The 70,474-nt window shown below is 41.7% G+C and overlaps 4 protein-coding genes and 1 long non-coding RNA gene across 7 annotated transcripts in view; all 5 read left to right on the top strand.

Moving 5' to 3' along the window:
• LOC139305840 (uncharacterized) overlaps window positions 1-6,529 on the top strand; it is an 8,671-nt gene extending 2,142 nt beyond the window's left edge. For 2 of the 3 annotated variants that reach the window (XM_070929794.1, XM_070929793.1), the window contains 17 exons: window positions 136-195; window positions 294-353; window positions 697-756; window positions 1,131-1,202; window positions 1,309-1,371; window positions 1,478-1,555; window positions 2,092-2,151; window positions 2,371-2,436; window positions 2,765-2,836; window positions 3,277-3,354; window positions 3,521-3,574; window positions 3,805-3,828; window positions 4,447-4,524; window positions 4,641-4,680; window positions 4,767-4,812; window positions 5,133-5,547; window positions 5,776-6,529. In XM_070929794.1, the coding sequence (XP_070785895.1) occupies window positions 136-195; window positions 294-353; window positions 697-756; window positions 1,131-1,202; window positions 1,309-1,371; window positions 1,478-1,555; window positions 2,092-2,151; window positions 2,371-2,436; window positions 2,765-2,836; window positions 3,277-3,354; window positions 3,521-3,574; window positions 3,805-3,828; window positions 4,447-4,524; window positions 4,641-4,680; window positions 4,767-4,812; window positions 5,133-5,547; window positions 5,776-6,252 (1,803 nt within the window). In that variant the 3' untranslated portion in view covers window positions 6,253-6,529. Of the gene's footprint in view, window positions 1-135; window positions 196-276; window positions 354-696; window positions 757-1,130; window positions 1,203-1,308; window positions 1,372-1,477; window positions 1,556-2,091; window positions 2,152-2,370; window positions 2,437-2,764; window positions 2,837-3,276; window positions 3,355-3,520; window positions 3,575-3,804; window positions 3,829-4,446; window positions 4,525-4,640; window positions 4,681-4,766; window positions 4,813-5,132; window positions 5,548-5,775 lie in introns of those variants that run through there. The other variant, XM_070929795.1, reaches the window with a different exon arrangement.
• An 8,422-nt stretch (window positions 6,530-14,951) lies between these two features.
• Window positions 14,952-21,259, top strand: LOC139305842 (autotransporter adhesin BpaC). The gene is made up of 11 exons (XM_070929796.1): window positions 14,952-15,086; window positions 16,381-17,063; window positions 17,203-17,391; window positions 17,518-17,613; window positions 17,815-17,947; window positions 18,607-18,779; window positions 18,919-19,107; window positions 19,234-19,329; window positions 19,531-19,663; window positions 19,846-20,016; window positions 20,120-21,259. Exons 2-11 carry the CDS (start codon window positions 16,383-16,385, stop codon window positions 20,161-20,163), a joined length of 1,905 nt encoding a protein of 634 aa, XP_070785897.1. The 5' UTR covers window positions 14,952-15,086; window positions 16,381-16,382; the 3' UTR covers window positions 20,164-21,259.
• A 1,268-nt stretch (window positions 21,260-22,527) lies between these two features.
• LOC139306241 (uncharacterized) lies at window positions 22,528-27,350 on the top strand. Its single transcript, XM_070930192.1, has 8 exons — window positions 22,528-22,561; window positions 23,435-23,699; window positions 23,773-23,930; window positions 24,726-25,020; window positions 25,663-25,814; window positions 25,910-26,195; window positions 26,319-26,464; window positions 27,049-27,350. Exons 1-8 carry the CDS (start codon window positions 22,528-22,530, stop codon window positions 27,348-27,350), a joined length of 1,638 nt encoding a protein of 545 aa, XP_070786293.1.
• A 1,338-nt stretch (window positions 27,351-28,688) lies between these two features.
• On the top strand, window positions 28,689-29,594 carry LOC139305854 (uncharacterized). The gene is made up of 2 exons (XR_011599351.1): window positions 28,689-28,758; window positions 28,842-29,594. It is a non-coding gene; the product is annotated as an uncharacterized lncRNA (long non-coding RNA).
• Window positions 29,595-39,303: 9,709 nt separating this feature from the next.
• On the top strand, window positions 39,304-66,729 carry arhgef40 (Rho guanine nucleotide exchange factor (GEF) 40). The gene is made up of 27 exons (XM_070930190.1): window positions 39,304-39,312; window positions 39,717-39,806; window positions 40,690-40,797; window positions 43,813-44,098; window positions 44,649-45,810; window positions 46,097-46,335; window positions 46,434-46,622; window positions 47,011-47,125; window positions 47,844-47,937; window positions 48,064-48,150; window positions 49,046-49,162; window positions 49,877-49,975; window positions 50,082-50,233; window positions 51,296-51,434; window positions 51,832-51,951; window positions 53,361-53,552; window positions 53,650-54,165; window positions 55,257-55,633; window positions 56,104-56,353; window positions 56,867-56,956; window positions 58,672-58,878; window positions 60,668-60,847; window positions 61,101-61,281; window positions 62,220-62,330; window positions 64,256-64,365; window positions 66,454-66,497; window positions 66,709-66,729. Exons 1-26 carry the CDS (start codon window positions 39,304-39,306, stop codon window positions 66,478-66,480), a joined length of 5,247 nt encoding a protein of 1,748 aa, XP_070786291.1. The 3' UTR covers window positions 66,481-66,497; window positions 66,709-66,729.
• Window positions 66,730-70,474: the final 3,745 nt, after the last annotated feature.

Genomic DNA, 70,474 nt, shown 5'->3' with positions numbered 1-70,474 from the left:
TCATTAGGAGTCAGTGTCCCTGCTGTAAATTCCTTTATTACAGCTACAAGGGAAACAAACAGGACCAGAGGACTTGAATTGGGAATTGTATGTCGAGTCCATCAATTTATGAAATATTTGAAACTTGTATTTCAGAACCCTGGTATGCTGAAAGGGGTCATGCAGAAGGTCAACCCGTTCAAGTCTACCTCCCAGGTATCCACTGCATTGTCTGCATGTTGTAATGGTAACAATGGTAATGGAGGATCTGTGTCAGACAATGCGGTGTCCACTCAGCTGGTTTTCTCACGCAGGTCTCTAAAGCTCCATCTTCAGAGTCACTGGAACAGGGAAGGGTTTCAGACTCCAATCAGGTGGGTGAAAGATGATGATGATGATGATGATGATGATGGTTTCTCTTATCCAGTCACCTTCATGTACTTTGGCCAATTAATCAGGCTTCTCCAGGTTATTAATCTCTTAATTTGAAACACAAACTTTGTTTTATATTTACATGCATGGACATTTCTGAAATGTACAACTGAAGATGATTCGTTAGTGCCAGGAAAAAAAGTCAGATTAACTCCTCTACGTACTATAAATGACATTAAAAGAGCCTCTTACTGGGGGGGTTGTTTTTACTTCTACATCATTCTGTATATGCCAGTGTGTTTTACTTGATGGAGCACAGGATGACCTAGTGTGGTTGTGTTTCAGAACCCTGGTATGTTGAAAGGTGTCATGCAGAAAGTCAACCCGTTCAAGACCTCCACACAGGTACCTTCTCTGTGCATTCAACATGAGCTGACCCGCAAATCATTTTACGGTTCAGGCAAAGTATCAGGAAAAGGAGTGTGTCAGTGAAGCTTAGTATTATGACTTGAGATGATGTCTAGATGACTTCGCTACACCTTTTTTTTATTATATATATATATATATATATATATAATATTGTGAAATTTACTTACATACAGTTCTGCCTGTTGTATTTTCTATTTGTCCCTTTTTTAATTCAAGGAAAAGACCAGTCTGGAAGGTAGCTTGATATTAAGGGATTAAAGTTCACACAGTAGTGCAAATTATTAAGTTGTTTTATTTTAAGCATCTTGTGGGGTGTTTTCCCCCCTCCAACTATCCTCTCTCGGCTGCAGGTGCCAAAGAGCGATCCTCAAAATGATTCTGCAGATCCACCAGAGACGGGAAAAGAACTTCAAGGCAAACAGGTAAACATGGTCTGCTCTACTGTGCTCACTGAAAGTCACACTGACTTGTGATGAGTTCAATTTGTTTTGCGTCTGTTTGACGTCTGTGAATGTGTTTATTGTTTAGAATCCAGGGATGATCGCAGGAATGATGCAGAAAGTCAACCCATTCAAATCCTCACAGCCAAAGGTACCAATACTGATGATGACGTTAAATGGATGTTTTGGAGAGAAAAGGTTTGACTTTCTTCACATCCCCAGTTTGTTTGTCTCTGCCTTTCATCTCGTCTCTCCAGGATACCCGACCTCTGCACAGTGACCTCTCCTCCAGCAGTGGAAGCTTAGCAGACAATAACAACTTGCCAGAGAAGCAGGTAGATCTGTGCAATTAATTAAACACATCAACTACCTAATGTGGACTACGGCAACCCTTAGCCTTCAGATTAGCTTCATGCAGTCATGTTTGGATCGGCTGAATTGGGAGTATTTACCAAATGAACCAGTCCGGATTCAGTTAGTGTGCATTATCATCTTGGATTGAGGGACGATCACGAGGCAGGAGTGTTTCCATGCATGTGTCTGGTTCTGTATATAATCAGAATAGTATGTATAGTACGTAAAACGTAAGCCATAATGGATAAAATGGTTGTTTTCTCAGTAATCCTCCACTACGTAGAAAGTAGCAGCGTGCATTGCAGTCTGCCTGTTATTCTCGCTACTACCAGCAGATGGCGTCAAAGAAAAGAATTAGTCTTTTAGTCACTGCCCCCGCCCCCACCCCCCCCCACCTGAGTATTGTCTGCGTAGATATAGTGAGATTGTTTTTCTACGGCTTCTGCTGCATCATAGATAACAGAATGTGATGAATATTTACTTCATTGTCTTTTTCCTAATCTTGTATTTGTTTTAGAGCCCTGGGACGTTCAGAGGGATGATGCAGAAAGTAAACCCCTTTAGGTCTTACACACAGGTGCTGTACAGAAGATCAACCTCTCAACCTTGTCAACTTCAGATTATGTAATTGCATGTAGAACAACCTGACTCTCTGACTTTGAGAGAGAGTTTTCTTTGGTTGCCTCTGTTTAGCTCTATGAAGCCATGATGGCTGACACAGTGTAGTGTATGTTGGACTTAGATTATTTTCTTAAAACAAACATTTTATCCACTGTTTTGTTTTGTTGTGGCACAGATACCAGACGAGGAATGCCAGACAGACTCTGCTGTTTCCATTACAGCTTCCTCGTTTAACACGCAGGTACAGGTTAAAGTTAGGATTTATGTGTTTATTTGTTTTTGGGAAGGAATGGAGGTGTTTGAGGTTGATGAAGACTTTATTTTTGATGTCTTACTTTTGACTGTCGCTAGTTTAACTCTTTATCTCGTGTTTATAACTGAAGTGCCCAGTTTATCAAAGCTATAAGATGCCAACAACGACACTTAGAACACGGTTCCCTCACTTGAACAGATGTTATCGCTGTAATTTGCTCTTTGGATGTCGATACTTAATTTGCTTTTTTTACATTTTGAGACCCAGCTGCTCTTAACTCTTGTTTTCCTCCCACCCGTTTCTTATTTCTTATCAGGAAAACAAAGCTATTCACAGTGAGCACTCCACCAGCTCTGAAAGCTTGGACGACAGCACCATAGAGAGACACGTAAGACATTAAGTACATCTCTGATAAATCAATTGTGATCTCTGGCACATACAAACGGCCGTTAACAGTGGCAGACTCTTCATTGTTTTCAATGAAAATATGCTGTCTAGCCAGAAAATTGCAAAGCATCTGTCAGGGGAGGAGCGAACTTACCACAAGAAAACAATGATTGTTCATTTTCCCTGAAGGTTGTTCAGTAGTGTCTGACAAACAGTAGTTGGTGAGAAAAAGACGAGCTAAAGTATTTAATCCCATCCCTCCAGGAAAACGTCACAACAGTGAATCAAACGTAATAATTCTTATACCCCAATAATCATGAAAATCTAAACCCAGCTACCTGTCGCTGTACAGTTTTCATAGTGTGCATCCTCATAAACACACGATTGAGATCTTTTTGGAAGCTGCCATGTTTTATAACTGATCCCTAAACCTCTCCACAGTCTATTTGGTATACTGATGCTGACCCCAGCTGTGAGGTGAAAAGCCAGCCAACACAGGCCCCGAAGAAAAGAACTATGGTATGTGAAACGGGTTTAGGTCATATTCAGCCCATTAAATATATGAAGTAAAACTACTACTAAAAGCTTTCTATTGTACTCTTTGACCACCAACACTTGTGTTAATGTACTGTGTGGGGGCTGTAGAGATGTGAGAGTAACATTTGTTTTTTTATTTCTTCATTAGACTTTCAGAATAAAGAGGATCCTGCCCGGTGCATTGTTTGGGTCGGGAACAAAGGTACCAGTAAACATGAAGGGCTCCACTCCAAAATGCCACTTTTTCCCCATTACTTATTGATATTGCTTTGTGTTTATTGAAAAACACAAATGACATTTTCTACATCAAAAATAAAATATTCCATTTTGCTTTGTTTCATTTTGTTCAAACAGTTGTGGGTTTGTTTGTTTGTTTTTTTGTGTTGCTAGTTTTTCTTATCATTTTATTGATTTTCCTTTTTTGTTCCACAGGACTCATCTGACGCGCTGCCCCAGGTAAGCAGGCAAAGCAGCTTCATGAGTAAAGCACCTTTCAAACATGCAATTTGGTGCTTCACATAAACTATTAAAGCAAATTTGAAATGACAAATTACAGATGATGCGTGTAAAGCACACAAATACTTGCATGCAAATCACTTTGCTATGACACTATGTAAATATAACCATACATGGCTCAGGGTGTGTGGATAGAGGATAGCCTTTATTTGTCCACGGAGTTTGTATTCAACAAAACACTCCCTTTGCTGTGATCCATTCTGTCCCGTCTTAACCTCGCCACAACAGAGCAGCCTGAGGTTTCTCCGTTCAATTCTATTGCGTGCGTTCCCAGGTTTCTTTTCATTTCCTGTTGGCAAGTGCATCCTTTAATCACATGGCAACTCTGAGCATAACTGACGGGGAAAGCTACAGCCCATTAGCTGTAGCTGTAGTCCTCGCTAACGTGTAACAGCAGAATAGCATTGTTGCTTTAAACTTCGATGGGTTTATTAGCATTCTTGAAATGGGAACAAATGATGCAGGAAGGTGTAAAGTGGCACCATTGTGTGTAATTAGTAGCATCCAACAGCTCTGCCCAAAGATTTGTGTACAGTGTGCTTTATTTCTCTCTCACAGGAAACAGTGGAGGTCCAGACGCTGGAGATGGCTGAGGTACCAGTGCCCAGTGAAGGAACAGTCCTGGACCCTCTAGACGTAAGCTTGTTTTTATTTCTTTTAATATTACATCACACAATGCTCGTTTTATGTGTCATTTAATTTCCTTGTACATACAGAATTATTCCAATGACTTTAAAATTGTTCTCTTCCAGGATGAGGAAGGCCTTTTAGCGTGGTGGAAAACAGTGGAGGGTATGCTTAAATATTGATGACGTTTTGCTGACTTATTGGTGATTCTTTATTGCAGTTGTAATCGTTTCTTTGTGTGTGTGTGTTAGGCTGGGATGAGTGGAATGAGGCAAACCAGAATGATGAAGCTGAAGAGTAAGTTGTGTATTTACTTAAGTTATCAACTTGCAATTTAATTTTTCTAGGGCTTCAGAGTAGCACTGGCCAATATTAAATGAAAGTTTTATGCTTAACATCCCCAACAATCTAAATTAACACAATATATTTACTATATTGATGTTTCTACCTTGACATGTTACCCATCAAACCTTTACCAAACATTGTGTCACATAATGCTGCCTCCTCACACAAGACATAGATGTTTCTTGGTTGAAATTCTTTTATTGGATCGTCATGCAACAAAAAGGAGCTACATGTTTCTCCCGTAACATACTTTCCTTGTTTCCTCGTCTCAGAGTGGTGGAACAAGCAGCTGACCGTGTCTTCATGGCGGCTCGTCTTTTCGTTCGCTTTTTCAACCAGCGTGGCGCCTCGCTCCAGCAGCGGATCCTGGAGCTGCTCGATTTGGCTGATTCAGCGGACATTTTCCATAAGAAAACGGTCACGGCCAGTGTGGGCGGTGGGGTGGCCAGTGTTGCAGGGTCTATCACTACTATCACCGGCCTCATCCTGGCACCCTTCACGGCGGGGACGTCGCTCATCGTCACGGCCGTAGGCATCGGTGTAGCTACGGCAGGTGGGGTGGCATCTGCTTCAGCCAACATCACGGACACAGTCCATTCGAAGACGGACCGCAAGAAGGTGGAGAAGATGATCCAAGACTACCAGGAGGAGATGAAGGACATCAAGGAGTGCCTGGAGTTTTTGCAGGTGAGGAGACAGAAGACAGGTTTTAAACTTTAACTTCAACTATCAACCTAAATCTAGAGCTGCGATTTGAAATCATCTGCAAACACTAAGGCTAAAGGATTGATAACCACAGAGCTAAATGTTTTCATTTCCAGTCTACCATTGACAGGTTTGGTTGGTTAACAAGTCCTTTGGGCCTATGGGGTTTAATCCTAATGTAAAATCTCCCATCCCTTATCCACCCGACAGGAAGGGATGGAGACGCTTGAGGAGTGGAACTTTGAGAAGTATGCTGAGAGCATCTCGAAGAAGCACCTCAACCAGAACGTCAAACATGTAATGAAGGAGGGCGGCCGAGCCGGCAAGGCTTTAATGATCAACACCGAGAGCCTGATTAGTACCGTTCAGGTCCTCAGTGTTGCAGGGGGAGCGGCTAAAGCCGCCCAGGTGATGAGCGTTACCACTGGAGTTATGTCCGGTCTCTTCCTGGCTCTCGATGTCTTTTTCCTGGCGAAGGATTCCATGGAGCTCAAAAAAGGCGCGAAGACAGAGTTTGCTGCTAAGATCCGAGACGTTTGTAAGGACCTGCAGGACGGGCTGCTGGAGCTGAACAGCGTCAAGGAGCAGCTGCAGAAAACCATGGATGGGATAGAGGTGGAGGTAGAAGAGGAGGACGAAGAGCTGCTAAAGTCGGATCTGAAGAAACTCATCGAGCTTGAAGAATGAAGATCAGTGGTTAGAAAGACGAGCCAAAACCTGTCTTTAACCTAACAACCCAAAGACTAGTTTGTGTCAATTAAAAAATGTAGTTACAGCTGAACGACACTGTAGTTTTCACTTTAATTGTTTCTTCCAATAGCTGTTTTGTAGTAATATATTTTAATTCATATTTATTATGTAGTCATTTTAATTATATGTATTAAACCAAAAGCTGCCGTATTGTCACGGTGCCATTTGTTGAATGAATGTCAGTGTCTTTGCAATAAAGGTGGTTTTCTGTTTATTTGTTTGTCCTTTTTGTATCACTATACTTGTGTCAGTTGTGAAAGGTAGGAACTCAACACCCTACAGACCAGTAGAGGAAGGGAAACATTTTTTCTTAAGCAGGGGATTCAGGGGTGGATGAGCCATGATCACCTTGTGCTCAGAGAGTGATGCACTGAGTGCATGAAAGACAGAAAAATGTTGAAAGACAAGTCTGCCTGTCTGGCTTCTCGTAAATTCCTCCCTGCTAATCGCGTTATCCATCATTTACGAAGGTTGTTATGGTGTTTATAACTTCTGTGAAGTTAATTTTACAGGCAGGTTTCCACAGAAAGCATCAGGTACTTTTTTGGAAAGGTAATGGGAAAAACAACCAAAACACTACTTTGAGTCAGACTGTCTGTATTTATGTTTCTTCTGAATGAGGAAGTATCTAAAAAGAGCACAATAAGATCATCATGAGCTGCAGGCTAACCCACGTAAAGCATGCGTGGGTTAGCCTGCAGCTCATGCCTCTCATATGGGTTGAGCAACACCAACCAAAGACGGAATTGCGTCTGATGTAAAGGGCTGTTGCTGGTTTCAGCACAGTTTCTGACTTTACATGAACCCAACACCCTCAACAAGAATAAATTAAGTGTGTGGGAGGAGTGAACCAGTGAACCCTTTAATGTACACATGTGTACGTAAGTGTTGTGTTAAGACAGACTTTGCTAACCTTTTAATTACGGTTAAAAAAAATACTGGCCGCTGTGTCATGTTTGAGGCCAGTTTTCTTCACTCTCACAATTTGCAAAGCTGCTAAGATACACATTAAGATACATAAAGCAATGTGAGGTTATGGCCATCACCCTTCTTGAATTTTGTTTGGCAACAGTACAGCTTGTGTAAGTGGCTGTATAATATGTACTGAGCGCTACAGGGATCCTATCAGAGAGCTGCTTTAAAGAGGCTGTTAATGTTACATTCTGTGCTCTACAGTAGGAATATGTACAAAGTAAGAGTAACTATATTGTTTCTAAAAAAGTGTGGGACTGTCACTTCTTTTGAATATTATTATATCATTAATAAGGGGTTACCTTCAATAGTTGGAGGATATAGTTTCCATATTACGTACACCTCCACATCCAGCAGAACCACAGCAACATCTGTACCCATTACAGTTGTATCTGGCCATCTAAAGAATGATGAGAGTGGTGAGACTTAGTCATACAGTCCATATGCAGGCTGGAAAAATGAAAAACACGAGTTGGAAACTATTCTCTCACATTACACAGACTCATTTGATTCAGCGTTAATATTTAAAATATAATAATGCACATGTAACATCACACAAATACAACAATTCTTCATTACAAAATGTAAACGCACAACCTTTAGTCTAAAACTTTCCAATCCACCCTAAAGCAGAATTTACAGTCTTTTATGTTTGACGATATAACAGTAGAAGTAATTTAAGACTCTTTTAAGATGTCCTTTGTCAAAGTAAAGACAAATTGACCTAAATTACGTCCATATATAAAATTCAAAAATAACTGCTTCAGCAGTCGCACCGAAGAAGGTTTTGCCAAAAGGTGTGTGGAAAACTCAAACAGATGGAGTAAGATTCTGTGGCCTTGTGAGACACAGCTTTTTTGGTCATCATATAGCAGTAAATATAATGTTTGGTGAACTGATAATCTCACAAGGAAGTGGTTCTGAACCATTTTGGCTTGTGGGCCCTTAAATGAAGCAATGTGACAAGAAAAAAAAAAGATTTAACAGAATCTGCATCAACCCATTGATGTTAAAGTAGTTCCATTACTTGACTTCTGCTTTTCAGCTTAATGAGAAACTTGTTCGAATTCACAACTCAGAAATGCACTAAATATAACATGAGGGTTTTACACCATGTACTTGTGCAGGCGTTCAGCCCATAACTGAACAATCTGCCCAATCTCTAAAATGTGTAGAATTCAAAATACCCCTACCAGTTGTCTAAGATGTTGATGCTAATCGTGCTTCTTTGGGTTCCACAACTCTGCACCACCAGTATTTATAGAGGTTTACTCTAACTTTAACGTTACGCAGCATATATGTTCCACTTTTACTGAAACCAAACCAGCTCTTCATGCTTGGACCTCTAAGGTTTCTGTTTCCCCCTCCCAGGGAGGAAGAACATGCATTACAGTAAAAGCAGCACTAGGAATGCAGCTATGAGGAAACTTTTGACACATCTTATCTATCTTAATCTTCAGCAGTGACAGACGGAAAGCTCCGATCTGACTGATTCAGTTACTTCGTGTGTGTCCATGAAGGAAAAAAAGAGAAGGAATCAATACTTTGAGCTTTATGGAAACTTAACTTTACGATCGTGGGCTACATCCGCTTTTTCCCATCCTAAAAGGATTCCATGATTCTTATTGTGTAAAACAGAATCGATCTGCTCCAGCGCTGCCAAAACAGTGCTTTCCCAAACACCTGATTTCCTCGACTTGAATAGCCTTTGTTCACCATGTAAACAAAGTGCGTCTTCTTAAAAACACACTAAAGAAAGCATATCTTGATTTGTCTTGTTTAACCTTTTATTGCAATGGATATAATTAGTTTTATTCTTTCCTTTATTCATTTTTACCCACTATTTACTTAACACAAAGAGAAACCCTGTTTTCTCACCTACGTACTGTATACTGATGTAAGAAATCTACAAAAAGATAACTGAAATCAATGTTTTCTTCATTTTAAAAAATGTCCTATTGACAGAATTGAAACCCCTTCGGTCTACCTATGAATGTACTTTTAGTAATAAGTAGTGTATTTTGTAGATTAAAATGTCATAAACAGAGTAAAGCATTGTGCATTAAGGTCAAAATCTTTTTCTTTTTACAAAACTTGACATACTGACATATGCTCAGTAAATGATTTTTTCTATTGACATCGTCCAACTTTGACGGTCACAGCTCCCAAAACCTTTCTTGAGCCGTGCTGTGCTTAAGTAAACACCCCTCTGGTCCTTGACAACACGGATGTGGTGAAACCATTTATTTACGCTTAGCAAAAAGTCAACAGCAGTGACTGACTTTAGAAGCAAGTTTTTTCAGTATGTATTATCTGTCTACAATGTCTGCATGCATATGCAGATTTATGGATGTGTGATTTTTGTCTGCATGGATGACGTTTAACACTATACTCTCAATAGAAACACTGACTTTTTTTTTTTTTTTTTAGGTTTCACATTTGTTTGCGTCAATGCATGAATTCCATTCAAACATGTCTTCCTGGTTTTGTGAACACCAGTTAGATTAGCCTGTCAGGATTAATAGATACTGACAGGTGGCCAAGATAGGTTCTTTATCAGAAGTGGGAGGGAGACTGACACACAGTGATGTGGCAGTGATGAAGAAGAACAAGTGGAGCCGGATTTTTGTGCTTTCATTACTCTTGAAACCAACCTTGAACAAACAAGACTGACCTCAGAACACTTCCTGACACTGCAGAAATGCTCTGTTACAGATCACAAATCTTTGGCTGAGCATTAACCCACTAGTACATAGCGGCTGGTGTAGCACAAATTTAACATAATTTCCTTATTACACTGACATTTTAATGGTTGCAGAACCTTCAACCAGTGGTTGGTTACGTGCAAGGCCGGCCAACAAGAAAAGCAGATTTAAATTTATACAGCTAAAATGATCAAATAAACAGATCATGAAAGCTTTCATTTACTAATCTTGGTACATGATTGATGTGTTTTATGTTTTGGGCAGCAGAAGAAATGATCTGAATGTTAGAGAACAATAAGGTGGCAGAGGGCAACTACAGAAATATTCAACAACAGAAGATCCAAAGAAAAAGATCTCATATTACCGACCAAACAAGACTGACTGATTGTAATCAGTCAGGACTCACTTAAAAAGTTAAACAAAATGTATATCTCTCGTGGACTTGCGCTTTAATATTGAATCAAATAATGCGACTTTTGCCTCCGAATCGTCAGAATATGAAGTCAGACATTTTTCAATAGATTAAAAGTAGGCTACCGCTTTTTAACTACAGCCAATTTTGATAATTATTTAGTTTCACTGATCTACACTTTATCACATATTTGCCTGGAAGTCTTGAAAAACAAAGACTTGATAAAAGTGAGATTTTTGCAGTGTGCATTTTTTTTCTTTCCAAACAATATTCCTGAGTGAACCAATGTGAACTTTTTTTTTTTTTAAACCATGTTTGACTTTAGTGCAAGAGATCAATGAAAAGCATCAGTCAAACCGGAAAGCATATTTACATGGCAACTTGGCAGCACACTCGCATCAGTTAAACATGTTACAGCACGTCACGCCCAACCCTCGAATGGTATGGATATGATTTGGATAATTACTCTTCTGGTCGGATGAACACATTTTGTGAATCTCACAACTGTAACTTTCACTGACCCTCAACCTAAAATGAACCCTAACACTAAATATGGATGGCCTACTTTTAACACTTTTACTGTGTTTTGGATCAACCAATCAGCTCGCTTGACGCACAGGTCAGCTCTATGTGTTGACATTTGGGAGGTGCCGCATGACCTGACGCATACCTTACCATGACCTTACCCATAACACCCTTCACTGTGTAGGTTTGCAAAGATGTTTCTGTGCATCTCTGCAGAAGCATTATTCCAGCTTCAGGCAGCAGGCCTGCACAGAGGAAGCCCTGAGCTGTGTGATGCTGCTTTACGTGGTCAACATCTGGTTTTATAGCCATTTAGTCCTGCGGCGGAGAAACCAAAGCAAAGTTAAAACGTAACAAGCATATACGTTTGTTTCTCTTTCTCCCTCGTCAGCATATAGACTACACGAAGGACCATGCCTAATTCAATGCTCACTACCATCAGTCACACACTGCAGCAGCACGTCTTGGATATTTACACAATGAAAAAGAAAAAGGAGTAGGTATATATTTGCATTTCATCTAACACAGTGTAAACAAACAGCTATCCATATGTCCGTTTGTCAACTCAGTGTCAGCAAAGTGCTTGAAGGTACGGATCTCCCCTCAGAGGTTTTAGAGGGAAACTAATAGAGTGCAATAAATACAAAATGGATATAAATGCAAAAATGTGGACGATGGACGCTTTTAATGAAAAAATGTAAAACACACACATACATACACACACTGCCTGGTTGAGGACAGTGAGTGTTATCATTATTTTTATTACTGATAATAATAATGGGGCAGTAGCGGGGGAATCCTAGGGAGAAAGAAGCAGAGTGCTTTATATGTGCATAGGAAGGGGTGGCTATAATTAAATCTGTTCCTACACCAGAGACACTTGTAGCAGGAAGCCCATACACTGTGCGACACAAGTGTCATTCCACCTTAAGGGTAGTGAAGTCAACATCTGATTCATCAAGGAAGATGGCTGTGGATTAGTGAACTGGAGACAAGTGGAGGTTGTTTCTCCTCCACGGCACCCTGTTGTTGTGAGCAGCACCTTTGGGAACAGATTCAACCCTGAGAGAAGCACGGATCACTGCAGATTAATTGACTCTGATAGTAACTGACTGACTCGTAGGACCTACTACAACCTCTACCGCCTCCGTATAATGGCTTTAACTTAAAATAGAAGTAAATAAAATCAGTTTAATCTGATCTGCTCCTCTTAAAAAAATCTGGGTATTTTGTGTTGAAAACTGGCAGAAACAAATAAATAAACAAATAAATGAGTCTGTGAGTGGGTGGCTGAGGGGCTACATGGGGGAAAAGACATTTGAAAAGACAACGATTAACATATATGAGTCGCAAAAACCTAAATTACCTGAAAAAGAAATCATAATGCATTTATGAACAGTTTATTTAGACTCATACATACCAATGACTTCACCTTGAAACACTTTATGACACACTGCTTGCCACAAGGTTGTAGTATTAATGATGCAACATGCTGGTTTAATGTTCTATTGTTCGTTAAATAAACGTTTTGTGAGTGCTAACGAACTTGTGTCTGATTCACCACATGAATGTGCACTGAAATAAATCACAAGACCAGATTCATATGACCTGAGATACTTCTCTACCTTGCCTACCAAACAGGTTTAACAGAGCGAGGCCATGACTGTGGATATGCCACAATATGACTCACAGTCCGTGGAACATTCTTCTGTTCAGTGAAACATTTAATATGTATTCATGACCATTAAGCCATGTAATTTGACCATAATCACTGTTTATGTTATGTGCCATCTTTTCCCAAAGAGAGGTTTTCTAAGAACAAGAGGATGGATGATTTCCTGAGGTACTAATTCATCACATGACATAACATTTGAGGTATTAGGTTACAATGATATGGCATGATGCTAAATTTGAAATGTATGCACTTGTAGGTAGCAGAATTATTATAAAATAAAATAATATTATTATTATGTCATTTGTCCTACTTCTCTATATCCTGTTGAATGATACTCTGGGCACTCCATGAAGGAGAAATATAAAGTTAAACTGATCTGTCGAAGTGAGATTTAGAAAATTGTGGATTTTCCGTTTCAAGAATGGGGCCCACAGAAAAGCCCTGTTCCAGAAACCAGTTGTAAAGATAGTCTGTGTGTTGGTATTTGGCCGGTTAACTTGAACATCACTCCAAAGTTCCACCTTGGCATTTTTTTCCATCTCATTAGACTATAGCCAAAGGATGTAATGTTTTCACAGTTTGCTCCAGTCTAACATTGCCAAGGCTAGGTCTGCCTACTTAAATAAAAAGCACAGCTTTGTATCAATATAGAGCTACTACTACCACTTTTACTACTGCTAGCACATGACGTAATTGGTTTTACTGCTCTAACAACATTGACAGAAGTTGCTGGCAGTGAGAGAAAATCTAAGTTGTTATCACTGGCAATGAAACTATTACTATTAATAAAGTGAATGATTTCGGAGAAAAGAAAATATCATTGAACTTTAGATTTGGACAGTTTAATTTGACTATCAAGAAGTTATCTCACCATAAAAAGTCAAATTTTAATTGCTATTAGTTAATTAGTTTGAGACACTAGAAGCTCTTTTTTTCCCCAACATTCCTGGATAGTATTGGATCTATACCTGAACATATTCATAATCTTTACACTACATATCCAACAGCTACAGCTGTAGAGCAGATCATTTCCTAATTTCCACACTTTTAGGGCATTTACAGTTATCCTTTCCTTCATTCCTATCATGTCCATTTGCAGGGAGAAATGGAAAAAAAAACAATAAAAAGGTAGAAATTAAATTATGTTTCTTCCATAGTTCTTTGATAAGATATCACATTTCAAAAGTCCTCACCTGTGGTCACACTTCTGTACAATGTGCAGATCTAACTGAATAATTACCACTGACGGTTATTATAGGTTGACAGTTCAGAGTTGCCTGAACTTGCCTGCTCGATAATTAGGGATTGTTTATGAGAAACAGCAGAACACAAAGGCGATATTAAAGCAAACAAAGGAGCTTTCACTGCCACTGACAAACCAGTTCTTGGCATTGTGTCACTGGTCTCATGACTGGTTTCATATACCAACTCGTGCCCCTTTACACATGCACACAATCTTATGTTGCCTGGTGTTTTGCGTGTTGTTGCCTCTTACGACAAAAACATTTTTTTAATGACATTTGCACAGGTGGAGAGCTCATTAAAATGCATTTAAATGGCAAGGCGAAGGCACAAATGCAGGTCAATTCTCCAAAGGTAGCTCTCTTTTAAAATGGGAGGGACCCACTTTTGATACTGCCAAGTGGAACATGTTAAAATTACTTCAGTAACTAGGAGGCTTATAATACTGAACAATTCTTTAACTTGCCGAGACACTCTGAGACTTAATTTCTATCACTTTGTATTTAAATGAAACTGGCCTAGAAAGAGGATTTGGACTTTTAATTGAAGTTACAAATCCCTGCATAATGACAAGATTCCCACATCTGGATTACCACGAAAATGTAATGAGTTAGTCACACTAGATTGGCCTCATCTGTCCACTCACATTTCTGGAGATTGATTAAGTCTGAAGCTTTAAACCCTAGGTATCATTTTTAGACTCGTAAAAACTAAGATGTTGTTTTACATGACACTACTGTGTGACTGCTCTATCAGATAAGAGAAATATCCAGGAAGACACTACACAGTAAAAACAGTTTGTTTCCTTGTCTTCATCATGTCAGTCAGGTAGGTTACGAGCACTATGTGCCCTCAAGGAAGTAATGCATTTAGAAACTAAACTCCAGCACAGACAAAGAGGGTTAAATGTGCAGTGACATGGCAAAATTCATGTGTGGTTTCCATCACACACACCCTAAAGCCCCTATTCCACACCCATCCTCTAGATACATCACTGATGATGTCAGAGAAGGGTATTTTTTTTGGCTCTGATGCCTTGACTCTTCCCAACCCCTTAGTTTAAATAGTGACACAGAGTGAACAGGTGTCACATCTTTAGCTGGGAGTGCCAGCAGTCCACCTGTGAGCTACACCTGAGAGTAAAACTACACCGGATCCTCATTTCCAGGATCTGCACATCTTTTTTGCTTCTTACCCCAATTTCACCCGTCACTTGAATAGAAGAGAAGAAGATCTACAGGTAGGCTAAAACAATACATATGCAAAATATCACGAATATCTATTCATAAATTATTTGGAAATTACCCGGAGGAATACCATTCAGTGTACAAGTTTCTCTTTGAATCCCAGGTTTATTACCACCGTTGTAAATATTTGTTCTTAAAGGTTTTCTTTTGCCAACAATTACATAAAATATGTTAATGACAATTTCAGTCATTTGAATTATCAAGAGCAATTCATTATAATAATCAATTGATAATTCTGATCATTTTAGTGATTTTAGTGAAGTAAAATAAATAAATATACTCTTACATTTATATTTTATATCCTAAATTTTAATTTCAATTTGAATTCACAAAAAACACAGTAAGCTAAATCACATAGACATTTGCTTTCCTGTGTTAATGGAAATATATTCATGTCTATTCAATATTGTTAAATTATGGGTTTGGTATGGTTCATCATTTTATAAAATTAGGTTTTGGGTGTGAAATGGTACATTATGTTACACCTCAAAGCAAACTTAATTAACAGGTGCTATCATTAAATATGGTTAAAGATATTCTACACAAGATGACGAATTATAAGCTTCGCCAAATGTTCGAAATGGTATAGACTTCCTGTCTCCTAAGCAACCATAATATTCTTAATGATATATTTTTTCCCCTTTAAAAACTAAACAGTTAAATATATGAATATATTAATAGATAGATAACATATATAAATATATATATAAAAAATATATCTGTGTTGCCAGATCTTGCGAGAGTGTGTTGCTGAGACGGGTCTCAAACAAAGTACAAGTACATTTTCTCCTGATTTGTCTGTCTGAAAAATTTAATTTTAGTGTCAGATTGTTCGGAAGATATGTGGCTTGTGAAAAAAATGGGTCCAGTATTTACTTCGCGTGACTGCGGTGAAAAAATCGGTCATAATCTGTGCTCACGTTCGTTTCTCCCATTGGAGTGAATAGACTCGGGACCCGCAGTGGCGAAACCCATGTGACACAGATGCAGGAAATGACTCGAAGTTGCGCCATTTCCTTTCTAAATATATATCTCTGATATGGTTCTTCTGAATAACATGTACTGTAGGTTCTCCTCCACAACCCTTAAAGAGAGTAGATTACCACTGGGTGTTTCTAAAAGTGCTGTGACAAACCTTCACTTACAGGTTATGTTCAGTGGGTATTATGATTAGTAAAATATTTCGCCTTTAAATATTTTCTCTGAGCTCACCTGATACAATCTCTGCTCCCATACAACTAACTGTAGATTAAGTGTCTCATTATAATCTTACTCTACCTACTCTAGGTATGGACAACAGACTCATCCTCACCGTCCTGTTTGTGACGCTGTCCTGGATATCTGTGGGCACCTACGCTCAAAACAACAGTACAATGGCAAATAACACGACGAGTACAGCAAACATGACGAGTACAGCAAACATGACGAGTACAGCAAACATGACAAGTACAGCAAACATGACGAGTACAGCAAACGTGACGAGTACAGCAAATGTGACGAGTACAGCAAACATGACAAGTACAGCAAATGTGACGAGTACAGCAAACATGACGAGTACAGCAAACATGACAGCAGGACCAGCAAACATGACGAGTACAGCAAACATGACAGCAGGACCAGCAAACATGACAGCAGGACCAGCAAACATGACAGCAGGACCAGCAAACATGACGAGTACAGCAAACATGACAGCAGGACCAGCAAACATGACAGCAGGACCAGCAAACATGACGAGTACAGCAAACATGACGAGTACAGCAAACATGACAGCAGGACCAGCAAACAACATGACAAGTGCGCCAAATGGGACGATGGAGACAAACATGACAGCAGCGGCGGGAAACAACGCGACAGGGGCACCAAATGCTACAATGGCACCACACATGACAACAGCAGCAGGAAACAACGCCACAGCAGTCGTAACAGCAGCTCCCCCACTGACCCCCAACATCACAGTGGAACCTCTTGTGGTGAGTGATGCCAAACAGAAAACAGCATAGTGGGATGCAGTAGAACAGATTAGGATCAAGTAAAGTTTCATCAATGGTGTTGAACTTCATCAAAGGGCACATTTCCCACCCGCTGAAACGTTTCTCGTCTCCCTTGCAGACAGCTATTTCTAGGACAGGATGTGGGACCGAACAGCTCTGTGCGGCTGAGCCCTCTGACTGCGACCCCTCCAGCGGATCATGTTTCTTTGTTGCCGCCAAGCGGCAGAGCGGTCAAAACTTTGAGTTTGGGCTCTCAGGAGAGTCAGAAGGCTACCTCGCTGCCACCCTGTCAAGTGACACCTCACTGGTATGTCACGTTATATCACTCACAGATGGAAGTACCATGAAGTCTAACCCACAGCCAATCATACAGTTTGTTTAAAGTCATCTGGATAAACAGGTTTTATTTACCTTTTCTGGTTTTGCACCACAGGGAGGTAACGACACAACCTACGTCTGCGCAAACAACAACGGTGCTATTCAATTCTTTAGCACTGTCCTCGACAATGGCCAGCTGATTCAGAGAGAGGTGAGTTCTACGGGCCTCAGACTAGTGGTGGGGGTAGAGCTGTGAGGAGGGTAGATTTATCAGTCTGTTGGAGCCCCCTTTCCCTGCAGTTGTGCATGCGTTTTATTCTTTTGTTGGGATTTTTCACCAACATAAAATATTGGTTATATGAATACAACATTGAAAACTCATAGTCTTCTGTCAACTGTCTTTGCTCTCTAGCTGAACGTGAACTCTGTGAAGGGCAGCATCAATGGACGCACCATCCAGTGTACATTTGCTGCCACCTTACCAACCCCAGTTACTAGAGCATCAACTTTCGCAATCGCAATCTCCACTGGACCTTTCAACAGCAGTAAGCTGACATATTAGAGATACACGTTCACTTACACACCGTATGCACTTTCACTTTCAGACCAAAGATTCTCAACGAGACAAAACCATTTTAGGACGTTGCAGCGGTGTAAGCTGGCTCGACTCAGCTCGTCAAGTCCTAAATGGTAGTTTTAAAACGGAAGGAACCCATTTCAACAGCCAATCAGCTCGTAGCAAACTCAGCTGGTCAAGTCAGTTACAAACTGTCAGCTGGTCGAATTGGCGGAGTTTTGGAAGGAGGAAAGAAATCGTCTCTTTTTTTATGTTTTCGCCATGTCATCAATACTAGAAATGCAACTGTAACAAGTAACTCACTATCCTCATTCACATGTTGAGATGCAGCACATTATATCCAGCTCTAAAAAAAAAATCCTGAAAAGCCGGCAGTTAGAGCACAAGTACAGAGAGATTTTGCTATGGAAACGATACACCGTCTTGTCTGGTCACATTGGTGTAAACTGGCTTGTTTCCGGATCGTTGCGCAACTAGTTGCAAGTTTCAACTTATCTGGTCGCGAATCTTTGGTCTGAACTGGCCTTAAGACCCACTGTCACAAAGACTAGCACAGATAATATATTAATATTTTCCCATGTGCTAAAGACATCAGCAATCTTTTTTATCTTTTTCTTGCGCTCTCAGCTTCTGGGACTCTGGGATCCCCCACCACCAGATTAAGGAGCCCTCCTGTAGACCTGGGAAGTCCTAACACTAATGTCACCAATGAGATCTCCCCAACTGCTGGCCAGACCACTACCGCTGCCGTAACAGCAGCTCCCCCACTGACCCCCAACATCACAGTGGAACCTCTTGAGGTGAGTGATGCCAAACAGAAAACAGCATAGTGGGATGCAGTAGAACAGATTAGGATCAAGTAAAGTTTCATTAATGGTGTTGAACTTCATCAAAGGGCACATTTCCCACCCGCTGAAATGTTTCTCGTCTCCCTTGCAGACAGCTATTTCTAGGACAGGATGTGGGACCGAACAGCTCTGTGCAGCTGAGCCCTCTGACTGCGACCCCTCCAGCGGATCATGTTTCTTTCTTGCTGCCAAGCGGCAGAGCGGTCAAAACTTTGAGTTTGGGCTCTCAGGAGAGTCAGAAGGCTACCTCGCTGCCACCCTGTCACGCGACAGCACACTGGTATGTCACGTTATATCACTCACAGATGGAAGTACCATGAAGTCTAACCCACAGCCAATCATACAGTTTGTTTAAAGTCATCTGGATAAACAGGTTTTATTTACCTTTTCTGGTTTTGCACCACAGGGAGGTAACGACACAACCTACGTCTGCGCAAACAACAACGGTGTTGTTAGGTTCTTTAGCACTGTCCTCGACAATGGCCAGCTGATTCAGAGAGAGGTGAGTTCTACGGGCCTCAGACTAGTGGTGGGGGTAGAGCTGTGAGGAGGGTAGATTTATCAGTCTGTTGGAGCCCCCTTTCCCTGCAGTTGTGCATGCGTTTTATTCTTTTGTTGGGATTTTTCACCAACATAAAATATTGGTTATATGAATACAACATTGAAAACTCATAGTCGTCTGTCAACTGTCTTTGCTCTCTAGCTGAACGTGAACTCTGTGAAGGGCAGGATCAATGGACGCATCATCCAGTGTACATTTGCTGCCACCTTACCAACCCCAGTTACTAGAACATCAACTTTCGCAATCGCAATCTCCACTGGACCTTTCAACAGCAGTAAGCTGACATATTAGAGATACACGTTCACTTACACACCGTATGCACTTTCACTTTCAGACCAAAGATTCTCAACGAGACAAAACCATTTTAGGACGTTGCAGGGAACGTCACAGAGTCTCTGTCACAGAGACTAGCACAGATAATATATTAATATTTTTGTCTTTTTCTTGCGCTCTCAGCTTCTGGGACTCTGGGAGCCCCCACAGCCAGATTAAGGAGCCCTCCTGTAGACCTGGGAAGTCCTAACACTACTGTCACCAATGAGATTTCCTCCACCGCAGCCACTTCCCCTCCTTCCGTTGGTATGACCACTAGCCATGCCATTACACTCCAGCAATCACTGACGCAAGGTAAGCATAAGAGATAGGGTTGTTTTCCTACGAGTGCCAGGAATCACACGTGTTTGTACAATGCCTAATAGAAAAATGTCTGTTCTCCCGTCCTTCCCTATAGTGCTGCTGATCACTGTGGGTGTGCTGGGTCTGGCCATGCTATGAGTAAACTGAAACCCTCATGAGTCAAGACAAGAAAACCATAACTCCCCTATTCATATACACGTGGTACTGAATGTAAACTGTTCACATCTCAACATCTCACAGGAAGTTTACTATACACAGTGCATCCAGATTATTAGGAACATGCTTAATTTTGTATCAACCCACAGGTGAAAGTAGGAGTGGTGGTGGAGGGTGGTGACTCTTCGACTGCTTTCACATCTGTTATGGTTTCTGAAACAAACAAGTAAATTAATTTGTGTTTAATTTAATGTTATGTGTAATCCATTTTTGTTTTAGTTTTTTTTTTTGTAACCATGAGACTGCTGGATTTCTGTCCTACAAGTTACTTAATTGAATGCAAATACATTGACTCTCTGCCCAGGGCGTAAATCCGTCTTTGAATGGCTCGAGCCGAGGGGTACAAATGAGAAGCACTATTACAATCTGAATTATTGAGAGTCATCAAACGTCAAACCTCAATCAATCCAGTACCTGGCCTTCACCAGTAGATGTCATGCTTTAAACACATTTTGGGTTTGGGGTCTGGTTACCTTTTGAGCCCACATTACTACTGTCAGGCAAAAACCTCATGACTTGGTAACTACACAGTAACCCCCTAGAGCCGTCAAATTATTAAACTGTGAAGGATGAATATATCTGCAAAATTCAACAGTACATAAATGTCAAAAACCTCAGGAACTAATGAAGAACTTTTTGTTAACCATGATATTATCTTACCCTCAGAAAAGGTAGATATGCCCTCATGAAGGACCCTAATTATTTTGCTTTGACAAGAAAAGCAAAAAAACAATGTTTTTCTCCTCTCCTGTCGCTTGCAATGATGTCAGCGAATGGCAGACGTGTGTTTTTGCATCATTATGTTATTACTATGTGATTGTCTTCAGTGTGAATGTACGTATTGTTGTTGATTCAACAATGCATTTATAATGAAGCCTTCATTGGCTGATATTTTCATGTGTGTGCGTATATGTGCAAGTATATATACACACAGTACTGGTGAAACTGATTTTGCACATTGCATTATGTAACAATTGAGTTTTTATTACATATTTTTGAAATAAATATTTTACGCAAACTGAGTATCAAAGTGGCATTAATAGTTTATCAGATATTGTAAACACTAAACTGTATTAACTGTGTCACCAACCACCACTGATTAGTTACTTGAATGGTACATTGGTACATATATTGTTATTTTAGTTTGATAGCTGGCCTGGTCTCAAAATGAAGTAAGATATAACTAACAGCAGCCGTATCATAGCCTAGCCAACGCTGGCTAACGTGAACGGAGAATACTAGCTAGCTACTTAAGCTACTTTAACTAACTCAGTTACTCAGACAGCTAACAGATAAGCTAAGTCACCAAAGCCAAGTAAGCAGGTTTTGGTAATTTGCAAGTGAAAAGATGTCTAGAGTGGAACTGGGCTACATTTGTTTGAAAAGTACAACATTTGATTAAATGTCAAGGTTACACATTTCAGCTAGCTAGCTGACTGTTGTAGCTCGGACCTGTCACACGTCACAGCGCAGCTAACCTTTAAGTTTAATGGCCTTTCACCGTTTTTTGATGTGCCACTCGACTTCTCCACCTGTCACACAGCTATTTCTCTGATAGATAGCTAAATACAAACCAAAAAGGTCATTTGACAACACATACCGCTGTGTTTAAGATATTTAAGTGACATATCATCTTGCTCATCCTCTATGGTGCGTCGCAAAATTGTCCTCATCAGGTTCATCTTCATATTAATCCTTTTTTTCTATTAATTTTATATTTTCACACATCATTCTGGTCATATTTTTTTTTTAAAAAGTGAAAAATGTTCTTCACAGTCATACAATAGTGAAATGTATTGGGGTGTTTTGCGTACTGTACAGCAAAAGGTTGTACTAGTGATTACATTGAGGAGAAGATGAATAATCTTACTGTAAGGTGTTGTACACAATATTATTTTAATAACATTTTAATATATTATTTTTACTGTCCATTCTCTGCCATTTATCTTTAGGTTAAATACAAATAGCAAATTGTAAATACTGAACAACACGTGGGTAAAGTGTTTGGAGGGGAAACGATTCCTTTAAAATGGAAAACAAGTTAAAAAGAAAATGCAGAGGCAGGATTTGCTTGCAATAATTTCCATCTGGGTGTGGTGTGCTTTTTGCAAACATCTCTGACTGCAAATTTACATGTTCTCATTTACCAAAACAAATGATCCACTACAGTATGTGATTGGTAACGCTCAGAGGAAAACACAGACAGTAAGTCCACCTCCTAGTTGCTGTGTATCAGTTTAGTATTTTTATTTAGATTTTCATAACTCTGGGATTGTCTCCAAAGCCATGAGTGGGAGTCAGCTCATTTGGATCCTCAATGGTAAGTCGCTGTATCTTTAACTATATACTTTAGTCATTTATTTTTAGCTATTATTTAATTATTATAAATGTAATGTTTAATTATTTTTATGTTTTGTTTTTTTTATCTTCAACTTAAAGCAGAATTCTATGCTTTTTTTTTTTGCCAAAAGAGAGCAGAGAAACATCAAAACAAGGGGACAGATACTCAGCCACCCCCAAATCCAATGTTATTGGAGTAGTGTGTCTGTCCACATGACCACGTCCAATTTTCACTCTCCTTTTAGCTTGTCTCCACAAGCTTCAGAGAAACATATCGTGGTCTACTGGTCTTTAGCTGCTTCATGCATACAGAGCGTTTTTGTTAGAGACAAATCTCCATACCTGCAGAGTGAGTGTTAATTCTTGGCATCTCTGCACTATGACTGACATTACAGAGTAATCAATGTAGGTCTAATATGAGAAGCTAATAGAGCAAACAGGCTGTTTTTAGACATATTAGACACAACTCAGTCCCAGTGTCATGTTTCCTTTTGTTGTAATTTACTTACTTATTTGTATCAGTAGTTGTAGTCTCTATGTCACTTGCATGCTGTTCCCTTTAAATTAGGACACCTCTTCTTTCAATTCACTGTTACTGTTCAAACTGATTAGCTCAAGATACAACATACATATACGTGTATATGAAAATGTACACATGATTATTCTCTACATCATTTTATAATGGAGATTAAATCAAGCACTTTTCTAACGTCTCTAACAATGCTGTCTAAACACTTAGGCGTTTCCCTCATGCTGACATCTGGAGCACTGGCAGGTAAGCTGTTCTTTTTTTTTTCCTCAATACATTCTGTGTTTTTTTTCTCTAATAATTATTTGCTTGTTTGCCAATAAGGTAATCTTCTCCAAAATGTGGCACTGAATCAAGAAGCTGTCCAGTCCTCACAATTCTACGGTGGTTCTGCTGGCAGGGCAGTTGATGGGAACAGAGACCCGGACTTTAAAAGTCTATCCTGTTCCCACACCAAGAGGGAGGCCAATCCCTGGTGGAGAGTAGATCTGCAAGATGTGTACAGAATTACTGCTGTAATGATAACCAACAGAGATTTAGCTGAAAAGAGGTTGAATGGTGCCGAAATCTGGATTGGAAACTCAGACAGGTGAAAGAGCTCGATACAGACCTGTACAATACAACTCCCATTGTGAACACTCACTTTCTCTTTTCGTCTCCAGTTCGTTTCTCTCACACAGGTGTGCAGTCATCTCTCACATTCCCAAAAGACGTACATTCTACTTTTCATGTGGCGCTGTGGAGGGACGCTACGTCACTGTGCGTCTCCCAGGAAGCGACAAGACACTAACTCTCTGTGAAGTTGAGGTGTTCCCATATGGTAATGAAACATGACATATGATGTAGTTGGTCTAGTAGTTCAAGGACTTTTCAGCCAGGGGCCCAAAATGTTAAAATGTCAAAATGTTCCCTTGCGAACACGACCACGTCCTGACATTTTGGGCCACAGTGTCTTCTCTGACACGTTCCAGCCTGGGGAACCTGTCCAGCAGCCTGATTATCAGATTGAATCACCAGGTTTCACCTCATCATCCAGTCTGACATTGTCATCATGTTTGCTGATTTCTGTTTGGGAGTTATTTTGCATTGACTTTCAAACCAATCAGTTATAAGTGACGTCCTCCTTGCTGATGAATTGACACCTAAGCTAGGAGCGATTCATGTAACCTCATTTATGATTGAAGAAGTATAACGATTTAAGAGTTGATATTTCTCCAAGTCGACTTAAAACAACCTGTACAGCTTTGGCATTTTGTGCCCATTTTTCTTTTGCTGTCTTTTATGGATGTAGATATCTCTATAGCTCTGGTATGCATGACATCCCCATTTGTAATCCTGCTTACAAAGCTCTGATTGGTCAACAGCTGACAGTGAGGACAACACCAGACCTATTTGTAGTAAGGCGATTTAGTAGTCTGGAACCAGGCTACCTGTCATTCAGTCTCCTGAATTATTGCAGATCCCATCCCCAATTTGGCAACACTGACTTGGGTTAAATAGTTTTTCTGAAAATACCCTCTCACTACCTTCAATAGAGCAACAATGTGTAATTTTCATGTACTTGATGCATCGCAACAAACCACAAGATAAATCTAACCACCTTCTTTGTTTCAAGCTCATCCTTTAGCCAATGTGGCTCTGAAAGGAAATGCCACCCAGTCATCAACGCTGTCCTTCGCTGGTGCCTCTAAAGCCATTGATGGGAGACGGAACTCATTCTACAGCCATGGTTTCTGTAGTCACACTGCCGAGGACGAGACCAACCCCTGGTGGAGGGTGGACCTGCAACGGACATATATAGTCACATCTGTCAAAATCACCAATAGAGGAGACTGCTGTGCTGAGAGACTGGATGGAGCTGAGATCCGAATTGGGAACCTGCAGGAGAACAATGGAAACAACAACCCCAGGTACTGATAAGAATTCAGGACATGCGGCATTCAATGTAAATCTTATTTTACAATTATTAGAACAGTGATATTTCAGTGTTTACGTGATTCAACTTCCTACAGTGACTAACTTCCATCACACGCAGCAGTTGCAGGAACACAAGATGTTAGCTAGTTAGCTGCTGCTAGAGAGTCCGATTAAACCTCCTGAGATCTTAAATGTTTTCACATTGATAAATGTTTGTCCAGACTGAAGGACAAAGATGAACTGCACGCACTCTCTCAGTTAGTTTTCCACCTCAAGTGTTAGTATTTAAAATGCTTGGCTGGCAATAGTGAATGCTGTAGTCTAGGGATGGCCAGTGTCAGTCGTTTGATCCACCACTTAGCATCACCCTCCTATCATCAATATGTTTGCGTTGTCATTGTGTTATACGGATATTTTTTTCTGTAGCAGGCAAAGGGTGAATATATTCACACATTATGTTCAATAAGATAATCTCCAAAAGAGGACACATTTTACAGTTTTAGGACGGCCCCACAAAAATAATAAAAATATGAAAAAAAGCATTTTAAATCTCGTGAGAGAAGGCAGATTTCAGGACTTGTTCTCTTTTAACAAGAAGCCCACAAGATAACCACAACTATTCCCTCCACTGTCAGGTGTGCTTCCATCTCCCACATCAGAGCAGGGAAAACCTACACATACCACTGTGATGGAGGCAGCATGGAGGGTCGCTTCGTGAACGTGATTATCCCCGGAAGAAGGAAGACTCTCACCCTGTGTGAAGTGGAAGTGTATGCTGTCCCAGCAGGTACAACTCTAACTGCCTGGCTTTGATGTTCTAAACCTCAACAGTCTGATATTGAGTCACTCCTGTTTTTTCGCCCTTTTTCTTTTTTACTTTAGTGGAGCCTCTACCAAACGTGGCCTTAAACAGATCAACAGCACAGTCATCAATTTATAATGATGCTGTTGGGAAGCCCTCGGAGGCTGTCAGTGGATTCTTTCTTCATAACTCTTGTTCCCATACCAAGAAGCAGTCCAATCCCTGGTGGAGAGTAGACTTGTTAGCTGTGCACAAGGTTAGTGCTGTCACCATCACCAACAGAGAAGACTGTTGTCCTCAAAGGCTTATTGGGGCACAGATCCTGATTGGGAACTCACTGTTGGACAACGGTAACAAAAACCCCAGGTGAGGCACAAGACAGGGATTAGTAAAGTTAAACTTGCTGGCACCACTGCACCAATAAAATTAGAGCAAATTCTTATTTGTTAAATAAAACATTTCTTCATGATGTTTTTCTCCCTCCATCAGATGTGGTATTGTCTCATCGGTAGCGGGTACTTTAACACTCACCTTTCAGTGTGCAGACATGGAAGGTCGCTACGTCAATGTGAACATTCCAGGTCATTCCAAGTTGTTAACGCTGTGTGAAGTGGAGGTGTACGCTTCTCTGGCAGGTGTGGTCCTTGACCATTATGTGCAATAGATGAACCCGCTACAAAATACTGTATTATGTCTGAAGTTGATCTAGTACTAATATTGTGGGCTTGAAGCTAGTCTGACTCACCGGATGTAGGCCGCTGGTATAAGTCTGCCATTGGCCGACTATTTCAGTTGGAATTCTCCTCCCCTTCCACTATCTGCATGTTATCGTCTTGCATCCTGGGCTTAGTGCCGCCCGACACGATTGCGATTGGTTTAAAGAAACACAAACAAGCCAGAGTGTTTTCCCCTCTATCCCAGAATGATGATGGGTTGAGCCAGACCTTTCTCCGAAGTGTGGAGATAGGTCTGGCTACGTGAGACTCGCTTGAAGCTAACTATTACATATGCATATGTTATTGTTGTTGCTACGTCTGAAGTCAGCTGATGAGAAAAAAATACGATTTTTACTATTGCTTTTACTTTTTTTCTTCTTACTTAAAGTTTATTACATCAGACAAAATGATAATATAATCACTTGATAAGAAGAGCTGACTTTGTCAAGCCTGTTTAAAACAAATGATCAAACATGAATCCTAACAACATCCTCTCTCTCCAGTGCCAGAAGTGGTCACTTCTCCTCCTCCCACTGCTCCTCCTCCTCCTCCCACTGTGAGCATGCTGCTGAGTGGCAGGAAAGTGACAGTGGTGGGAAAGAGGCTTTGCTGGTCCGATGCTCTGTTCTTCTGTAGACGTCACCACTGGGACCTGCTTAGCCTTCGCAACCAGGAAGAGCAGAGCGAGGTGGAGCAGCTGCTGAGCCGCAGTCCTTTCCCCCTCACGGACTACGTCTGGCTGGGATTGCGCAGGTACTCTACACTGACACTGACACTGCAGAGATTTAGATGTGCTCTGATTTAGGGCAGCTATATGAAGTGTCTCACTCAAGCACAACTCAACGTGACATAATATAAATTAGCTTCTGTGGGGTTTTTTTATGATGATGATGGCCTCTTTGATAATCAGCTTTAAATTTACAGTATTATACAAAAATACCATTCTAAAGCTCAGAATGTATGTGTTTTAATGTATAACCTCTTAATTAACCCTTTTATTTGAGTAGAAAGTCAACATGTCCAAAACATCATATATTATACACTCTTTGGTTTTTGAAACTAAACTAAACCAGAACAAACAAACCAACGTAAAACAAAACAAACAAAAAAGCCCAAGAGTCTGTGTGTAGCAGAGAACCAGGGGGGGGCTACAATACAATTTATACTCTTTTACCAGAAGTCTGATAAATGTGGGCTGATAAACTCAATCTATCCTTTCCAACATATTTTAAATATGTCTGTCTTGAGTCTCAAAGCATCACATTAAACCAGTCTGCTAGCAACCAGCATTGAAAAGCTCACAATTTAAAAGGTTTTTAATGTTTAACCTCCCATAAAAGCTATATATTTCCTTGTTCAAACAAGTTCAAGTTCAACATATAGACCAGCAAAAGCAGTGTGGTAAATGCCTGATTCATTGGCATGTCATTGAATTTGTTCAAGTTAAAAGATGTAAGAAGGTGGCCTCATGATGAAGGTCCTGCTGCTGGAAGAGACTGAGAGGCAGGTGGCCGAACCTAAATTTGTGAAGGATTTGAAATTTGCTAATTTACATATACTCAAACACAAAGACACAGGTCTTTGAGTCAAATGTTGCGTGTCCTTATATTTGCACATTTGCATTGCTGCCATTCCAAGACAAACATGCATGGAAGCTTTGCTAACAGCTCTCATTGAAGCCACACCCTATGACAAACCTACCGTAACATCAGAGCTGAAACATTATCAATCGATAATTTACGGAAAACTGCAACAATTCTGATAATAAATTGTTTCAGTTGTTCAATCGAGCAAAAACATTTACTGGTTCCATCTTTTCAAATGTGAAGATTTGTTAATTATTTCAAATTGAACATCTTTGTTTGTTTTTTCATTACGTTTTTGACATTACATTGACTAAACAATTTAAATAATAATTCATATAATTGTTAGTTGTGGCCCTACATAGCATCATAAAGATTGGTTTATCTTTATTGGGCTCATGTGAAACTCAATAAACAGCTTTCCAAATGTTGTTGTGTATCTTTTTGGCAGATACATAATGCACGACATGTGGTTCTGGATGTCTGGCGACTCCATGAAATTCACCAAATGGCCACAAGATTTGGCCCCTCACTTTTACTCCAACCCCTGTGGAGGCATGGCCAGAGGAGAGCACTTCCTGTGGGAGCACCAGCCTTGTGAGAAGTTCCTCAACTTCATCTGCCAATCAGGTAGGGGTTACACCTCACATCCTGCACGTGTGCACGTATTGTACTTCCCCGCGATACCTTCACGAGCTCTTTCTGTCCCTTAGGTGCTGAGGACGGCGCACAAAGAGTGTATTTCTACAGCACCCACAATGCCACGAGCCCTTAGGAAGGGATAACAATATTTGAAACCTGTTTTTAAGTTTAAACTTTCTGCACTCCTTGTATGATATGAAATAGTCATTCATCCATTCACTTCCGTGCTCTTCATATGTGAGTTAGTGTCACTGTAATCTTATGTAACCAGACATCTGACTGGTGGAGGTTGGAGGAGATTTATCTGAGATCAAGATTGTAAGATCATCTTGTTTTTGCATTTCCAACAACACAAACCTCCCATGTTTTGGATGTACTGAGTAGAAATCACATGTGAACCACTGATTTAAATTAAAAAAAAGCATATAGTGACCTCAATATAATATATCCCTCAGTGTGTTTTATGTATTATGTGTTTTATCCCTCAGTAAGATGTACAGTACATGTAGCTGTAAAGTTCTTTGCCTGAATATTTTATTAGTATATGACTTCAGTTGGTTTTGTAATGTGGGAAAGAGCTTGGAGGTGTGAAATGCAGAACTGAACTATCAATAGCAATGTTCACTACATCAAAAGTAGTTAAACTTGCATTAAAACAACAGAAAATATGATACTGCTGCATGTTTATTCTGTAATTGTCTGATTGATCTTGAGGTAGGAGAGAATTCATCAATTTCCATATTGTGCTCGTGTGTCATAATATGCAAAAATATGCAAGTAGTGTCTTTGTAGGCAGTGTAAATAAAGCTGATTGATTGAATTGAGTAGAGTTGATTTTTTAAAGTTGTTGATATAATAGTACAATTGTTTACGATCTATCTGCTCAGTTTATACACTTGCATCATGCCGCCCCCCTCCTCTTTCCAGTGGTTTAACCCTCCCAGTTACACCTATTAATGTACTGTAACAGAATTGTTTTTTAAAAGGCGCGATCACACAGAGGAAGCATCAAAAGCACGGCCAGGACGCGTGTCTCTAAATGACATGGCGCCTTGCATTAGGTGTGGCACAATCCTGTGGGTTTAAAGGAGCTGCACAAGTGCCTCGTGTGAATAATAAGTGTAATCACAGCAGCATTAAGGAGTAATATAAACTGAACACGCCCAGAGGCAGGGCTGGAGGGGGATTTACCTGGTCCTTCTTGCCAGGGCTCTTTGCCAGGCACTATTTGCAAAATTTCTATTCTGTTTGATCAAATGCTTTAAAGAACCCAATATACTTACTTTGCATTTAAGATATCACACGAATCAATTTCTTTGTTTTTTATCTTTTGAAGTCATTTTCATTTACTTATTTCATATCATCTACAAAATTAACTAATTACTTGATGAGTTGGTCTCCTAATAGTATCGTCTGTGTTTTCAGCAAGCTCCTTTTCCTCCTCCACTATTCCATTATTGCAATATCACACAATAAACACAGGGAGGCGCTGTTGAACTGTTGTAGTGGATGTTAAATTTGGCAAGCGTATAGCAACCAGAGTGGCACTCATTATGGGGCAATAAAGCCATAAAAGACATAAGAAACTGTGTGACTGTGAGTCGTGGCAACTCAAACCTAAAATGTGACTCTATGTTTATATTAAAGCGAGCCTCCATCACCATGGTATAAACTTTTTCCCCCAGCAAGTCCAGTAGATTGCATTAACACATGGCATACAGAGAAAGTGCAGTAAAACACAGTGGAAAGTGGATGCTGTCGTGTGATGAATTAATAAAAACCTACAACTGCAAAACTGCAGAAACTTGAAACACGTTATTCTATACTCTTTAAGGATGGTTACAGAAGTTATTTTCCCCCCCAGAGTTGATAGATACCATTAACAAGTAGCTCACACATTGTTTTAAACGCCTCTATAACTTCAAGGTGAGCGTCTGTTACTGATACCTAAACTTATGATCCCGTCGAGCCTTTCTGCAGCTCTGGAAGGAGCTGTCTAAAGTCGGAGACGACACATTTTTAATGGGACATGACGTGTGAAAGACACTGGTAGGCTAGGGGGGGTCTAAGGAAAGATGGTATTGAGTTGCATAATGGGAAATGTAGGCTCCAGCATGTTGTAGCTTAAAAGTCAGGATATCTCAACCTCTGCTGCATCATTTTTTTTTAAGCGTGTCTCTTTCATGTTTCCCAACTTTGTGGAAGTGCCATACTAAATCGCTGGAGTTGCCCTTTAACCCTTCTTTAATGTCAGATGGGTGACCCAGGAAAGAAATGCACTTTTATTGAGACAACTTACAACCCTCATGATGTCCTGCTAAAAATAAACTATTTTTAAATGCAATTTGGCGTGTACACACGTGCAGAAACAGACCCATTTTACGAGTTATTATTTGAGTGAGTGTTTTCAATGACACAACCCTTTTAATGAAATTACGCTTAATTAGGAATAGACGTGATTATCTCCCACTGAGAATAAAGAACGTGTAATTTCACCGAACAATAAAACATCTGAGGTTTTCTCTTTTTTTTTTTTGCAATTACGCCTGGGTGGGGTAACGGCTTTTCATTGTCTATTCATTTAAGTTACTCTGGTGGGGGGGGGGGGGGGGGATGGAAAGTTTGAGTGCAGAGAGGGACTGTAGTGCTCTTGTTAGGTGAGGGGAGGGAGGAGGAGAGGGGAGGGAGGAGGAGAGGGGAGGGGAGGGAGGTGGGAGTGCGTGGGACAGCCCGGCAGCCGGAGAGGGAAGAGGGGAAAAATGCAGCTTGGACATTCCCAGGCTGGGACATGTAGCGGAGAGGCAGAGACGAGGACTGTTTTCAGGCGCTGAAATCTTACTGAAAGACAGATCTGAAGGCGACAGCGTGAAGGAGGCGACGGGGGCTGTTTGATAACAACTGAGAGGAGAAAGTTTTTTTTGCGGAGAATGCGGAGAGGAAGCAAATGCAGGAAAGGAGCTGAGGACTATGTAGGAATTCCTGACTGAAGTCATGGTAAGTCCCCCTTTTTCTGAAGCTATGGAGAAGTTTGTAAAGTGTGAATGTTAACGAGGGAGAGACTCTGTTGCTGTTCATCATAAAACATGTCAAAGTGTCCTGTACTCTGTTTTCATTATGTTTTGAAGTCCTGTGAAAGGCTGATATCATAGAGCTTTCTGTTTGTTTGTTTTTTGGTGTTGTCTGCCTGTTAAGATCTGCATACACTTGATTTGACATTTTACAAACACCCAGACTTCCACATGTGCTTCAGAAACTCCAAACAGCGTCACTTTTATGTATATTTTACTTTAATCTATCTCATGAAGGCATGCATTTGATTTGGGAAGAAGTTTAGTCATCAGTTATAACTCTCAGTTTATGGCTTGCGAAGTTGTCAGATCCCAGTGGCAGCAAATTATAATGACATGATTTAAGTTGCGTGACAGTGGGTGATTTCTGTGGTTGACTTGCAGAGGGAATCAGGGGCTTCACAAAAGCAAAAGAGCTCTCTGTTGCATCTCTGGGGATTTTGTTTACCATCCCCACCCACTCATGGTCTCATCAGAGACATACAGAGGTAGAGAGAGACAGAGAGACGAGTCAGGCAGACACATGAGGTAGAGACAAATTAAATTAAGAAAGAAAGAAACCAGCAAAGAAATATTTAGATCATTATCCTGCTCCTGTGCTGTCGAAGCAGGGTGGAGCAGTTTGGCAGGGAGAGGAAGAGAGAAAGGGAGAGCTGGAGTGGGAAAGAGCGGAATAAAAGAGGAGGGTAGGGTTACTTTTTATTTTAGGAGACTTGGACGGCAGCAACAGTGGTTTCGGTGATGCCGCATTTTCCACACTGGACCTGGGAGAAAAGGGGGAGAGAGCGAAAAAGAAAAAAAGAGAGAGAGAGAGAGAAAAGGGGAACAAGGGATGGCATGGACTTCAGGGGAGGAAGAACATGTGCAGTACAGTTTCAGCTTCCTCTATGACCAGTTGGGAAAGTTTAGGGTGGAAAGCAGTAACAGATGTACACACAATAACTCAAAATAGTCACAGCTAAGTGTGTAGAAATTGAACTTTTCCTGTAACACCAGACTCAAAAAAGTGGATTTTTAAAGACGGAACAAACATGTGTCCAAAACAATTCACACATGAGGAATGAATGCGTGCATGCACACTTGCTCGGGGACAAACATGGCTGCTAACGCATGCACGTAGGTGTTAAAATGCATCAGCAAACAGTTCACGCACACAGAGTCATACATTACAGTGACACATTCAGCAGTGCTCCTTTGCCATGAATATGTGGCAGAGGGTATTTCCATTCCCTCTGTCTGCTGAGCTCTGATTTTGAAACCCTAACTCTTGGGATGTACCAGTCCTCGAGTCTGGCCAGGGAACAGACTAATCCAGAACAAAAAAAGAAAAGAAAGAAAGTCTGATAAAAGTTACAGCAAACGATTCTCTGTGTTTGTTTTAACCTGCTCGGAGTACCAGGCTGGTGGAGATAAGAGCGCTAGAACAATCCAGACAGGGTCGGCGATGTTGTCAATCACAGGAATCTTTCTTCAACTGGGTTTCCTGTGATTGTCGAGACTCTCTGACATATACAGTGCATGCAGACCAAGGATGGCTACTTTTCAGCGCAGGGATTTGCTGCTCATGACTGCTTCTTTTGGCATCTTTATTGGGCAACCAAGCAGTTTCTTTGTTTTCAATTTGCCTGTCATCATCTTCTTCATCTGGTTTTGCCCTATAGTCCAGAATATTGCAATGAACTTAATCTTGAAATCATTAAATCCTGAGTTACAGCTGTTCTGATCAATATTTTCATGTTACCAATGTATCAGATGACTGTGTACTGTAACCGGTGTCGCTCGTAGTGAAACCCACAGAGAATTAACACTCTGTATTTTAGCATCTTTCAGCTCATTGTTTTGGTTTTGAGGGCCACAACTTTGCTGTTGTGGTTTAGTCAGTGCTCTCATCAGCTTCGTTTTTGGCTGTTTCTGTGGAAATGATCTGATAAACCCTCTGTAAGCTGTCAGAGACAGCAGAGACACAAATTTAGCAACTAGCTGGTAGCTAGGTGACCAGAAACATGAATGCTAATATTGCTCCGTGTCTGCTGGATGTGTGAATAAACAACTGTTTGCTAGCATGTTTGCATAATCAATTTTATAAGGTGATAATATGAGTTATCAGGGCACAACATCTAAAAAAGCATCAACAGGGCAAGAAACACAAACTACAGGTTGCAAACAAAAGCTCACGTTTGTCAAACTTATTTTACGAACAGTAAAATTATTAGCCAGACGTGCTCACTTTCAGTTTTAAGTGCTTTTTATAATAAGGCTAAACTGTTAGCTTGTTTACAAGCTGTCTCATTGTTATAACGAATATAAATTATAGTCCACACTAAGAAAAAAGCTGTAATAAACTTCAGGTTTTACTCCACGCCCAGTTACTGTATGCACTGATGTGATGGGACAGCTAAGCTAGCAAGCTAACATTCTGCTTAGTCTAGAAAAGCCTAAGCTAGGTGGAAATGTCACACACTAAGAAGACCAGTAACGGCAATAAATGTGACAAAATGCAGTGCTCAGTTGTCACATTTATACACCAGCTTGCCCTCTATTGAAATGAACATGAAGGGAGGTGTAGTCTGCAGTCTATCGAGGGACAGACTGTAGCACTTAAGTAGTCTAAAACAATCCCGGCCTGCTATTTGACCTACTGTAGGTCAGGGTAGATTATACAGGAAGATTTAGGAAAGGAAATCAGTCAGGCCTCTCCTCTTTCTTCCTCTTCATCCATTTCCTTTGTCTGTCTGCCTCTGTTTCTTTTTCCCACCTCCCCTCTTCTTTCCTGTTCTCTCTTTCCCTGTCAGCATCTTTCTAATTTCTTTCTCCTGTTCATGTCATCTTCTATCATCCTCCACTTTCTCTGAGCTCCTTTCGGCTCCATCGCTCTTCCTCTCTCTCTCTCTCCGTCCTTCATGTATTGTATGGGTCTACATCTGGTTTCTATCATGGTTGCTGCTGCTCTTGTTTCCCATCGATCTCTCTCCCACCAGTCAGCCTCCTCCTCTTTCTTTTCTCTTTTCCTTCTTCTGTCTGAACCCCCTGGTCTTTGTAGCGCTGTCTGGTTTTCTCAAAGTCTCTCTGTCACTCTGTCTCTTTTTCAATCTGTTTCTCAGTTCACTCACACTTCAATCCAAGCTGAACCGGCATGAAGGACAGTTCAAGTGCTGTATGTCTTCATAACCACTTGAGTTTCCCACTTGATTGCTATATCCTTGTCTTCTCAATTTTATCACCATTTTCTCTGTCTTCTTTTTCTAGAGATTTCTCTTTCTATCTCTGCTTCAGCGTCTGTTCGGAAGACTACCGCTGCCTCTTCCGTTTCAACCTATGTACAGGAGAGAAAGACAGGAAGTCTGACGCCAAGAGTGGCATATTCCGTACTGAGTGTCCATATTTGACACAAACAGGAGGATGCACACTAATCCTCACCGACACCACGTGCTGTATGAACACACAAACACTTTTCCGGTGACTTGAATGACCGCAGACCGCAAACAACAATGGACCGAGTGAGTAAGATGTCACCCGCCGTTTTGCGACGGGTAGTTTTGAAGACAGGACGTTTGTGCTTGCAGTTGCTGCCCATGTTGTAATCATACGTAGGGAGAGCAGTCAGCAGGTGAAAGCTGTGGTGAGCCTGACACAGAAGTGATCTGTCAGTCAGAAGGCAAAAACAACAAGAAACAACCCTTTCTCAAAGGGCAGCTTGGGGTCAGTTCTAAGATCCTTTTTATAGTTTGACGAACAAAAGCTTAACTCAAGGTCTGCGTACTATCTTTATCCAGGGGTTTTGACTGCATGCCACTTCCCCAGTGGATGGAGTTTGCTCAGTTGTCATGGAGATGGATATTAATCACGGGTAAGCATGGGACTTTGGTCATGTGATAACTTCTGTAAGTTTTAATATTTGTATAAATATCATATCTATAAATATCGTCTGCCAATATACCGTGGAAACCATGCATCTCCAGAATGTCTTGTTTTCGGGTTTGAGACGATGCATAGGAGGATTTCCTCAATCCATAAAGGAACACCTTCTGACATGGTTTTCTGTTGTCTTGTCAGTCTTCCATGTGTGCAAACATTTAAAGTTGCATCATGGACTTTGTATTTGGTAAAATCTTAAAATGCTTTTATAAAAACTGTGCAAAGTTACACTTAACTCTGCATGTAGGTTCAGGTGTAATACTTTACTACATAGAACAATGTACAGTTTTTGGTAAAAAAAAAACAATAATTTGACTCTAAACAGTACTTTCACTTGTGTATACTTTCTCCCACAATGATGACGCGTGTTTTGTGTGAGTACGGTATCACTTAAGAACAATTCTGTTAACTTGTTTAACAAATCAGAATACTCATGCACGTCTCTGGTGAAAGCTATTCTTAGCATACTTCATGTTTCTTGTCAAGCTCCTCTCTGAGATCTGCTCTTCGTCATCTTTGTAGTTGGGCTTTATTTGGTGATAACGTGCGCACAGCTGGTTCCCCAAAGGACATCGGAGATTGTGCTAGTGGCATTTGCTGGGAAATCTGCGGTATATAAAAACAAAGCCTCCATTCCAGATTGCATTACATAATATTACATACGTAAAAACAATAAGTAGGACACCTGAGTGCATTAGCGTTAAGTATCCGATTGAAGAGTAACTGAATTACACCCATATTCCCTTAAAGAAGAGGCACCAGGTTTTACATGAGAGTCTCCTTCTGTCTTGGAGTCTGAACGGAAATCTAATTTACAAATTTCATCAGGGCTGCTTTGTTTCATGTGCACGCACATGTCTGTGATCGAAAAGAAGAGTGGATAATTGCATTAGCGCACACTGGTACTGTAAGCCACAGGTACAGGAGTGAAATATATGTGAAACAGCTTTACCTTGACGTAGCTGTGTTGCGAAAAACATTACCCTGATTTTACTGGGAAATGTTCACATATTTACAAGGATTTTGTGGTTCGGTGAAAAAGCAGCATCACTCTTTTCCTCCCTCTATTAGACATCATTCCCAGAGTGTTTGAGCGATTTTAGCAGTGGGTACATCCTGTTGAAAGTTGTGTGTACAGGCATGCAAACCCAGCGTCACTGCTGAGTGGCATACAATTGCACGTCACACATCCAAACCAAATATTGTTGCAGGCTAGCGAGCTTGTTGCTAAGTAAACTGCATTGAGTTTAGCCATCGGCCAGTCTCAGTATGAACAAAAGAAGTTGTAGAAATAAATTATGGGATGCTAGTAAGTATAAAAATGGTTTTAGGACAGCTCTCCAAACCTGAATGGCCTATTTGTACCAGCACTTAAGTGATGAAGCTCTATGAGTGGTACATTGAGTTGTGTTCTCCTATTTTATCCTGAGGGGCTCTATTGAGCTAGACGCGCTCAAGTTGCAGAGTTGTTCCCATTCAACTTGCATCTGTGAGAAAGAATTGAAAGTACAGAAGCTGTGCACACAGTTATATTGGCGTTAACAGTCTGATGATACATAAAGAGTTGTGTCTTTGAGAAAACAGACATTCAAAGGATATCAGAGTCATGTTTTAGTTTTTGCTTTAATTTAGTGTTGTGTTGAATTAACTCAAGTCCTGTGGGATGCTTTAAAAAGGGCTTTCTTCTGAGAGGAAGTTCCTGCTGGCTTGCCTTGCAATCCCCTGAACCCCCTGTTGTGCTTTTACTAGACTCAATATGTTCCGTCAGTGAGCCAGGAGGCTGTTTGAACCTCTTTTACAACCACTACACCTTTTACAACATGCTCTCTGACAGACAGTTGTTTATCATAGCCCACCTCCTCCTGTATACGTGATGTATATGTCTTTACACAAACTTTAATATGGCCCACTAACAATGCAACTTAAATAAAAACTTAAACTTAAACTTAAACTTAAATAATGCCAGATTTATGTTCTGTTATAGGAGTTAGTCTAGATACTTTAGTGCATGTATTGAATTATTAATCCAGGGTGTTTTATCTCATGAGACATCTTTAACACAACACCATATGGCAGCTTACGGTCTAAACATGCACCCTCAATACGAAACTGTAAATGGTATAACTTTAATCTAGTGTTGGTCTTAAAATTCTTGCTTACAATAAGTTGCGTTTTTGAAAATAAGAGAATATCTTTCTATGCAGTGATTTAAATTCAACTTTGAACATAACATGTTTGAACATAATGACTCTTAGAAAGGTTAATTACTTGGAAACTCGTACGACACGCCAGCCATTAGGCAAGAGTTACACTTGTTTTAAGATGAATAAGAATGATTTGGACACTTACCCTTATGTCCTTTTCAGAAGAACATTTTGTGTGTTGCCTCCAAAAAGAAAACCCTCTTGGTGATTCAGTGGTTTTGTTTACTAAAAGGCCAACATACTTACATAACCGTAGAGCTGCTCAGCTTCTGGAAAACCGAACTGTGTTCAGCAACATTTATGTAAGTTTTGCCATTTGTTTGCCGTATAGTTCCCAGTTACTATGGAAAACTAAAGCTGCACGAATTTGAGCCCGCCGGTGCCACTCTGTTGTTGGTGCCATAAGGGCTGAAGTCACAGTTGAAAAATGTTGCTTTGCAGCCAAGAGGATGGATAGGAAACAGAGCCTAACATCTCCTGTGAGTGACCCTGAGCAACCTCAGCAGAGCAGGTCTCCAGTCAGAGTGATTCTGTAGATCTGAAGTGACTTTTTAAAGTGTTCTGCTTTGTTTATAAGTTTCAGACTTTCTCCTCCTTTGTTTTCAGTCCCCCAGTGGCTTTTTTCTGTCCCACCCCACAACTGCTTACTCTCTTCTGGGCCTAAATTTCCATTTCTCTCGTTCTCTCCTCCAAACTTCAAAAGACTTTATCAAAGAACAATTGCAAATAAGTCTCGACAGTTGTTTCAACCTGATTTGTTGAATTTGTTTTGTCAGGGCATAAGTTGTGTAAGTTGTTAGTCACAGAAAAACTGCAGTTCATCTCAAATACTCTCTTGTTCGTAATACTCATTCTCTCCTCCTCTGTGGCTAACCCCAAACCCCCTCTGTACACAAAAACAAACCCAAAAAATAATTCTCAAACACTGTTGAACCGAGGTCTTCTTCCATAAACCCACGCACCGTCAACAGCTCATTCCCTCCTGGCCCCTCTCTCGCTAGCCGCTCTTTTCTTTTTCCGTACACTCTGTTCTCCCATTCTGGGTTTTCTCCCGTGGCTATCCATCCCCTCGGTTGTTGCAGTTATTCAGCACAACATGCCATGTGTTGAAGAGAATCCCGATGTAATTGTTGTCAGATGACATTCGGAGAGTCGGGTGGAGGTGAAACAAAGAAAGTTGGGTTAAAAAAAAAGAGGAGATGAGAAAAAAAAAAGAGGACAGGGAGGGGGGATGAAACTGAGGAAAAGAGTGAGAGAAGCAGATGGGATGTTTGAGAGGAAATGTGAAGGGAGGGAAAGAGAAAGAGAGAAGCTGGAAAAGAGAGAGAAAAAAGTTGCAGGTCGCCATGCCAACAGTAGGAAAATAAACACTGTATGTGTTGCGTGCTCTGCTCTGTCACCCTCCACCTCACAGGACGGCCCAGTGTTATGATGCGCGTGTGAATGCGCATGCAACTGAGCGTGCATGTGTGTGTGTGTTTGTAATTATTAGGGAGTTAACATGTTGCTGTGGTCTGACTCTTTTGTTCTGGGGGTTCTTACATTTTCTGGGCCTTGGAGGAAATGTTTGACACTCCCCAGACCACTCAACAGGAAGTTGAAAGTCGAATATGTGTGTATATTTGTCTCTGTGTGTGTGTGTGTGTGTGTGTCAGCAAAAAGCGAGACAACCCGGCTGTTAAACACAAACACAGACATTAGAGTTGACTCAGTGTCCGGTTAAGCATTAACCCTTTCTTACCATCTTTGTCTCTCTCAGGGTTCGGAGGCAATGGAGGATTGTGTGCAGGGGGCGCTCTCATCCCTTTATCCTCCTTTTGAGAGCACAGCACCACCCCTCCTCTCCCAGGTAGATCTCACAAGCATGCACACACACCTTTATTCCAGTCCACATCTTTACAGCAATAAACAGGGGAATATAAATAATGCAGATTCAATTAAATGATAAGACGATTTTGTGGGGTTGTGAGTGTGCAGGGAAGGCGATGTTAAGTGCAGATAACGTGGCTTTCCCCTGATATAAACTGCAGCTAGAAGCCAACACAAACAAAATCCAGCCAGCTGGTCAATTATAGCCAAACCCTCTTCCTCCAACCGGGAGCTTAAGATGTTGTTACCAAAAACTGCACACTATTTCTGCTTTTAAGTCATAACATTTATTTAAGAAAGAGCAGTCAGCTGGGCAAAACTGTTCAATATCTTACAGGTGCATTGTGGGAACATTTTGTAGTGTAGTGTCTCTGTTTCCCCTAAAACCAGTGGACTAAGGGGCCTTTGAGCCAAGGCTTTGGGCCCTTCTACGTTAGCGTTTATGGGAATTTAGTAATTGGTTTGTTCCAAGTTGCCATGTAGGATCAAATCAAATTTATTTGTTGCTATGGAGAAAGCTGCTTGGTAAAATAATATGGATAAAATGAAGCAGCCTTGGTGATTTTTTTTTTTGTTTTAATATCTGATTACATGCTGTCTGGTTGGAGGAAATTCTTCCACTCTTGAGTAAATGAAACCCTTTCAAAATCCATTGGATACGCTCAAAAATGCATGGCGGTCTAGCTGAAACAAGGGCTGCTCTTAGTTCATGAGAAGCTGATATTCTGAAGAAGAAATGTTTTCCCCAGACAGTGACATATATAGAATTGGGCATTTTGTTTTTGTGCATCTAATCATGTAATCCACTGTATAAGACCACTTTCACTCAAGTGTTCCTACCCCGTTTTTGCATATTTGCACAGGTCTTTTCAGTCCTGGAGTCGACCTATCAACACGACAGTCTTCGCTACCTCCTGGACTACTTCGTTCCTGCCAAGCACCTCCTGCACAAACTCCAGCAGCACGCCTGCGTGAGTTCCAAATTTCAAACACTGTGTATGAGAACACACACGTTGCTGCATAATCAGAAGCAGAATCAGCTGTCAAATGCAAAAAGTATAGTGTGAGAAATCTGTCAACTGTTTTGATTGCTTTGGTCATTGTTACGTGTGTGTAGTGAAAGAGCTGTTTTTAATTCTTTGGGGAAACCAGTCCAAGTCAAGTCCAAAGTCTCAAGTCTCGAGTCAAGTCTCAAGACCTAAAGAGGGTGTCTGAGCGAGCTTACAAGTATTTTGGGGCAAGTTCAAATAGATAGATACTGTATATAGATAGAAAGTCTCAAGTCCTTAAGGACGAGCCCAAGTCAAGGCTTCACTTGTTTCTAAGTCCAAGTCAATGGAAACAAGTCCAAGCGAAGTTTCAGGTCTCAGCAATGAAAGTCTCCAGTCAAGTCTCCAAGACCTAAAGGGCAGGTCCAAGTGCGACTTTAAGTTTTTTGGGGAAAGAGTCAATCCTAAGTCAAGTCTCAAGTCTCAAAACGACTCAAATCTCAAGTCGTAAGGGACAAGTCCAAATTACATCATAATTCTTCGTAAGGCTTTACTTGTTTTCAAGTCTTTTGGGGAAGTCAAGATTCAAGTCAAGTAAGTCTCAAGTCAAGTCTCAAGTCAGTCGAAACAAGTCTTAAGTTCGGACGGACAAGTTCAAACCAAGTCACAAGTCTTTGTAAGGCTTGTGAGACTTGTTTTTAAGTATTTTGGTGCAACTCCAAAGTCAAGTCAAAAGTTCTAAATGACAAGTTCACGTCAAGTTGATTTCAATTATTGTTAAAGCAAGTCTCAAGTTGAGCCTCAAGTCTATCAAGACAAGTCTTAAATCAAGTCTCAATAGTCTCCTCAAGCACAAGTCCAAGAGAAGTCACAAGTCTTCATAAAAGCATTACTATTGGGATCATTTTTAGGAATTTAGCAAAACGTGTCAGATCAAGTCTTTAGGCATTCAAATCTCAAGTAAGTTAAGACTCACAGCAGTCAAGTCCATGTCAATCTCAAGTCCTCATTTCTGTTCCCTGAATCTAAGTGTCAAATCTTAAGTCTGGTATCACTGATGACATGGAGACCAGTGTGGCACAAGTTAAAAGCATTTATAATTTCACGCATGTGTGACCCTATGCCAGTTGCTAACTACACTGTGGAGGGTCGAGTCTGCTCTAAAACTCTAGCTGGTCGGTAAAATTAGTGAAAGTGGCTGGTGAAATTTGAGATTTACCAGCCGCTGTGACCCGCAGACAAAAGAGGTGGTTTCCTGCCTTGGAAGCTCCACTGAATGGACAGAGATGAATGAAATACAGTGAACTGAAGGATAAATAAGAGAGTTCTGGTTGTAATTTTTAGACTCCGACATACACAAAGCAAAAGCATGCAACTTCCACTTTCTGCCTCACACACACACCCACACACAAAACAAGACAAACAAATGAGATGCAAGATGTATGTAACTCAAAGCTCTGAGGTTTATATTGAACAGCATTCCTTTTATTTTACTTTCCAACACACACACACACAAAGATAAACAACACGCTCTGTTTAGCACAAGCTGGGAGGCTAAGAACTGTCTCATATTTCCCTTTACAGTTTCCCTAGACTTACACACACACACACACATGCACAGGCATTGTGAGCAAACTATGTTTTCATTGTAGCTGAGTGGAGCTGCCTGGGACGGGAGTTAGACTGTGAGTCATGACAATAATTCCTTCCATATGTGAGTGTGTTACTGCTGTGAGAGAAAGAGAGAGTGAGTAACGGAGAAGTGGTGGGAGTCGCGGGAGAGAATGAACATGGCTTTCATTCACCGTGCTTGCATGTGCTCGTGCGTGCGTTTTTGCGAAAAAAGGAGAAGATGCCGGAGGTTGCAGACTATAGTAGACTGATTGAGGAATTTTTGAGAAATGGTAGGTGTGGAAGAGGAAGCAAACACTGGGGTACATTGAGGGAGAAGTGGGAGGAGGGAGGAGGACCAGAGGACACAGAGAGTTACAGAACGTGGACTGACTCAAAACAGACAAACTTTTTAAGTCACTTTTCAATGCTTATATCCACCCTGACAGATATCAGACTTTTGCTTGCCCCTAAACTTTGGGACAGCAAGAGAACAGGCAAGAAAGGAGACAGGAGATGAAATTGGGAAGGGAAGAAATTGAATAAGGCACGGAGAGGTAGAAAAAGGGAGATGGGGGAAGAGGTCGAGTAAGGAATATAATTTGATCATCACGTCTTGTGAGTCTGGAGAGCACGGAGGGGGGAGGGAGCGGCACTGTGTCAGTCGATTAGACGTGACTGGGAACAGCAGAGCGAGGTTCTGGATGAGTTTTTATACCTCAGATTGCGAGAGGGGGGATATAGATCTGACACAGGATTGATTAAGGTGGGAATAGCATTCGGAATAAGGTTCTTTCTAAACAGATCATTTGAGTGATAGTGCAGGATAACACTAGGGGCCTTCTGTCCTAAATTCAGAGTTCGCAAGTAAATGCTTGGTTGTGGGATTTTCTATATTTAGACCCATGTTGTTTAGTTAGATTTTCTTACAGAGCTACTTGATGTGTTTTCCACTTATTGAACAGTGGCATGTTTTAACAGTGGCTTGTTGTTGTGAAGAGCTGGTCATCTGCATGTTTCTGTCTGACTCACACTGACTCTCTGCAGCTATCCAGAGACTTCTCACTGTGTCATGCCAGCTAAGCGGTTTTGCACTTTAGAAAACACTGTGTGAGTCACATGTCTGACATTTGTATGTGGCACTGGCTTTTGGCCAGTGGAGCTAGTGAATACTGTTGACTGGGGTGGTATCAGTTCTAGAAATTTAACTCACAGAATAACTAAGCCAAACACAATCATGCAGGCAGGCTTTTCTTTTTCTTTTCTAAAGGAAAGTGAGTGTACTACCCAACCTAAAGAGGTACAGAGAGAAGACTTGACACACACAATTTAATTTAATTCAGATGAAGGTTTAACACTCTCTTCTTCTTCTTCTTGTCATTCCAGTCTCAGTACCTGGGCTGCTTGTTCCTTCACTCCGGCTGGCCTCTGTGTCTAGGTGAGAAAGTGGTCGTACAGCTGTCCACCCTGGACTGGAGGCTCCTGCGCAGTAATGACTTCTATCTGCAGGTGGTGCCCTTCTCTACACGCTGCCCCCGTCTGGCCCTAAAATGTCTGGCCCCTGGGGGGCGCACCGTTCAGGAAGTCTTGGTACCTGAGTCGCAGCACCCCCTTGTGTTCACCACTGAGTGGCTGCACAGCGTCAACAAAGAACGGGGCCACAAGAGAGAAGGTAAAGAAAGGATGCCCTATATTGGCGTTTACATTTTGTTCTTGTTCTAAACATGACAAAGCATGGATGATGATTACTAGCCAAGCCACCAGGGTGAAAGTTATTCCATGTCAAGTTCTTATTATAAATTCTTACTGTTATTCTGTATCTCAGGTTAAGAGTCTCTGAGGTTTGTCCTAGGATTTAAGCCAAAATTAGGTTCGTAATCAGGCTTTTAAAGTGAAAATTAACATTTAGCTTTGCCAGTAAGTAATGATTGTGAAGAAGACTACAGGGAAAACAGTGGAAGTGAAACAGATGTGTGCCTGAAGAGGCAAGTTTATGACCAAGGGATGGCATGTGGAAGGGCGGCAAGTGAAGGGAGAGATATATGGTTGTCAGCAGGCGGTGGGCGGTGAGAAGAACCTAACAGTGCTACAGAAAGGCAGCAAAAGTTAAAACATTTGTTTTCCACGTTTTTTAAGTTGGAGGACCCTTTTTTTACCTAATGTTTACCCTCAATAAACATATGAACTTGACATAAACTTAGTCCTCTCTCATCTTTGCACAGTTGGAGGAGGACTTGACACCTGCCTGATCAGTACATGTGATGGTGTGGTTCGTCTTCCTTGGAAGGAAGTAGTCTACCCAAAATTCATCCACGACCCTTCTGAGGAGCTGGGCCTTATGTCCAACCACGAGGGCCCCGTATCCAACCGCCTGCCCAGTGAGGGGGGCAGCAGCCTCGGGGGCTGGGGTGGCTCATCCTCTGGAGAACTGGACTCCTGGTCTTGGGATGAGGAGGAAGATGATGGTTTACCACCCAACGGCGTGGACTCTGAGCCTGCGCTTCCCCGGCGAAGGCGCAGTGAAGATGGGCTCGGGAGGACAGTGAGGCACCCTCAGCTGGACGGGGACTATGTGGAGCTGTTGGAACCCAGAGTGGGTCCTGATGGAGGGGTTGACACAAGGCAGAGGTACCTGGAAATGCATGGAATTTGTAAGACCAAGACTTTGCCTCTGTGCAGGAGAGGTAAAGCCATCAAACTCCGGAAGGGGAAAGCTTGGGGATATGGGAGACTGGAAGGGTCAGGAAGCTTTCGAGCTGTGTTTGGAGCCAAAAGAGACGTAGTAACCCCAAAAGGAGACATTTTACCACCTCGGCCTCCACCAGGAGTCACTGACCCTGGCAGAGGGAGACGGTCTTACTCTTCTTCTGTCCACGACTCTGATGAAGGAGATAAAACAAGCAGGGACTCTGAGGGCCTGGATCGACACCGGCTTTATTTTGATGGCCCATTCAAAGAGAGGAGGCCTGGCGTGGGCAAGGAGAGAGATAGCAACGGCCTCACGCAACCATGCAGAGACGACCACAGAGGTAAAGACTCAGAGAGTGGGGACAGTCTGGTCACAAATGAAATCCATGACATTACGAACCACAAAGTCGGACATGGTATAGAGGGCCACTCGGATCACGGATCTCATTCAGACTCCGTTTTCGAGGATACAGATAAACCGCTGAGCGGAGACAGTGATGCCACCACCCCAACATCAGACGCACCAGAGAGACCATTCACTGGACTCTTAGAAAGTGGAGAGATTTCCGATATTGGATCTAAAATAAAGAGTTCCTCTAATCCAAAGGTGACAGAAGAAAGGGATGAAGGAAAGACAGAGGACAGAGTGTGTCCTAGAGGAAAAGAAGTTAAAACCGCAGGATTCAGAGCGCCAAGGTACATATTCATTTGTAATGGGATGCTGCATTTCTTCTTATTTGTTTTCATTTTCACACTTCCATATGAAAGTACAGATCAGTAACACTTTGCTGCAAACTCTGCGCACAAGGTACAAGTTGTCTGAACTTACACACATATAGGCCTGAAGCCAGTGGTACAAAAGACACCTTCTAAACACATTCTAAATAACATTATCATTATTAAACAACATAATCTCTACAGTGATACCAATTATTAACTTCCTGTTGTACCTCATTAGTACCTTCCTGTGCTTTGTCTTTAGGAGGAAAAGGAAGGGAAAGGGGGCCAAAGGGAGGGCCAGGTCTGGTGGTCGTGCACACCAGAAGGGATCAAAACAGCAGGGTAAAGCTGCTCAACCAAGTTCCACCACCTGCTCTGCTTTGCCAAAGCTGCCAATTACAGAGGAGAACCAATCGGAGCAAAGAGAGCAGGCAGACGAACCTGATGGAGTGCTACCTTCAACTAATGACGGGGCAGAGGACACAAGGAAAAGCAGTGCAGGTCTGTAGACAATTGATTGTTAATGCATAAAGATTCGATTCTAAAAGTCGTAAAATATCCTATAGAATATTTTCTATAACGTTTGTATCTCTCAACAGACACAGAGGCTGAATCTTTGCCTGTCTGCAATGGCCAATCAGGCACAGCCTTATTTAACCACTCTAATGAGGAGGCAGGGTCAGGAGAGACATGTCCTGACCAACTAAATGGTCTTGCATCCAAAGAGCCTCCCCAGCTGAGGGAACTGGACACAGAGCTTCTCCAGTCAGGAAAGCTAAAGTTGACAGGCAAGTTTCTTTCAGGCCTACTATATTCTTGTTATGCTAGTTAGCAGCCAGCAATGCAAACATGAACTGCTAATAGCTAATTTGTGCATGGGTTTTCATGGTGCAGATTTGTCAAATTGTAAACAAATACACGTTAAAAAACAGAGCTCAAGGTATAGCCCACAGCTAACTCGCTAACTTTATGGCAACATTTTACTTCCTGCTTGCATCGCTCAAAGCATTATGGGAAATGTAGCTCCAAAACTTCGAACATGATTATCCTAAGCAGAAGTGGATGACACTGACAAGCTTACAGTAGAAACCAACGCAGCAGACTGATTGTAGTCTCAGCATGTTAGAACTTTTTCCCGGCCGTCCCACTCAATGCTTTGCCTGATGCCGACCACAGGTACAGTGGACAGGCTGGGACGTGCTCTGGTTGTCACGGAGACAGATGCATCAGAGGAGAGTTTCTGTGAGGAGGAGATGGCCCGGGTCCTGGCCTGCTACCACAGAATCACTCGGTAAGGCTGTATCCAGAGATACATTTCAGTGGTTTAGTTTGTTTCAGACATCCCTGTACTATAAGTTTCAAGACAGCAACAGGGAATTAAAGTTTGATAATTTCGCAGAACTTAAAGTACATATTATCCCCTTTCATACCATAAAATATTGTCCTGTTGTGTCTGAAACCTCCGCTCTTGCTTTGCTTTTACACTCAAAAAACCTGTCTGTACAATCTACGATCAGCTTGTTCTGTCATTTCTTACTTGTTATACCGCTCATTTACAAACCTGTTCAGCCAAGAGTGCTTCATAATTATATATGACTTGACTTGCTTTTCGCTGACTTTGCCAAATGCAGCAAAAGGTGGGGCAAAGAAAACACAGCATGTGCCAGAAAGCAGAGAAAACCATAACAAAATGATTCAAAGTCTAATTTAACATCTTTGAGCTTGCTAGTTTACCCGGCACAAGCACCACTCGTCTGTTGCTCAGAGCAAGTCTGAACTTAAGTTCCACAACAGGTTTGGGAAGAAATTATATGAAGTTTAATGTTTATAAAACATAGATGACCCCTTAACTGTCCTCTATAAAGGACTATAATTGGTTTAAATTAGTAGGCATCATTCTTTTTCATTTTTTTAATTGGAGGTGTCTCATTTTAGAATAAAACCCTTCTTTTCTAATGTCTGCTCCTGTTTTAACCCTACATGCACTTCTCTCCATCCATCCCCATCAGGCCCACTGCCAAAGAAAAGGGTCTCACCGTGTTAATGGACAGCAGACGCTCTCCACCCTCCACTCTCAGCCTCTCTGCACTTAAATTGTTCCAGGTGAGACAGAAAGAAAAAAAGTGATTTAGCTAAATGTGCTAAATGTTTGCTTGTGTGCTCTAATTTGCCTGCAGATGTGATGAAGAAGCTCATGTACACGCATTTACGTGTGTGTGTGTGTTCCAGGTGCTGGTTCCTGGCGGCCTTGGATCTGTTCTGGTTTTGGTGGAAGAGCAACAGGAGTCCATTTCTCATAGCCTGGAAGGAGCAGAGGTGACCTCATGCAAATCACATGTTTACAATTTATGATCCAGCACACACACACACACACACACACACACACAGCATAGCATAGTTTCATTGCCTTTTAGTTCAGTTTTTGTTTACAAGTCGTGATGTTAAAACACAGGTAGAACACCCACATGGAACTTATAAAAACATGCCAAAACCACAATGATAAAGTATGTGGGAACACATTAGCAAAAACTGAAAGTTCCTGCTTTGAAATGCAAAACGTTCAAGAGGAAATAACATTTCATACGCCACGCTTTGTTTCTGTTCCTTGCTAAAATTTGATGAATGTCAGATGCTCTTAGCTGGAGCGCACACTCACTTTGTGCTTGAATCTAAATGAACTTTATTTCCATACATTAGGCACGTCTAGAGTTTGCAAATAACTCCCATTTTACCGGTAATTCAGCTCATTGCTTTGCATTGATCAGCAGAGATCTTTCTTTCACACGCGCATGAGAAATGTTTTCTTGCCATGTGGTTTGTATTTTCAGTAATCGTTGCGTGTTAAAGGGAAATCCCGCCCAAACGTTGTTAACACTATTAGAAAAAGAACAGCTGTTGGAGCTGCACCACACATTCCTCTGTCCATTTTGTTGTGTGGTAGTAATTGGTTTATTTATTTTTGCTGATGAATTAACATGCAACTGTAAAAGGTGAACATGTTTTTCCTTTTTTTTTTTTTTTTTTATGCGTCCGGTCCTCAGAATCAAGAAGGGAGAGTATTTGTCTGTCGCAAAATATTTTCAGCTTTGTTAAGTCTATATTAAATAAGAAAATAAGACTTTCTATGCTCAAGTCTGCAGCATGATGTCCTCGTATTTTTTCTAATTTTTAAAAAAGAAATCCCTTTCTTATGCTTTCTTGTTCTGTCCAGATCCACACGGTGCGAGGAACCGGGGTCCTTCAGCAATATGTAGACAAGCAACAGCTGCCCAAAGAGATGGACGGGGACTTCACCCACTGTCACTCAGACTGGCTGGTCTTCAGACTAGTGAGTGTCTGGTTGAATAAAATAAAAAGATCTCCTCTTAATTCTTTTCCTAAATGTGTACATACTCAATAGTCAGCTCCATAATCAGCTGAGGCGGCTGGATTTACTGACGTGAGCATGCGTTAAGAGCGGTCTTGATGATATTGACCAGGAAATTAAGATTGACATTCACATTTATTTAATTTGCGTGAGTTACATTTAGGTCATAGACATGGATAGAGTAGCTTTCAATCTACAATATCATAGGTGGGGACTTGTACCAGTGTCAATCTTCGGTTCTAGTAGAGTAGGTTAACTTGTTTTCTTAGAGTAAACAAGTAGGTTTAAATATTATTACAACAAGTGAGGGAGTTGAGTGGGAGAAATGCAAAGTTTGGAGAGGAGAAAGGACGGATAAGAGGATGTTGGCTGGAAAGAGCGCTTGTGCTGTGGTGGCTGATGATTTCAAAGATTTGTGATGATCTGGGTGTGGAGGATAAATCAAGGAATAAAGGTCAAGGACTCTTAATGGCTTTTTCCCCAGACAGTTAATGTTGCTTTATCCAAACAGATGAAAACATCGTCCTGTCCTCTGCACTTTCTCTGACCTCTCTCATGGAAGAAAGAAGGGGTTTCATGCAATTTAAGTTCTGTTTGTGTTTTGAGTTAATTTGATGGACTAATTAAAATGCTACTCTCCAGCATTAAAATGCTTTTTTCCTATTTTTTCTTCAGAGTCTGGAGAGTCTGACCGAGCGTTGCGAGAGCGCCCTCTCACTCTTAGGAGAAGCACTGCAGTCTATGGACACTGAGCCAATGCCAGACAACATCAAGGTAGAGAAGTCTAAGATTTCAGAAGCCAGGTACAAATCTCACTGTGCGTAGTTTGATGACTGTCCACAGAAACATTAATAATCACATTGTTCTGTTTCTTTGTCAGACGGTTCCTCTGAGCATCGACAAACACAGACAGCTCATGGTGAGCGTCCTGGCCGACCAACGTCTAACTGAGCTACAGCAAAGGGGCGGGGCCTGGCTCGCAGGACTGACCAATAGTGCGTCTGGACTGGCACAGAAGTCACCAGACTGCAGGTACAGGAAGCCTCATTTTTATACTTTATTGCCATATTTATTTTTCCCCCCATCTTGCTTTTGATACAAAGCCTGTGGTTTGTTGCTGGGAATCAACTTGCTCAAATCCACAAATAGGACCAAACATAACATTATTGCCACTAACATCACACAGAAGTTTGGTTACTGTAAAACCTTACATACAGCATGACGCTGAAAATGACCAGAGTCAGTGAATGTATTTCCAAACAAGGAATTGATCAGTATTGTGAAAAGATGTGAAAGAAACTGGATAATAATATTCAGTATATGGACTATTATATTAAAAGTCAGATTTCTACATTAATTACATACAGTAGCAATGTGTGCGTCTGCATGCAGTTGGATGATAATAGGCTTCTTCTTGATGATGCTAATGAGTCTGCATACAGCTGGAATGTACATCAGACACAGGCCTATTGAAGTAGGGCTATTTTAAATATAAAGGAATCATGACAACGAGCACAACAATTCTAATTGGGCAAATACTCAGACATGCAGAAACCACCTTACACAAGCAGCTTGGTCCCAAAGGGGCAGAAAAAAAGGGATCTGCATGTCCTTTTTACTTCCCAGTTCCTGTGTTTGATTGAGGGATTTTTTTTGACAAGATGAGTTATAGGTTAAAAATACTCCTCGTTGTGAAAACAAGGTTGTTTGTTTGTTTTCAGACAAAAAAATGAAAACCAGCTGGAGGGAAAAAAAAAAAAAACAGGAATGTGAACTTAACAACAAACGGAGGACGGAGCGATGCAGCTTGTTTGTTTGTGCCTGACTACAGCTTAAAGATGATCTAAAGACTGTCGTATTTGTAGCTGCGCTTCTTATCCAGTAATGAGTTTTGGCTCAGTCTCTACAAGAATGAGGCCAAATACAAGTATAGGCTGATTGCTGACTTGATTACAGTCGGTCTGCGAGGATTTTTGTTTTTCATAATTACATCATTTCTACCAGCCAAAATGTGATTTTTGGCTATGACAAGTTCTCCCTGCCATTACAATTTTGAAAAAGAGGCCTGGTTATTTTTGACGTTTGTCCCCTCAGGGCTGCTCTTGCTGCGACCTCTAAACTCTATGACAGCGTGGATGACGCCCTCCATCGGCTCGTCCGAGTGTCCAACCAGAGGGGTCGCGACCTGGAGGCTCTGGGACGACTAGCCGGGCTCGTGGACAAACTGGAAAAGGTGTGTGTGAGGGAGGAATAAGATGGGTGTGGTTTTACTCTCCTTTCACAAAGCCGGCAGACTGTTATCTTTCCTTTGCTGAAGCTCATGAACAAACTCCCCACTGTTCCTAACAGGGATTGGATAGAAACTCCCTCATTTTCTGGTGTTTAGTGATTGCCATATGTTTTCTCTAAAATATGCTTCTTCTCACTCAGCTCCCCTCTCTTGCTTGCACACAACAAGACAGATACTACAGTGTACAATGTAATACAGTATACTGGATTAAAAAAAAATCATTCTGCTTTTCTGTGGGGTTTCATTCCCTCAGCTCTGTCTTTGTCCCCCATGTACAGTGAATATCTTGTCTGTGTCCTCTTCTCACCCCACCTCCCTCTCTGTCTGTCTTATACCCCAGTGTGATAAGGAGATTGAGCAAGTCCAGTCACAGCTGGAAGACTACAAGGACCCTCCTCTGTCCCTCAGCAGACTCTCGCTCAAACAGCAGAAATTCAAGACATTCAAAGAAACAGCCAATGTGAGTGTTCAACACTTTAACTTTTCTACAGCGTAGAATTATCATAATACACATAAAAGGAAATGTTCATTGTACTTGTCTCACAATCACCACACGAATCTTAAGATTAAAGCCGCTATGCGCAGGATTTAAAGATGCCTTACTTTGGCGCCATTCAGTGGTAGTATCAAGAATGACATGCAGAAACATAGACTGCACTAATTCACTATGATTATCGCATTTTTATACAAACAAAAGCCATCACAATGACATAAAATCACCTACACGTCGTGGTATTAAAGCTACACTGTGTAGCATTTGAAAGAAGAATAAAAATATTTACTACTTACTAATGAAAAATTAAATTCATAAGCAGTAAAAGGCAGTGTTGTTCAGTTCAAGCGGTCAGGGGTTTTGCTGCTACAGCCTTGCTTGGTCTGGTATGACCAGTAGCTTATCGTGGCTAATGTTAGCTAATACAAACACATTTTGATATAACGGATACTACTGAGTCAGTTTGCTGACTCTCTTGCGCTACTGTTGCACATTTTAGCTTTTAGCATTATCCAGCCATTTTCACTTGTGGCCAAAATGGCCGCTGTTTAGCAGATGTTACATAGGGTGGCTTTAAAATGTTGTTTTTTTTTATGTCAGAGATAGATTTTCTTGCATGCTTAGCTGTCCTTAAAGCTTACCTAAAGTGAATTGTTAATAGAAAGCCAAAACCCTGACGCCACCTCCGTGCTAGCTGCTGTTCTGCTAACATTTTAACTATAATCTCTGTCCAAAATACAATGATGGTGTTTGGTTAGCTGCAGCTGCTCAACTGGCCAAATTCAGTCCTGCAAGTGACGTTTAAGCCACAAAGGTCTTGGGCTTGTGAGAATTGTTAAAGGCCAATAAAACTGGAAACTAAGTAAACAACAATATTATATGTGGATTGCACAACATACTGATGAGCAAGGTTATGTTGTAGGGCTCTATTTGACTATGTGATTTTGAGTTTTCTCCCCTCTGGAACATAACCCTGAAGTTTTGGTTTCACTTCGTCTCTCTTTATGGAGGCGCTCTAATGTCCTCCACTAAAACAATATGACTGTCTAACTCAAGGATTATGAATCCTATTAGCTCTGCAAACCCCTAAGCTACACTTGTTACTCTGAATTACCCACTGAAAGACTTGAGGAGTCAATAACTTAAACATTTAAATGTAAACAGATGTGTTTGGGGGCACTTTGCTGTTCAGTGGCATATTTGTGTCATTCTCGTGCACACAAGCTAATGTAGACATTTTGTCGGGTTATTCCCGGCAGAGGCTGTTACCATTATAACATTCAAGATTTCCCAAGTGTGTCTTGTCAAGGATACAGTAGACGCTTCAGGATTTTTCCAGGCAAAGCCTTCACAGTGGATCTTCCTGTATCCTTTAGGAGCTGCACAGTGAGACTCTGTCAGTGCTCAGTGATTTGGAGGGCTGGTGCGAGCTGGACTGGGCGGGCCTGAGCAACGTCCAGATCCGACTTCCTCCAGTCAGGGAGAAGCTGAGAGACATGTCCCACTGTCTGTCTGACTGCTGGACCACCCTGGATAACACACAGAGGCTGCTGTCCACACTGACTGAGGTAACGCAGCACAGGAAGTTATGATCACACTTTAATGGTTTCAAATCTTCCTCAAGGCAAATAACAGTCATCTTTTCTTTCCCCGTCTCCTGTGCAGGCCACCCAGTGGTGCGATGCAGTCTCCTCCACCTCCTCCTCCCTGTCTTCCTCTTCTTCCACCTGCCCTCTCGCCTCCCTGCCTCCGATCCCCCCGTCCCGTTTCCAGGATGCCCGTTCCTTAGCCATAGAGCTGGGCGGCGGGGCGCTCCTGGATCTCTGGACCCAGACAGTAGAGCGTTACCAGCGGACCGTGGCGCAGGTTAAACCCCGCTTCCTCCAGTCCGACAGATCCCAGAATCAGGGCCAGGGGAAGCCAAAGACGCCCTCCGCCAGCAGCCTGTGGGACCTGATGGGTTCTGAGGGAGAGGGCGACTGGGGACTGGGAGCCGGGGGAGGCGATGGGGGGCTTCAGTCCTGGGGATCCCTTGCATCGTTGTTCAGACCGCAGACCTGCTCCACACTGAAGATAGGAGAGGAGAAAGGGAATAAGAAAGAGGGAGCAGGGGGAGGAGGTGGAGGAGGAGCTGGAGGAGGGAAGTTCCTGCAGAACCTTCTGAATCCTGCAAAGAAGAGTGTGAGTTGATTTTGTATTTAATATTTCATATCTGTCTTATTTACTACAATATTAGTACCACAATACTACTATTCTTTTCTATTTTATTCTGCAGTTGTTTTCTTTTTCTTTTTTGAATTAGAAAACATGCCCCTCAGCAAAATAAATAATCCTATTTGCAATAGGGCGCATACTACAATGCTTTTGGGCCGTAGCTGCCAAAAGACAGCATTTCATGTTGTTTTGAATTTGACTAGTTTAATTTAAAAACCTACATGTTTGCTGACTTTTCTAGATTTTAAACCCCCATGGGACTACTAAAGAAATTCTCTCACAGTGTTTACACAAGACTTCATTTGGACATTGGCTTACAGGTCAACTTGTCTTTTGATGGGAGGGACAACAAAATCATCTGTTGTTTGCCGAAAGACATAAAAAACCTTCATTTTGCCATTTGTAGCAGCCCACGCTCAAATGTCCTCGCTCATGTATCTGCATTACCACACAACAATTACAAGGAAGGAAGGTGGCAAAATGCTCATTATGATGGTATATTTATTTCAAATGTGTTTCTGCAAGTTGAGTTTCACAATGTGCTGAAATAAACTGAATCCACTGTCCACAAAATAATGATCTCTACTGTGAGACGAAATGTGTCAACCGTGCTATTGCTATTCCTTCATCAGAAGATCATCATTAAAACTGCTGTTATCTTTATTTTTATATCAACAATGCATCAAATGATTTCTTGTATGTGAGCTGGGTTGCTTGTGATGACTAACGCACAGAGAATAATCACCCGACTCTGCAGTTCCCCTCAACTCTGAGGAGCCTTTTAGTGTCTTTAACCTCATTGTTTTGATTTTCCGGCTCTTAACAGTTTTGGTTCAGACTCACCGCTCCCATCAGCGTTGTTTTCAGTACAAAAACGCTCTGATAAACCCACTGTAGTGCTACCAGCCCAGCACCAAACAGCAGACAGATAAAGGTAGCGATTAGCTGGTGAAGATGCCAAAAGAATAATAAATGAGTGGAGGTTTAACAGGTTTTGGTTTAATGTTAATCTGTTTATTGCTAATGTCATGTTTATAATCCTGTTTCTCACCTTACAGCCCACAGACGCCCCGCTGCCTTCCAAGCCCCCCAGGAAGCGTCACCCAAGCTTTGACCTCCAGGCTCTTCTGGCTCCCCGCAGAGGCACGGCCACCCCAAAACCCGAGTCCCCGGTGGGCGGGCCGAGCCGTAACTCCCCCATGTCCTGGCTGGGGAGACGGGCGTTAGCTGACCCAGTTATTACCACTAGCATGGCTGCAGCCATCCCTGGATGGGGCACAGGAGGAGGAGGAGGAGGAGGAGGGGTGTTAATTCGAGGTGTTGAGGTGAGCAGCAAGGAGGTGGTGGACCACACGGGGTCGCCCCGGCAACACGTGCTGCTAGGGAGGACTGAGAGGGAGACGGGGACAGACAGGGCGGGTTCAACTGCACAGAGGTGTGTTGGTGTCATTTTCGCTTCTTTTCCCTGTTTTTCATTTTTATAAAATGTCCTCCTTGTGTGTATTTTTCTGTGTGGAAACAATAAGTGTGAGAAGGTCTGAGTTAGCCGAGAGCTCCAAAACAAGACCAACAGTATAAATTACATTTACGACAGGCCGGGCTGAGATGAAAGGGGGAAGTGATTCATCCGTTTGGGGATGATTTAAGTACAACTGAAGTCTGTTTCAGAGCGATTTTATCAGTCAGCGTGCAATCTCAGATCATTTTATCATTACTAACTGTTTGATCTCTGTCCAGTACTTACTGTTATCTTCACTCCCACTTCCTCTTCCCCCCCACTTCTCCTCTTTCTCCCACGTTTGTTTCTCTTTTGCAAATGTACTCATCCATTTCCTTGCTCTCCTCTATCATCTCCTTGCCCCCCCCCCCCCCCCTCCTCCCCTCTTCCCCCCGCCCGTCCTGCAGTAAGCTGTACCTGCTCTGGTGTAGGATGCTGAGTTCAGAGAGGCAGTATGTGGCTGTCCTGAAGGGGGTAGAAGAGACATACCTCCCCTTGCTGGAGCTCTCAGACACCCCGGCCTCCATCAGGGGGAAGGCCGACACCCTCTTCCCCAACTGGGCCAGCCTCAGCACCTTCCACTCGCGGAGCCTTCTCCCAGCCATGGAGGGCGCTCTTGTGCAGAGCTTGTTGCAACAGGACTGCTTCAGCAAATATGTAAGTTCAGGAACACAGGTTCATTTTTTATCTACTGGCACCGAAACTACAACAATGAAACCCACAAATGTACATTTTCCTTGAAAAGACTGATCTGTAGTTTGACTGGAAATCCCCCGCGTCCTCATTGTACTTGATCGAAGACATCTTTCGTGTAGAAATCTAATCTAATAAAGATTTAATTGTTCATTTACTTCTGGCGCTGGAAAACATTTGTTCACATTTGTTTGGAAACACTAAGATAAAGACGTGTTTCACTTTTGTGGTACATAAATCTGTGATAGGTCAGTTTATCAGTAACAGTTTTATATCACAATATGGCAGATTTTGTCTTTAAATGTACCAGAATTTATCCAAATAAAAGCTCAGGTAAGTTTATTCATGTAGCTTTTTAAAAGCAGTAGTTATGATTAGTTTTAAATGACCAAGCATTTGTTTGATTGATCAGATTAAAGGCAATAAAAACACACACAAAACATCAACATGCCCTACCTTTCTCTTTCTCACACACAGCGGGAGCAGTTTCTGCAGTATTCCCACTACATCAGGACTAAACCAGAGCTGGACTCTCCGCTGGTCACACAGGCTGCCGACTTCTTTAAGGTAAGATTCATCACGTCGCTGCTGTCTGATTAAAACCCTGAATCTCTACAACATCAACTAGTTGTGCTCACAGAGATCTCATGAGTCTCCCTGCTCTTCTACCGTCAGCTCATTTCAGTCAACATCATTTCATTTAAAGAAAAGCCGTTTACCCACTGATGATCACACATTACTGAATCTATACACATAAAAAAAGGGTGTCGGGGTGTCATATAATTCTCATTTGGTTTGGTTTTCCTTTCAGAAAATCTGTTAAATCACAATGTGAGGACGCCATTACGAGTCATTTTGGAGCACATCACAAGCACAAACCAATTAAAGTTGTTTTATTCAACAGTGGCTGCAATTAAAAATGAGCTGTATACAGTAAAGCTAATTACATGTTTAATGTACACTAGAAAAGCCAATTAAAGGCGGATTATAGAGAAAGTAATTTGAGCTCGCAAGCTACAATTAACTAAAACTAATACATCGACAGCATCGTGAGATTACTGAGAGGACTTTACATGGAGAGATCACAGCGCTTAAGATCTCTGAGGCTACATTCAAGTTGTGAAGTGCTTCATAAAAGGAGCATTGCGGAGAAACCACCACCAGGAGGCGGTGCGAGTTCATGCCACATCCTGCAGCAGCTTTAAAAAAACAGCTTGAACACATTGTGGATTATGTGCTGCGGGAGGGTTTATGGTTGTCGCGATGGTGAAACGGGCGATCAAGGCTGAATGATGATGGGGATCGTTTTGGGGACGGCGGTGATGATCGTTATGGCGATGAAAGAGAGGAACGGCACATGTGGCTACTTTCACGTGGTTGCTGTGATTAGTGGAAACCCAGAAGGAGAATATGTGATTTCACACAGAAAGAAACAGATTAAAATGTCATTATGTTTGCTCTCTGTGTTTGTATTTTTCGACCAATAATGATAAAAATCAAGCTTGGCTTCTTCAAGTTCTTCAAGATATACAAAGAAACAATAACTAAAAAACAATAATTGTCCTGATTAAACAAATCAAGTGGTAATTGTAGCTCTTCAACAAACATAGATTAATTAAACCAATTAAATTAAACCTAAATTTCATGTAATATAAATCAGTCTCTCTGAAGACTAGTGAGGACCACAATCAGCTTAACCCCCCAAAAAAAGTGTATTTAATTATCTGTAAATCTTCACAAAATACTGTATTTTTCAGTTAAGACAGGTGTTGTTATGGATGTTGTTCAACACTGACATATAAAAAAAAAAGTCACCCACATTAGAATTTGAAGCACAAAACACGAGCTGGTCTCCGATATCTGATATAACTGATCAGTTTCAAGTATATGTGTTGAACGTCTACATGAAACAAGGCAAAATGAATAAATTGTAAATAGTGGCGGTTGGTGTGTTTCTCTTTGTGTGAACAGCACTTTGGTCAGTTTAAGCTGCGTTTTAATGTGCTCTACTAATAAACTTCTTTACGGGGAAAAAGCAAACTTCTTGATTAGTGAACATAGATTGTACACTAGCTTCAGGTTTCACTGTGGGATCATTTTAATTTGTTGAACACGCTGTTTCTTGTATTATATAATAAAAAGTGAATAAACTGGATTCATCAGGAGGTTTTGCTTTAACTTTAAGTCTGATTGTGACGTTGAGCCGCCAATCAGAGACAACCAGGTCTTAAGTTTTCTTTTTACGCAACCCCCCCTTCTTCTTTCCCCCCACTCTCCCGCAGTCCAAACTCCCCCCAGCCTCCCCCCTTTCCCCTCTGTCCTTCCCTCACTGTCTTCAGGCTCCCACTCAGAGACTGGAGCAGTACTGCGAGGCCCTGGAGGAGCTGGGAGGGATAAACCCTGCCTCCGACTCCGCCCTCTCCATCCTGAGACACGCCCAGCGGCACGGCGAGGACCTCAGGGCCAGTGACCTCATCGTCGGATGTCCGGTGAGAATGCCTGTCCCAGTTTATGACTCTGCAACTGTCTGAAAGTCCCACTTTCTTTTCTTAGAGGGAAAGAAACGAAGCCATCTTGATGAAGTCAGGCGGCTGCAAGAGATGGAATAGTTTTATTGAAAAAACAAGGGAATTTATTAGTGTTTATTTTGAATATAATAAAGTACAAACTACTTTAAAAATATACTTCACAGGAATCTTTTGGACCAGAAGCTCATTTACATTTTCTCCTATTTTTTCCACTCCTGGAAGATTTTATGAGTTTCTTGTGAACTCCAATGATCAACATATCCTTGAATTAGCGAACACGATGACGTTTGAGTGTGTGCATGATATGAAAATCTTAACTTAAAACAATGAAAGTGTCCTTAATCTTGCTCAGACCACAGATAGAGGAAAGTACTGCAGTTATTATGGACGTAAAAAAAAAACAGCTTTATCATAAAGTCAGAAAACACCACATCCACTTGCCCCATATTGTGCTACTCTGACACAGCAGTATCATTCAGAGCTAGTCGTGACAAATGACTCCACACACACACACACACACACACACACACACACACACACACACACACACACACACACACACACACACACTATCCTCTCCTCCCCCTTTCAAGCGATGGGAATGATTATGGCAGCACAAACACTCCCATTGAGCTACTTCAAATCGCGCTGCAAAAGCTCTCCAAGTAAAATGACCGTAAGTGCAGGTGTGTGTGTGTGTGTGAGTGTGGGTGTGGATGTGGGCGTTCATAAAGTGTGTGAAGCATCACTTATATCATGACCCACGTATCTCTAGAGGTTTAAAAATAAAACTTCTGTGTGACAGGTTGCTGGTAAATGATCTGTTCTTATCTGTTCCTATTGGCAGAGCAGTTAAGCAGTTACGCTTGAGAAAACCTGTTGTATTGTTTATGTCCCCCCCCCCCCCCCGTTTCCTGTTCATTTGTGTCTTTGTAAGTCTAGTTTTGAGTCTTTAAGGAGCATTACGTAAGATTTGACTTTTATCAACCTCTCTCTGCCTCTGGTAGGAGTTGCAACAACATCACAACGTCTCTTAACCCTGTAACTGACGTGAACAATCAGACCTTTTTTTACAAAAGACGTGAGTCAGCTGGCCAATTAGAGCACAGATCCAACAGAAAGAAAGCATCCTTGTGAAGAGGGAATTCAGTATGTCACCATGCAAGGCACTGTAATAATGACACTGCTTTGTCCTTTTCTTTGTTCTCTTGAGAAAAAGGCTTTTCAGTCTTTTTAGCTGAAATGTCCTCCAACTCCAAATCGGAAATTTGGAGTAGGTGAAGGAGGGAAGGTTTGAGATTGTGCTCCACCTCAGAGAGCAGGCCAGAAAAGCGTTTAAAGCTCCTGTCAGGTAATAAAGGTGTCAATTACCTCATGAAGACTTCCAGATTCAAGTAGTATTCGTTTTTGTGCGACGGAGCATCAACATTTGTACTTTCTATCATTTTAAAATCAAAGATTATTTCACTTGTTTCCGAAGCCATTTGTTTTAAGAATCCAGTATAGTAATCTGCCTTTTTGCAGTATTTTATTCACTGTTTCAAGACAATTAAATGAAACTAGGTGGGAAAAAAGTGATATATTTCAACCCAGTGGCAAAGAAGACATGATTTCTAACTCAATTCAAGGCTAAATGGCCTCTTAAATAGAAATTAAGATGGTATCTTTTGCAGATAAAGGCCCTGGGCCGGGGCCTCAGGCCAGGATAAGTGAATCCTAACGTGTGTGTGTACGTTATGTGTGATTTCAGATCCCCGTGGCGGAGCGCGGCGAGCTGGTGCGGCAGGGCGAGCTGACGGTGTGCGGGGGAGCTCGGAGGAAGCGGGCAGGCGTGAGGAACGTTTTCCTCTACCAGCACGTCGTCATCTTCACCAAACAGAAGAGCCCCGGCCCGGGACGCATCGCCTACAGCTACAAACACAGCATCAAGGTACAGAGACCGCCCCCCCCCACATACACTGTCTGTATTTTCACACTCACATAATCTTTTTCTTCAGTTTTCATTATCTCTCTCTCCTGAGCGCTCTGTGTTTGAAGAGTTTTGAGGGAAATCCACTTTTCGCGTTGATTAAATTGAAAGCAAACTAAGACAAACTGAGTCTGAGGTGCTTACGTTTCTCGGCTGAAGACACCGAGGACAGGACTCCATCTCTTGACTTTTCCACTTTCTTTTCTCCCTGCAGACGGGTGAGATGGGTCTGACTCAGAGCGTGGGCGAGGAGGGAGTGAAGTTTGAGGTTTGGGTCCGGCAGGCTCCTCGAATCAGAGACTGCATCACGCTGCAAGGGAAGGACAGGGAGGACAGGGTGGCCTGGACTCACGACATTGCCCATCTGCTGTGGACACATGCCATCAACAACACAGGTAGACGTCTGACCTTTGACCCCAGAGGCCTCAACTTAAGACTCCCTTATGACACTTTTAGAAATCCCTCAGCAACTTGGCTCCTGGTGTTCAGATAGTAAAGGGAAAGCGTGCCGAACTTTGGGAGTACTACAAGGCTAGCAGTCTTCCAGGCTAACACACCTGATTCTTTCAAGTTGCATTGTGGGTAATGTAGGCACCAGGTTTTGACAAGGGAAAAGAATGCACAGAATCGAAAAATATGAGTATTGTCACTCACCTTGTCAAAACACCTTGAACACGTGGCCAGTCCACTGCAGAGTTAAAAGGGCCACTTTCCCATTTTTCATCCTGAATCTGAACATCGTTTCGTGGATAAGACATCTGAAATTACTGCCCAAAACTTTGTGCAAGGGGTTATTTCCGTCAGCGGTTTAGCTGTGGAAGTCGGCCTAGGTCAAAGACAAATCTGGTTCCTCTCTGTGTAACTTTATCTGCGATGATGATTGCCTTTCGTGTGAGTAGAGAACACATACAAACATATCAGCACCGGTCCAGTCTGCTTTCCAAGCACAAGGAACCGCTGGCTATCACATGTCATATCCACCTCCTTGTGTCCATAAAAGCGTGCGTCTCTGGATCGCTTCCTGTAGTTGGTTCAGATTACAGTATCACACTGGATACGATGCACTGCAGCTGGCATAAAAAAAGGGACTGACACATTTTAGACACGTCTACTTACATTGTTCCCGTGTACCCAAACAAAAGGTATTTTCCCAGATAGACTGAGTTCTTCCCTTACCCTGTTACATCTGTCTTACTCCCTTAAAGAAATAAATCAACATTCAGTCATTATACTGCAATGTGCTTTATATAAGAACATCTTGCCAAAGTTGCAGTTGCGTACATTAAGTGGTTTCTGTATAAAATTGTGTTGTTTTCTTATGATTTTCTCCCAGAGTTGTGTCTGAAGGAGTCCCTCTGCATGGGAATTTCCAGTAAGCTGCTGCTGGACGCGACAGGAACTCAAGGCTCAGAACTGGACTCCATCTACAGCCTCAACGACAGAGGTAGGCTCAAAGGGAACAAGAAGCACTGTGCTCTTAGGGAAGTTGCACGTATTTGCATCAAAGATTTTAATTAGTGTTTTGGGGGTTTTTTTTAATGGGAAAGGTTTTTCCCCAATTTCAATTTATGTCCTTTGACCTGAAACTGAACTGACAGGTAGATCACTGTCATTAAAATCTGAACACTTTGTTTTATAGAGAATGTGATCATGAACCGTTTTTCAGTTCAAACTGTGGCTTCAGGAAGTCGCTCAGTTTAAAGTGACCAGATTGGATTACTGAAATGTTCAAATTTGCTTTCCGAGCTGAGAGCGATGTTGGCCATGAGATTACAGGCGGGAAACAAAACGGGTCCTGGGTGTATCTCCCCATGTGACAAGGTAATAATGTGGTACATGTTTTTTTTTTCTTCTCAATCCCGTGCCCCCGGGCTACTCTATGAATTTTTGATATTTGTCTCACACTGAGAAAGTTTGAGGAGCTGTGATGTGCCTGCAGAGAATATGTAGCGCAGTCAAAGAGTTTGACTGTGGAAACACATTTTTACTGGTGCCGTGATCAAATCCCATCACAACCTTCAGTCCCATGTCTCCCATAAACTGTGACTTTGTCTTCCCCATACTGTATCCATAAACGATGAATATTAAAGGAAGCATCCATCCCAGGATACTGCTGCACTGTTTTGCGGCTTTATCTTGCATTTCCTGTATTTCTTTTTCTGTCTGGCTGGTTGATAATTAAAACATTACAGCTTATTGACTTTCATGATAATATCATCTTATCATGTTATCGCTCCATAAATTCCTGTTTAATAACTCTGATCAAGCTGCCATTAAAGTAGCAAAATTGGTTACTGAGTTTGGTCTCATTAAATGCATAACATGGTTCATTGCTTTGAACTTTATTTGATTATTTTATATGTGGTTTTGCCTGTAGCTACTATATAGTCACATGTATCTGATAATCTAAAACTTCAGGGTAAATATCTGTTCAATGTTCAGGCAACGACATGAGTTAAGAGAAATCTGCCAATTCAGTGAAAGTCCATGAAAAAAAACTGCCATCATCATCTTGCTCTTACTATTATATTTAATGCTATCAGCAGCATTAGTGCACTCTCCACTTACACATATAATCAGCAACAGGTTCACAACAGTTCCCCGCTGAATACACTCAGTACAGTCACAACTCCACCTGAAGAATGAGGAAACCACCAACTAAGGTAGAACCGTGAGAGGTAGTTACAGCATGATCTTTGTCACAAAATAACTCCTGGAACACGCATCACAAATTGGTGCTATGTAGTCATATTACAATATCTGAGGGTGGAGTTTCCCCTTAAGAAAAGAGGTCTGGCCACAGGGTTAAAACATGAAAAATTAAAATAAAAACACACAATCTGAAATGTAATCCTTCAGATTCCAGACCCACCATCCAGTCTCCGAAGGCCGCTGTTGCCCTAGAGCCAAAGTGATTTCCCATTCATAGCTCGGTGTAATGCACATACTGCTCACCAGGTGGCTCATTGAGTGCAGCAGCTCAGGATTTCAATGCATGAATTGTCCTCCGGGACAGAACACAGTGTTAGAAATTCATTGAACAGGATGAGAAAAATGCCTTCTCTCTCTGACTCCTCTCTCTTTGTCTCCCTCACACACAGTCTCTCTCCATTTTTTCATTTCAAGAAAACATTGTGATACAATGATTTCTATATTACAGAAGTGCATTCACACAATGCTAATGTAAATGTCAAACAATCCATGCATGCAAATCAAGCCTTAATGCAGGAAGGTATCATTATTTGAACTGCACTACATGGACCAAAAAGATAGCAAAATATATATATTTTAAGTGTGTGTAACACCTGCTAGATTGACTGAATTTTGATGCTATCTGTTAACCTATAACCACCTCTCCCTCTCTCCCAGTCCACAGTAGCTGCTCAGACTCCTCCTCTGTCGGCAGTCAGAAGGAGGGGGGATCCCCGGCGTCGGGGAGGGACCCCAGGAGAAGCTCCGGATCAACAAGTTACTCACAGGTGGGATCACAGTATACCCACATAACACACAATCCAGTGATTCCAAAGTGGGTGAAAAAAATGTATTTGCAGAATTAATCAACACTTCATGGTTAAATACAGATTTGAAATGTGAAGTGGAGGTTAGGGCTTTTTTTTCTTTCACATTTTCACACCACAGGCTCTTTTTCAGTGGCTGAAGGTTCTCAATGAATCTTTTTAAGGGACTCACCTGCATTTATCCAAAAAAAGTCCCTGATAAGAGTTTCTGATGGCCCAGGAACTGTCAGGGTGGAGTTTGCGATGCTGAACATGGTCAAAGACAAGCCTCGAGACTGCTAATGAGTGCAGCATTCTTTCAAACCATGCGCTGGTTGTCACTAGTATCAGTTCAGTCAGCCAACTCACATAGAACGGGTCATTATGTGAATGTAGAATATGTACAGCGTTGATATTTGGCATCATGGCACTGATTTTGTCACTCCACAAACACCAAAATCGGCACGATGCTAACTTAGCTTGTAGCAGACGTAGATTCAGAGCCTACAGGTGGATTCTGGGGTGGAGTTCTGTATGAACAGGAGAAACTACGTCAGCGCCAACAGTAGCGGTAAAAGCATAGCTTTCAGGTGAGAAGTGAGGCAGCAAAAGAGTCAACCAAGAACTGTTGGCTTAAGTAACATACGGCATGTTGCAGTGAGAGCAGTATAACGTGAGTGTGATCGAGCTTGCAGGCTTTGTTTCATTATTAGAACCAGGGACGAAAGAGTGGGCTGATGAGAGCTTTCAACTTTAACATTCAGTCTGTAATGTTGCAGGAGGATACTTGTTGTGATGGTTTGGGGCCGGCCAGGCCTCTATGGAAATAAGTTATTTTAACTTTTTGTGATTTTACTCTGTGTCATGCTTCAGTTCTATGCAGAACACTTTTATATGCAGTTTACAGTTTGTTTCATATTTTTTTTTTTACATTGGGTTAAATCTGTGTGCTCCTGCTTGTGCTTTCGTTTTATGACAGAATAAAACCAAACCAATCCAAACCCTCAAAACACTTCGTCCCTGTGGGTTAGGGGTTAAGACATCGACCATGAACTGCAACATCCCCAGTTCATATCCGGCTGTTCTCCGTCTCACTCTCTTTCTCTCTCTCTATTCAATTCAAAGGGGCTGTATTGGCATGGGAAACGGATGTTTACATTGCCAAAGCAAGTGTGAAATAAAAGCATGTACATAAACAAAAGAATTGTGATCTCTCTCTCTCTCTCTCTCTCATTTCCTTTCATCTCTCTAATGAAGGCATTAAATCACTTAGTGGATCGTCCACCTCTGCAAGTCTGTTTTCAAGAATGTTTGTCTCCGTTCGATAGCGAGGTGACGAGGAATGAGGGGAGAGAAAGTAGGGATGGCATGCAACAAATGTTCCCGGATGGACTCCGTTGCAGTCACGTAGTCGGTGTCTTCGACCCCAGATGCCTGAAATGTGTCTTTTTCTAATCTGTTAGCGGTAATTTGCCTGATCTTCATGCATTGTTATTTTTCTTTTGGGTGAGTGCATTCAGAAGCCCATTTGGGTTTTGCAATTTTTCATGCACTTTTTCTCTGGAAAGGATTTTTGAGTTTTCCTTTGTAGTTTATGCAAAATAGAAAACTGATCTGAAATGTTCCTCAGCTGCTGTGGAATTGCAGCCATCTCTACGTAACTGAGATCCAGCAAAAGCATTTCTATACGTTAGTAACGTGGAGACAGTGAGTGTGCATCTTCTTAACTGCAAGGAAACAGCAGTACCTGCCTGCCATCTCCATGGTTTAAATGAATTTGCTCTGAGTACACACACACACACACACAGATAAACACACACACATGCTCTCAATCTCCTTATCTAGCAAACAGAATATGACAGATTGGCAAACAGACTGCGCTGGGAACAGATTGACAGACAGACGGACACACGCAGCCCAAACAGATAGGGCAAACACACAGACAGCGATATGCACATATTCAACAACAGAGGGAGGATTGCCGCTTGTGCCCACGTACGCGCACGCTTTAGCGCAGAATAAAAAATGTGACTGTTTCTGGTTTTGTCTTTTTTTTTTTCCTTCTCTCAGAATCAGTCTCCCTCTACAGCTGTGTAACTGCCATCTCAATAAGAGTAAGTTACTGTGTTTATTTCTTCTTTTTTTCCCCTCTCTGTTGTTGCTCTCTTTACATCTGTTGCTTATGTCGATGCATCCCTCACTTTCTGATTTTAAATGTTTTACTGATTCCACTGAAAGAATTCACAAATGTATCCTGAAAAAAAAATTTTATATTTCATTTAGTTTTTTTTTGTCTCTTCTTCTCTTCCTGTAACTTTTTTCAAGATCTAATCATCTCTATTCCACCTCTGGGCAAGCCGAACTGGACTTCGAGGAGCAAGAAGACAAAAGATCTGAAAGTCTGAACTTATCCCACATGCTCGCTCTCCTTCCCTTTTTTTTTTTTGCTCCCTTCACCTCCTTAAAACAAATGAAATGCCAGCAGATTAGCCAGAGCAGCACTGCACTGCTCCACCCCCCACCCCCCCGTTTCAAACCTCCCAGCTCTGATATGAACCCCCGAAGAAAAGCTGCCTCTAAAAAAGGATCAAAACTGCCCCGTTTAAACCATGACAGGCACCAGCAGGGCTCTCTGTGCTCCGCCATTTTGGATCTGCCAGTCTCAGTTGCTGGCAGAGTCATTGACACCAAAGGCACTTCAGCCACACAGTGCGGCCATTGTCTGCCCCGCGGCTCCCCACTAGGCCAAACCACTTGGTCTGAACCACTGACTGCCTGGCTGGCTGACTGTACGCATCACATGCTCCAGCATCTGATAATAAACAGGAAGTGATATACAGGCCGTAAATCCACCGTAGGATTGCAGATTTAGAATGTATTATGTACTTTGTCATTTTCATAACGCTGAATGGAGTACTGTAGGCTTTTTTTTCCTCCTGCCTGTGTAAAAATGTGTGGCTTAGGCTAGGTGTGATTGCATCTATGTAAATGAGGCAGGGGTGGTGTGAGCACACACACACACACAGTGTCCCTCAACACATGCAGTCATTCTTATTGTTATAAGACAGTGGAGCATTATTCACATTCAATGCTCACACACACTCACTGAGGCCATTTTAGAGCCTGGTACAGTGGCTAAATCAACGTCAGGCAAGGTTGCATCTGGACACATACAGTAAGCTTCGCCTCGATGACGAACGGGAACGTTACAGTATCATATCCGACGCCATGCATTCTGTTACTGTGTTTGTTTAAGCTAATGATGTTGTATTAACAGTGGCAAGGATTTAAGGAGGAAATGGTATTTAGTCTTCTTTAAAGTATAACTTATGTCAGCAACATGAGCTTCTTGGTGCCTTAAAAGTGTTCTTCAGTGTACTGATAATGAATTTAATGCTACACTTGTTAATATAAGATGCCATACTCTATATGCCAAAGGTATAAAATGGGTGTCTGTGCAATGTTGACTTGTGTTCAAAGGGGTATTGTTGTCACATTTAGTCAGAACTTTCCCTCCATTAAATGGAGAAAGTTGGATCTGTTCGCTCTATTCCGGTTTTACTGGTTTTGTGTTTGTGGCCAGAGGACATGGACAACATCTGGTTACTCTTAAAGCGGTAATTTACTCAAATCTGACCTCTTAAGTTGTTGCTTGAAGGAAGACGGTTTCCTAGAACGCCCCAAAATGTTTCTTTCCAGCTTCTGTTTGTGAATTTTGAGTTTCAAGATCACAGTTTGAAGATGTCTTCGTGATATCTTCAAAGCCCATTTCCTAAAATGCTTGAAATGGTGTCAGAGGATTGCTTAACTTTTAAAGGAATAGTTTGACCTTTTGGGAAATATGCCTATTCGCTTTCTTGCCAGGCGTTTGATGAGAAGATAGATACCACTCTCATATCTGTAAGGTAAATATGAGGCTACTGCCAGCGGCCAGTGAGCTTAGCTTAGCATAAAGATTGGAAATGAGTTAAACAGTTAGCCTGGCTTTGTCCAAATAAAACCATCTACTAGCTTATCTAAAGCTAATCACTAATTATGTCTTGTCGTTGAATTCATACAAAAACAGTAAAAAGTGTGGTTTTGTGCCACACTATTTCTTTACATTTCTTTTGATTGAACAAATTATATAACCTGTTATTGAGCTTAAGAGGGGCTGGCAGGTGGATTTTGTTCACCTTAAGATGGAGCTAGGCTAGCTGTTTCCCCCTGCTTCCTGTCTTTGTGCTAAGCTAAGCTAACTGCTGGCTGTAGCTTCATATTGAGTGGTACCAAAATTCTCATCTAACACTTGGCAAGAAAGCGAATAAGCAGATTTCCCAAAATGTTGAACTTTTCCTTTAAGATATCATATCTCAAAACTAATGGAACATGCACCCTACTCTGCCAGGCTCACTGGTGGGTCCATTAATAGAACATTTTACACCACTGAGTGTAACAGAACAAATAAATATAGATATTAAATTAGAACTGAATATGTACAAAAAGATGCACATCACATCTAGAGCCAAAAAAAAGATTCAATTCTTCATGTGATGATGTAGTTCATATTTTATGACAGCAAGCATACAATCAGTAAAACCAATCATCATCTCCTTATTGGTTTGATCAGATAGCATGTGTATGACTATCAAACAATATCGTGCTTATGGTACAATATGAAAGCATCAGGTAGTGAAAGTGGGCAGCAGCGGGAGGTTAAGCTCGTGTCTGCAGACGGCAGCAGCAGCAGCTTGTCGCCGTTATCAGATTTAGCACGTTTCATATCTGCATTCAAATTCAAAAATTGCAAATGGCTATTGAGCTGTTTCTGAATCAATATGTAATTTGTTGGCTTGGAGAAGCCTTGTACACTTCATAGCCTTTAGCTGTTTGGTACATTGCGTTATATTGGAAGCAATGTAATGAACACCATCTTTCATTCTTACTGCAGTATAGATTGTCATATGCAGAGTTCCTCACTTTTGTATGCCACGGCAGGGCAGTGTTCATGTGTAGAAACTTTTCTCTCGCTCTTTTGCTACGACACACTCTGCCTGATGTTTACATTTTTTGGAAAGAATGTGGAATGTTGGAAATGCATGTTATGCTTACTTGATAATTGTACTTTGTTTTTTTTACTTTTTCTGTGTTGAATTAAATTGGATGCAAGTTCCAAACCTCTCAGAGGGGGATTTAAGAGGGAAGGGGTGGGTGGGGGGGTGGGGGTGTTAGAGGTTGTGCTTGAACCTTTTAGCAGGTCTAACCTCAAAATGAGGCCTGTAACCTCATAACCTCGAACGAGCTGTAATGAGTGGGGTCTCTTCTCTGAAAGCCAGCTGTGCTGCTGCTTCCACAAGGCCTCACAAAAACCAGAGTGATTAGATAACTACAGTGCAGCGCCATATCAAATAGTTCCAGGGATCAAATTCTCTAAAGGAGGGAGGGCAGTTTGAGGGGAAGAGTGTGTGTGTGTCCATCTGTGCATGTGAGGGACATAGAGAGAGGAATGAGAGATAAAGGGGTGGGCAAAGAGAAGGGAGGGAGGGGGGGACAGGAAGGGGCAGAACTGAGGGAGAGAGAAAGGGAGCGACAGAGGAGAAGGACAGGAGACAGTAGGTGGGAATGATGGGAAATGAGCGAGGGCGAAGGGGCAGACAGACAGAGAGGCACAGTCAAGGGGAGAGCAGGAGCACGAGGGGGAGAGGAGGCAGGGAGAGAGAAAAAAAAAAGAGAGGAAGAATAGAGAGGGGGGCTTATAGAAAGAGGGAGACACAAAGTAGAGTTAGAACTTTTTTTTTTTTTTTTCTAATGGAGAGAACTAAGAGAGGGCCGAGAGAGCTGCAGAATGGATGAAGGAGAGAGAGCGAGCGGGGTAAAAGGGGGGATGTTGACAAAGCAGCGAGACTGTGGCGAACAAAGAGAACGTGAAGAGAATGAGTCGGGGGAAACATCAAAGGGATTTTTCAGGCCCGGTTACCGGGACAACAGACATTTGCATGCGATTAGCTTTTTACATCATATTAAGAAGGGTTAGGGTGAGGGAGGGAGGAGGGGAGGGGAGGGGGGGTGAGGGAGGGAGGAGGGGAGGCAGGGAACTATAGATCATACACAC

Source organism: Enoplosus armatus, chromosome 23 (genome assembly GCF_043641665.1).
Source record: "Enoplosus armatus isolate fEnoArm2 chromosome 23, fEnoArm2.hap1, whole genome shotgun sequence".
NCBI classification, from domain to species: domain Eukaryota; kingdom Metazoa; phylum Chordata; class Actinopteri; order Centrarchiformes; family Enoplosidae; genus Enoplosus; species Enoplosus armatus.
Note: the sequence above shows the minus strand (reverse complement) of the source record. Positions and strands in the feature narration are given on the sequence as shown.

Excerpts from the sequence above, each read along its gene's own strand:
- LOC139305842 (XM_070929796.1), top strand. The coding sequence starts at position 16,383 with ATGGACAACAGACTCATCCTCACCGTCCTGTTTGTGACGCTGTCCTGG. Across the intron at positions 17,392-17,517 it reads TGTCAAGTGACACCTCACTG|GGAGGTAACGACACAACCTA; the intron begins GTATGTCACGTT and ends TTTGCACCACAG. Across the intron at positions 19,330-19,530 it reads GCCAGCTGATTCAGAGAGAG|CTGAACGTGAACTCTGTGAA; the intron begins GTGAGTTCTACG and ends TTTGCTCTCTAG.
- LOC139306241 (XM_070930192.1), top strand. The coding sequence starts at position 22,528 with ATGAGTGGGAGTCAGCTCATTTGGATCCTCAATG. Across the intron at positions 26,196-26,318 it reads AACGGTAACAAAAACCCCAG|ATGTGGTATTGTCTCATCGG; the intron begins GTGAGGCACAAG and ends TCCCTCCATCAG. Across the intron at positions 26,465-27,048 it reads GGTGTACGCTTCTCTGGCAG|TGCCAGAAGTGGTCACTTCT; the intron begins GTGTGGTCCTTG and ends CTCTCTCTCCAG.
- arhgef40 (XM_070930190.1), top strand. Across the intron at positions 50,234-51,295 it reads CAGAAGTCACCAGACTGCAG|GGCTGCTCTTGCTGCGACCT; the intron begins GTACAGGAAGCC and ends TTGTCCCCTCAG. Across the intron at positions 62,331-64,255 it reads CTACAGCCTCAACGACAGAG|TCCACAGTAGCTGCTCAGAC; the intron begins GTAGGCTCAAAG and ends CCTCTCTCCCAG.